Source organism: Amblyraja radiata, chromosome 22 (genome assembly GCF_010909765.2).
Source record: "Amblyraja radiata isolate CabotCenter1 chromosome 22, sAmbRad1.1.pri, whole genome shotgun sequence".
In the NCBI taxonomy this organism is placed as follows: Eukaryota; Metazoa; Chordata; class Chondrichthyes; order Rajiformes; family Rajidae; genus Amblyraja; species Amblyraja radiata.
This window is the reverse complement of record NC_045977.1, coordinates 7,846-79,934: the sequence shown is the minus strand read 5'-3', so window position 1 is coordinate 79,934 and position 72,089 is coordinate 7,846. Positions and strand designations below refer to the sequence as shown.

Sequence of the window (72,089 nt, the reverse complement as noted above, 5' to 3'; positions counted from 1 at the left end):
AATTGTTCTTGTTCAGAACCAAACTGCATCCCATATTGTTAAAAAAAAAACCTTTACAATTTTTTTCCAAATGTACATAGTCATATCTATTAGCAAACTGTGATCCTTATGTTTACTGCTCATTTCTATTTCATTTGCAGATTCATTGCATGTTACTGGATGATCATTTACTACTGGACATAATGTCACATCCTGACTCTTCACAGAAATACTTTCCATTGTACCTTCATGAACCAGCATGGGATTCACTTTAGGGAGATTTACCATCTCATGATCTTTTTCACCCAACGCTGGTCCACGTGGATTTACCTGACTTTCTCATCAACTTCCATGTGATTCACACAAAGGGTGGGACATAGGTTTAAGGTGCGGTGGAGGAAAGATTTAATAGGAACCTGAGGGGTAACTTTCTCACGCAAAGGGTGATGGGTGTAAGGAACGAGCTTGCAGAGGAGGTAGTTTATCTAGGTACTATCGCAATGTTTAAGAAACATACAGACAGGTACGTGGATAGCACAGATTTAGAGTGATATGGGCCAAGCGCAGGCAGGTGGGACTAGGGTAGAGGTGACATATTGGTTGGTGTGGGAAAGTTGGGCTGAAGGGCCATGCTGTATGACTCTATGATTCTATACTCGTAGATGCATTTACCTCCACCATTTCCTGGATACCCCGCATCATCTCAATTCTAATCTATTAGGTCTCAACGAACTAATCCTGTAAACAGTATTTCTCTTTGTGGCTCCTGTCACGAGACTTTACTGATTGTTCTGCTATTCAAACCATCCTTCTGTCTAGATTGGGCTAAACGTGACTCAACGGTCCCTTGACAGTTCTGTGCATCTGTATTTCTGCCTGAGTGTGTCTAACTGTGGAGGTTGGCACTGACATATAGTTTAAGTGAAATGATGTGTCAATGTTTCATGGAGATGTTCGAATAAACGTCCCTGATCTGTTTCTTCAGTGCTTCCTCTACCATGCAAACAGACATTTCTACATCCCCATTTGGAGTTGGCTGGTCAGAAAAACAGAAGAGTGGCTTCAGTCCATTACCCTTCAGCACTAGACACAACATGCTGGAGTAACTCAGCGGATCAGGCAGCATTCTGGAGATTAGGTGACATTTTGGGTCGGAGACCTTCTTCAGACTGAGAGGTGGTGGTGGGGTGATGGAGGGTGGGCGGGAGATAAACTGGAGATGAGAAAAGCTCAGAAGAAATCAGGCCTGACAACAGATGATCGCAGGAAGGGTGGAACCCCTAATGGCCTCTGTTGGCTGGAGAAGGTGTGATAATTAGAGGGATACAAGGATGCGAACAGTGGGACAGGTAGGACGACTTTGGACGACTTTTCCTCCAAAGATGCTGCCTGACTTGCTGAGTTCTCTAGCATGTTGTGTTTATCTTCAGTATTAACCAGCATCTGCAGTTCCTTTCTACACCCATCAGAAACTGTTCAAACTAAAATCCTCTAATCTGTGAACACTGTTATGATGCAACTTCTTTCAGAAGATTTTTTTCTCTATTACATTTTATGAAATATCACTTTGCTTCTCACAATTGCAAATGATTGAAAAATAAAATTGGATGCTGATAATTTGAATTAAAGTCAGAAAATGTTGGAAAGGTCAGCAGATAAGGTGAATGTCCAAGGTGTCCTCGTACACAAATCACTGAAGCCAACATTTAATCCGACTTTCTTACGGGCCTGTCGAATTTGGGCGACCTAATCCGCGAGTTCGCCCTCGACTCATACTCGCAGCATGGTCGACACAAGGTCATAGGAGGTCTTCGTAACTCTCCTTCATGCTCGAGAGTGGTCTCCGCGTACTGGAGGCCTCAGCTAGGTCGCGGCTTTTTTTTTCAAAATGTTAAAAAATGCCCGTGAGTAAAAAAAGATCGCCATGGAAAAAATCTATACTTTTTTTACTCGTAGGTTTAGCCATAGTAGGTCGGCATGTTAGTCGAAGGTAATCGATGGTAGTCGAAGGTGGTCGAAGATAGTCATAGATAGTCTTCATCATAGTCGAAGGGAGGTTGAAGGAGATCGAAGGAGGTCGTATTCACTCTCCACTATTCCGTCTCCAATTGTCCCAAAATTAGTCGTAGCTAGTCGAAGCTGGTCTTCAACATAGTCGAAGGAGGTGGAAGGAGGTCTTCTACATAGTCGAAGGAGGTGGAAGGAGGTCTTCTACATAGTCGAAGGAGGTCTTCAACATGTCATTTTTTCAAACTCTTCTAAACTCGTCAATTAGGTCGCCCAAGTGGGACAGCCCCTTTACTGTTTGTATCAGGACTGGCCATTTTTGCCTGCAATTCCTCTGTTCCCTTTCCATTTATTTCTATATTCTGGCCTGCCGGGTACATTTCAGTAGGGCAGACTAAGCAACATTGCACAAACATCAGCAGCAGAATGAGATTCAACCACCAGTCTTCCTGTACCCATCCCTTTCAGCTCTCTGCAGAGACCACTTTTCCGTGACTCCTCGGATCATTATCCCTCCCTTTTCCCCGGCAAAAGAAGGAGATGCAACACCTGTCCCTATACCCCCCCCCCCCCCCTTCATTTACATCAGGGGCCCCAGCAACCCTTCCAGGTGAGACAGAGGTTTACATGCACCTCCACCAGTCTCTTCTATTACAATTAATGCTCTCTTAAAAGTACCTTACAAGAACAATTCCTGTGCTTTGTCATATTACAAAGATTACCAATGCATGTAGACATTCTCAGAAGAAGTCTGTGATGAACCTTTGTGTAAACTACACACAGTGGGTTGAGATTGATCTTTCAGGACAGCGCAGTGGCACAGCGGGAGAGTTGCTGACTTACAAGGCTAGAGACCCGGGCTATGGCGATCCTGACTATTGTGCTGTCTGTACACAGTTTGTACGTACTCCCAGTGAATGCGTGGGTGCTTCGGATTCCTCCCACATTCCAAAGATGTACAGGTTTGCTGCTTAATTGGTTAAATTATCCCTAGTGTGTAGGATGTGAAACTGGGATAACCTAAAACTAATGTATATCTCTAAAACTAAAAACCTTAAAATAATTTTCTATGCTATTCCACTTTCAACAGCTCAAAAGCTGTGCCCATTATTCACAACAAATGTTGCTGTAATTTATTTTCTCCTTTGCTCATGTCTGCATTTTGGATTTCCAAAGAATAATGGTTAGTTGTTCAGAGCCTGTCAGCCCATTTGTGGGCTCACCCAACATCCTTTATGATGTTATTAGTTTTTATGGTTACTATCCCATCCCTTGCTGCCTGTACAAAGTATGAACACTCAACCTGTAACACATTCCATCGTTTAGTGTGCTGGTCAATCTGTCTGAAACACAAGGAGTGTGTAGTTTATGCAAAGGTTCATCACAGACTTCTTCTGGGAATGTACATGCATTATTGCAAGTGACATTGTAGTTCTTTACACAACATGATCCTTAAGTAAAATAAAGCAATAATTATTGTTTGTAACTTTTACTACTTGTTCTGCACCTCAACCCAAAAGGTTTCCACTGGTGGGAGAGTCTAGGACCAGTGGTCATAGCCTCAGAATTAAAGGGCGCTCTTTTAGAAGGGAGGTGAGAAGGAACTTCTTTAGTCAGAGGGTAGTTCATCTATGGAACTCATTGCCACACAGGGCTGTGGAGGCCAATCAGTGGATATTTTTAAGGCAATGATAGTCAGATTCTTGATTAGAATGGGTGTTAAGGGTTATGAGGAGACGGCAGGAAAATGGGATTAGGAGGCAGAGATCAGCCATGGTTGAATGGCGGAGTGGACTCAATGGGCGGATAGGCCCGGTTCTGCTCCTATAACTTGTGAACATGAAAAGCCAAGGGCTGATGTAGTTTCAACACCTGCTGGCAATTTGCTTATCTCCATCATTTTGTGTCTGGACTTGTGTCCTTAATGATATTGGCTGCCTTTCCTGTTGATCCCTTCGATGGTGGGCAGGCCATTGATATATGGAAGTAACTACCCATGGTAAAAATCAAGTTCTATACAATAAGCAAACTGTGCTAATGATGTGAACCCACTGTGTGAGATTGGTGTCACAGTTATTTAAATTAGCCAGGTACTTCAAATGTGTTACTCATGATGAGGATGGATGGGTGATTAAGATCGGAACATCCTCTGCAAGTGGGCAGGATTTTCCCATAGCACTCACTGAATTAAGATTTCTCATTATTTAATTTTTAACACTATTTTCAACAACTCTGAACTTGAAGGGTACAAGATGTCACTGGAAACATTCACTTCTTGTAAACTACCTCAGTATAAACCACTAACTTACACCCTTGCACTTACAGTGCATGGAGAAAGTATTCAGACCCCTTCACTTTTTCCACATTTTGTTACATTACAGCCTTATTCTAAAATTGGTTAGTCATTTTTTTTATCATCAATCTACGCACAATACCTCATAATTTAAAAGCGAAAACAGGTGTTTAGTAATTATTGCAAAATAATTAAAAATAAATAACTGAAATATCACATTGACGCAAGTATTCAGACCCTTTGCTGTGACTCTCAAAATTGAGCTTTGGTGCATCGTGTTTCCATAGATTATCCTTGAGATGTTTCTACAACTTGATAGGAGTCTACAAGTGGTAAATTAAATTGAGTGTACATGGTTTGGAAAGGCACACACCTGTCTATATAAGGTTCTACCGTTGACAGTGCATGTCAGAGCAAAAAACAAGCCATGAAGACGAAGGAATTGTCTGTAGACCTCCGAGACAGGATTGTGTTGAGACACAGATCTGGGGAAAACATTTTTTGGAGCATTGCAGGTCCCGAAGAGCACAGTGGCCTCCGTCATTCTTAAATAGAACTTTGAAACCACCAGGACTCTTCATAGAGCCTGGCCAAACGGAGCAATCGGGGGAGAAGGGCCTTAGGATAGAGACTTACTAACATATTCAGGGAGGTGACCAAGAACCCGATGGTCACTCTGACGGAGCTCCAGAGTTCCTCTGTGGAGATGGGAGAAACTTCCAGAAGGACAACTATATCTGCAGCACTCCACCAATCAGGCCTTTATTGTAGAGTGGCCAGACAGAAGCCACTCCTCGGTTAAAGACACATGACAGCCCGCTTGGAGTTTGCCAAAAGGCACCTAAACAAGATTCCCTGGCCTGATGAAACCAAGATTGAACTCTTTGGCCTGAATGCCAAGTGTCACGTCTGGAGGAAACCAGGCACCGCTCATCACCTGGCAAATACCATATCTAAGGTGAAGCATTGTGGTGGCAGCTTCATGCTGTAGGGATGTTTTTCAGCAGTAGGAACTGGGAGACCAGTCAGGATCGAGGTAAAGATGAACGGAGCAAAGTATAGAGAGATCCTTGATGAAAACCTGCTCCAGAACGTTCAGGACGTCAGACTGAGGCAGACGTTCACCTTCCAACAGGACAACGACTCTAAGCACACAGCCAAGACAACACAAGAGTGGCTTTGTGACAAGTCTGTGAATGTCCATAAGTGGCCCGGTCAGAGCCCGGACTTGAACCCGATCGAACATCTCTGGAGGGATCTGAAAATAGCTGTGCATCGACACTCCCCATCCAACCTGACAGAGCTTGAGAGGATCTGCAGAGAAGAATGGGATAAATTACCCAAATACAGGTGTGCCAAGCTTGTAGCATGATACCCAAGAAGACTTGAGATTGTAATCACTGCCAAAGGTGCCTCAATAAAGTACTGAGTAAAGGGTCTGAATACTTATGTAAATGTGATATTTCAGTTATTTATTTTTAATTATTTTGCAAAAATTTCTAAACACCTGTTTTCACTTTTTTATTGTGGGCTATTGTGTGTAGATTGCTGATAAAAAAAAAAGAATTTAATCCATTTTAGAATAAGGCTGTAACGTAACAAAATGTGGAAAAAGTGAAGGGGTCTGAATACTTTTTGAATGCACTGTAAGTATGATTGAGTCTAATGTATCGTGAGATTTTTACTGAACTGTACGCAAAAATAATTTCACTGTACCTACGTATGTGACAATAAAATACCAGAGCCATGCCCAATTTCTTGGCATGTTCTCGCTAACTCTTCCCAAATAAAAGAGTCTGAAGTTTTTCCTACTCCGAAGCTGAGAGTAACCCCAGTGTGAGAGTGCGAGTGAGAGAATATGAGATGGAGGAGATTGAGGCGAAGGAGTTTGTGAGTGGTCAACGTTGGCCATGTTGAGAACCAGGGACTTAAGGGAGCGCTTGACTTTCCCTCATGGCTTGCCTGCTCTTAAATATTACATGTTACTGTCCCTGAGGACACTCACACTTCTGCTGTTGTTCCTTCACCCCTTACTTCTTTTCACAGTAAAAGAGACTGTAACCTGAAATTGAAGAGACATAATCCCCTTCAGAAAATGGAAACTGAATAATATGTATGATTGTCACAAGTTCATAAGTCATTGGAGCAGAATTGTCCCATTGAGTCTACTCTGCCATTCAATCACGGCTGATCTATCATTCCCTCTCAACCCCATTCAACTGCCTGCTCCCCATAACCCCTGACCCCCCTTACTAATTAAATCTCCATTTAAAAAATAACCATAGACTTAACCTCCACAACCATCTGTGACAATGAATTCCCCAAATTCATTTAACTGCAATTTTGATGGTGAAAGAGGTAATAATGTCTACAAAAGACAGAAAGTGCTGAAGTATACTCAGCAGGTCAAGCAACATCTCTGGAGAACATAAATAGACGATCTTTCTATCCAGTCTGTAGAAGTGTCCCAACCCAAAATGTGGTCTATCTATGTTCTCTCTGGAGATACTGCCTGACCCACTGAGTTACTTCCAATATTTCATGTCTTTTTTTGTCAACCAGTATCTGCAATTGCTTGTGCCACATACATCCTTATGATCTACAGTTCACAACCATCCTTAACTCAGGCTTGTCCCAAACATCCCTCAGGCCTGCCAACATTTAGCATGCCAGAGATGTTTTACCTTTCTGCTGATCAATTTTGGCCTTGGAATTCAAAAATAATTAGTACTGCAGGAATGCCTCTTCTAATGCATTAACCATAACAACCTTCCTAAGTCACTTCTAGTAGTTCATGCCAGATCATACAAACAGTTGCCTACACATGCATTAAGCAAATGAAAGACATCTACTTTGAAATTGAGAACTCAATATTTCGATTCATTGATTGATTGAAAGATGCAGCATGGAAACAGGCCCTTTGGCCCATCGAGTCCATGCCGACCATCAATCACCCAATCACACTAGTTCGGTGTTATCCCATTTCCACAACCTCTCCCTACACACCAGAGGTAATTTACAGAGGCCAGTTGACCAACAAACTCGCACATCTTTAGAATGTGGGAGGAAACCAGGGTACCCGGAGGAAACTCTTAGAGTCACAGCGAGAACGTGTAAATTCCACACAGATAGCAGCCGAGATCAGGATGGAAACCGGGTCTCTGGCGCTGTGACGCAGCAACTCAACCAGCTGTGTCACTGTGGGGCCAAATTATATTGTGCCGCCATCTTATTTTGGAATATGAACAGAGTTTCCCTGACTCACACGGCAGAGTTAATACTTGCATTTTTTGCCAACTGGGGACTCGGTCCTAATGCTCTTTGCAACATTTACCTTTAGATGATACAATGAATTGTCTGTAGCAACCTGCAAGAGTCACTTTTTGATGGATTCCACTGTTTTATGGCTCTTATCTCCTTTAAACGAATGTTGAAAATAAATATGGAAAAAAAAATCTCCAGCTGCCTGATAAATGGGGCTATTGAGCATAGCCAAGGAAGTTACACATAGTCTACGCACAGAAATAGGAGCAGAGTTTCCTCATCTGTTTTGTAAATGACTCTGTTCTCTCTTCAACACTGTTCTCTCGCTTTCTCATCCCACAGAGTAACTCACTCCTGTCTATTGATATTACTTCTCTTAATTCTTACTCTTCTTTTTCACACTGACCACAGATCTTATGAAGAACATTAAAACACGGAGCATCCAAGCTGTGCATCACTCTGTGGTAACAAAGAACTGATTTATACAAAATCTGGACCAAATCTTTAAACCATATCTGTTTTTTAACAAGGATTGACAACAAAATGCTGGAGCAACTCAGGTGGTCAGGTAGCATCCACAAAGAACATGGATAGGCGCCTTTTCAGGCCTGAAGAAGAGTTCAGACCCGAACCATCATCTATCTATGTTCTCCAGGGATTCTGCCTGACCCATTGGGAATTTACTCCAGTATTTTGTGTCAATCTCTGCCCATCACTCTTATCATTATATAAACTTATGCATATCACTTATGATCAGCCATGATCATATTGAATGGCGGTGCAGGCTCGAAGGGCCGAATGGCCTACTCCTGCACCTATTTTCTATGTTTCTACCTTAATTGGAATTGTTGAGTTTTAATCATTTACTAAGTGATAAGTGGCAGACATCCGATATATGGGTGCGCAATGCTGATATTTTGCACGTTCTGTATCAGATGATGTTGCACCTGCCACTTCCTACTTTGAAGAGGTTCTCCTCCTCTCTCTGACAATTCTGCAACATCCTCTCTCACTGCTCCCCCTCTGTGCCATATATCTGGACTCCTTCTACACTGATTCTCAGCCTGAAGAAGGGTCTCGAACCGAAACGTCACCCATGTCTTCTCTCCAGAGATGCTGCCTGTCCTGCTGAGTTACTCCAGCATTTTGTGTCCATTGTCAGTGTAAACCAGCTTCTGCAGCTCCTTCCTACACTGTTCTTCATTACTGGGTGCAATGCGGGGGCCCAGCCTTGCAGGGAGATCCTGACGAATTGCTGGGGAATTACAGACTTGGTTGCTTGCCTTATGTTCCAGCAGCAGAAACTAATGACTACATGGTATGCTGTTCTGCAAATGGTAAATGCTTAGCAACAGCAAATTGGGTTGTGTGAAAAGACTGACGGATTACAAATGAAAAACAATTATATTTTTCACTCTGAAGCATTGAGGACCAGTCTCGGCAGATTCACTGGATTATTTCATTGCTGGATATCATGTGGGGCCCAGCTCTGCTGGGATAGCCCGGCAAAATGCTGCAAAAATGTTTCTCAGACCCTAATCCAGGTCAGTTGTTACACAGGATCTGACACTCCCTATGTTTCTGTGGTATTCTAGGCTTGTTGATTCAGTGGCAAAGGGTAAATACCAGTGGGAGAGTCCAGGACAGAAACCATAGCCTCAGAATAAAAGGACCTACCTTTAGAAAGGAGATGAGGAGGAATTATTTTGCGAGATCTTGGTGAATCTGTGGAATTCATTGCCACAGAAGGCTGCACAGGCCAAATCATTGGGTATTTTTAAGGTAGAGATAGATAGATTCTTGATTTGTAATGGTATCGGGGGTTATAGGGAGAAGGCAGGAGAATGGGGTTGAGAGGGAAAGTTAGATCAGCCATGATTGAATGGTGGAGTAGACTTGATGGGCCGAATGGCCTATTTCTACTCCTGTAACATGAACTCAATAATTAAGTTTGCTGATGACACTGTGGTGGTGGGCCTGATCTCAGACAACGACGAGAAGGCCTACTGGGAGGAGGTGGCTGATCTAACACTCTGGTGCCAGGATAACAGCCTCCTCTTGAACATCAAAAAAACGGAGGAGCTGATCATGGACTTTAGGAGGGCACATCATCCGAGGACGTACACTCCATTGAGGATAAATGGGGATCCTGTGGATAGGGTGAACTGTTTTAAATATCTGGGAGTCCACATCTCCGAGGATATGACATGGGCATCACACGCCTCAGCACTCGTGAGTAAGGCAAGGCAGCGCCTTTACCACCTCAGGCAATTGAGGAAATTCAGAGTGTCTCCGAGGATCCTCCAGTGCTTCTACGCAGCGGCGGTGGAAAGCATCTTGTCCGGGAACATTACCATCTGGTTTGGGAATTGCTCTGCCAAGGACAAGAAGGCTCTGCAGAGAGTAGTGCGTTCGGCCGAACGCACTATGGGAACTTCCCTTGCCCCCCTGCAGGAACTATACATCAGGAGGTGCAACTCCAGAGCCAACAATATCATGAGACCCCTTCCACCCCTGCAACGGACTGTTCCAGCTGCTACGTTCAGGCAAACGCCTCCGTTGCCATGCGGTGAGAATGGAGAGGTTGAGAAGGAGTTTCTTCCCAGAGGCCATTCGGACTGTAAACGCCTATCTCACCAGGGACTAACTCTACTGAACGTTTTTCCTTCCATTATTTATTATGTAAAGGTATATGTGTGTTATGATTGTGTTTATAGTTTGTTTGGTTGTTTGTCTTTTTGCACAAAAGTCCGCTAGCATTGCCACTTTCATTTCACTGCACATCTCGTAAGTGTATGTGACAAATAAATTTGACTTGACTTGAGGTATCTTTTTTAAACATTTCCTTTTGTTTAATATTTGTAATAATTCCTATGTATCCATATGTGTTTTAATTATCTCTTTGTTAAATGATTTTTTTAATTGTTTATTAGGATTATAATAGTTGCACAGCAGAGGCATTTAAACACAGTCAAAATTTCCAATGCTTTGATAGAAGGGAAGGTGCCTCTGTCATCAGTCATCGCTTGTCGGACACCTTCCCCAGGGCACGGCCTATGGACTATGTAGCTCAAAGCCTGATCACCACTCAGACCACACTTGCCAACTCCATGGAGAGCCAATAGAATCAGTACCCCACACCTGGTCCTAGTGAGTTGTGAGCATAAGGGGGAAGATCAAGTCCAGCAAGATTTAATAATATCCTTCCAATGATTAAATAGCCAGAACTATGTAGGATACCCCTGCTGAGTCTGGCCTTCAATACTTCAGTCCAAAAATATAATTGTTTTTTCCTGTTGCAATCTGCCAGTCTGTTTACACCACTCAATTTGCCTTTGCTCAGCATTTCCTACTTGCAAGACAGCATACCATGTTCAGAACCAGATTCCCAGCCCCCAAAAATGCATTTATTTCTCTATAATGCGATTTCAAAAAAGTTTAATCATTGTTTTTTGCTGCTGAGAAATCTCATAAAACAAGTAAAACTTGCCCAGTCTGCAACAAAAACATTTTAAAGAAATGAGTCAATCATTGACTCGTATATTCAAACACTCCTATCTTCTACTAATTTGGTTATTTACATTTTTTTACTGCCAAGTATCAATTGTAAAATACGCGCATTTGATTTCAAGGTCTGATCAGCAACATTTTCCTGAAAGGATCATCAAATTATTCTGTCATTCCTTTAAATTTGTGCACTGGAACCAAACTGTTTTCCAATTAAGAATAGGTGACGTTTCAGGTTGAGACCCTTCATCAGACTTCTTCTGCAGATGGGTCTCAAACCAAAACGTGGCCTTTTCCTTTTCTCCAGATATGTCGCCCAACCTGCTGAGCCACTCCAGCTTTTTGAGTCTACCATCGGTTTAAACTAGTTCATTCCTACACTGTTTTCCAATTAGTTGGATCAATTGGACGATCTTCTAATCTAATAGCATTGACCAAAACTGAGCATAGTGGAACAGTGTGGAAACAAGTCCTTCAGCCCAACTAGCCCATATCAACCAACATGGCCCATCGGCACTAATCCCACTTGCCTACGTTTGGCCCATATCACGTTTGGCCCTAAACCTGACCTATCCATGTACCTGTCTAAATGTTTCTTAAACATTGCAATAGTACCTGCCTCAACTGTCTTAAATATAGAATTTAAAAGTAAACAATTATTAAACAGTATGCTGGTCTATTGAAATAGCAGATTACAGCACTGTGATGATTACGGTGGCATAGTGGCACACGGTGGATTATGGTGGCATAGAGTTGCTGCCTTATAATGCCAAAGACCCGGGTTCGATCACGACCATGGGTGCTCGTCCATACGGAATTTGTACGTTCTCCCCATGACCTGCGTGGGTTTTCTCTGAGATCCTTGGTTTCCTCCCACAATCCAAAGGCATACAGGTTTGTAGGCTAATTGGCTTGGCAAATGTAAAATTGTCCTTAGTGTGTGGACTGGAGAGTTAATGTGCGGGGATCGCTGGTCAGTGCAGACACGGTGGGCCGAAGGGCCTGTTTCCGCACTGTAGCTAAATAAATGTAACCCACAGAGCAGGAGTAACTATCCACGGGTAAGTAAGTTCAAATGTCACCACAGGAGTTGCAGAATTTAAATTCAATAGGAAAAAAAATAGAATTTAAGGAAGAAGAATTAGGTTTTTATCGATGAGCACAAATTATTAGATTGTTGTGAAAACTCATCTAGTTCAATAATGTTCTTCAACAGAGTAATATTTGTCAAGTCATAGTCATGGAGAGACACCGTGTGGAATCAGGCCCTTAAGCCCAACTTGCCCACACCGGCCAAAATGTCCCAGCTACACTAGTCCCGCCTGCCCACGTTTGGTCCATATCCCTCCAAACATGTCCTATCAATGTACCTGTCTAACTGTTTCTTAAATGTTGGGATAGTCCCTGCCTCAACTACCTCCTCTGGCAGATTGTTCTTGCCAATGTGATAGACTTTTAACTGTCCTCTGACGTGGTCTGGCAAACTACTCACTTGTAACATAAGCACCTCATTAATGGACCGTAGAGGTTGAAGAACACGCCTCACCAGGACCACCGCATTCCCAAAGGTAATTAATGTTAAACAACAGGCTGTGAGATGTCAGCGGCCCTTGCATCCCACAAAATGAAGATATTGAAATAAAAAGCCCTTTATTTTCTTCACGGAATAAAGAAAGGTGGGAGTAGAATAGATAAAAAGAGAAAGAGGGCTTAAACTGAGGAGATTAAATATTTCTCAATTTACTTAGAAATATTGAGCATCAAATTGTTTATTACTAATTGGTTAGTGTAGATGTGGAGCAAAAGCAATTAATAAAGTTAAAAGGGTATTCATGCTCATGACCCTGTGGTGATTCAAGATCTGCCAGCACCACTGAATTTACTTCTGACATGCACAATAAATTCCATCTGGGATTCACCTCATCAGTAATTTCTGAATTTAGCCCCCAGTCAATTCCACTGCATGTTTTATTCAAGAGGCCTCCACATGCAGAACCCTTCAATAGTAGTGTTACTGTTCTGAATATTAAAACAAACCTTCAATTCTCAACTCCCTTTCCTCTCGCACATTTTACAAACAAATATCAATACTTCTGTTGATTTTGTCCATCAATATTTCTGGAGTCGTCTTTACCAACTGTTTCAGGGATGTTTTCAGTCACTACTCACCTGCTCATGTGAGCTCCTTTTAAGCACGTTTTTTACCTTGAAACTGTTCTCCTTGCTTTCAAAGCCCACTAAAAATAGGTTGAAATTCCTCAGTGTCTCTTGTTCAGCTGCCCTAACTTTAGCAGAAACCCCCTCGTTCACACATAAATGATAAATGAGGCAAAATTAGTAGAATTAGGCCATTCGGCCCTTCAAGTCCACACCGCCATTCAATCATGGCTGATCGATCTCTCCCTCCTAACCCCATTCTATTGCCTTCTCCCCATAACCTCTGACACCTGTACCTGTCAATAATTTATCTATCTCTGCCTTAAAAATATCCACTGACGACCTCCACAGCCTCCTGTGGCCAATAATTCCACAGATTCACCACCCTCCGACTAAATACATTTCTCCTCATCTCCTTCCTAAAACAACATCCTTTAATTCTGAGGCTATGACATCTGGTCCTAGACTCTCCCACTAATGGAAACATCATCTCCACATCCACTCTATTCAAGCCTTTCACTATTCTTTATGTTTCAATTAGGTCCCCCCTCATTCTTCTAAACCCCAGCGAGTACAGGCCCAGTACTGACAAATTATCATCATAGGTTCAACAGAGTAATCACTCATTCCTAAGATCATTCTTATAAACCTCCCCTGGACCCTCTCCAGCCAGCACATCCTTCCACAGATATTGTGCCCAAAATTGCTCACAATTTAATCTTTTTTATTGTTTTGTCAGGCTGCATTTGGAGTACTGTGAGCAAATTCATCATATGCACAAATATGGTGAGGTACAGGTAAAATGAAAATTGTGCTTGTAGAACTATCACAGGCAGGTAGTCTCAGACAAGCACAGAAACATAAATATACATGTTATGCATATAGAAACATAGAAACATAGAAATTAGGTGCAGGAGTAGGCCATTCGGCCCTTCGAGCCTGCACCGCCATTCAATATGATCATGGCTGATCATCCAACTCAGTATCCCGTACCTGCCTTCTCTCCATACCCTCTGATCCCCTTAGCCACAAGGGGCACTCTAACTCCCTCTTAAATATAGCCAATGAACTGGCCTCGACTACCCTCTGTGGCAGAGAGTTCCAGAGATTCACCACTCTCTGTGTGAAAAAAGTTCTTCTCATCTCGGTTTTAAAGGATTTCCCCCTTATCCTTAAGCTGTGACCCCTTGTCCTGGACTTCCCCAACATCGGGAGCAATCTTCCTGCATCTAGCCTGTCCAACCCCTTAAGAATTTTGTAAGTTTCTATAAGATCCCCTCTCAATCTCCTAAATTCTAGAGAGTATAAACCAAGTCTATCCAGTCTTTCTTCATAAGACAGTCCTGACATCCCAGGAATCAGTCTGGTGAACCTTCTCTGCACTCCCTCTATGGCAATAATGTCCTTCCTCAGATTTGGAGACCAAAACTGTACGCAATACTCCAGGTGTGGTCTCACCAAGACCCTGTACAACTGCAGTAGAACCTCCCTGCTCCTATACTCAAATCCTTTTGCTATGAAAGCTAACATACCATTCGCTTTCTTCACTGCCTGCTGCACCTGCATGCCTACTTTCAATGACTGGTGTACCATGACACCCAGGTCTCGCTGCATCTCCCCTTTTCCTAGTCGGCCACCATTTAGATAATAGTCTGCTTTCCTGTTTTTGCCTCCAAAATGGATAACCTCACATTTATCCACATTATACTGCATCTGCCAAACATTTGCCCACTCACCCAGCCTATCCAAGTCACCTTGCAGTCTCCTAGCATCCTCCTCATAGCTAACACTGCCCCCAGCTTAGTGTCATCCGCAAACTTGGAGATATTGCTTTCAATTCCCTCATCCAGATCATTAATATATATTGTAAATAGCTGGGGTCCCAGCACTGAGCCTTGCGGTACCCCACTAGTCACTGCCCGCCATTGTGAAAAGGACCCGTTTACTCCTACTCTTTGCTTCCTGTTTGCCAGCCAGTTCTCTATCCACATCAATACTGAACCCCCAATGCTGTTTGTAGAATGAAGGTCTGAAGAAGGGTCTCATTCCGAAGCATCACCTATTTCTTTTCACCAGAGATGTTGCCTGACCCTCTGAGTTACTCCAGCATTTTGTATCTATCTGCAATTCCTTCCTACACAATATGTTATTCATTTATTATGTATAAAATTCAGCAAGACAGGAAACAGATAAAGGACTGATGACGAAGGTAAGCTACTTTTCCTACAAAAAGCTGGAGTAACTCAGCGGGTCAGGCAGCACCTCTGGTGAAAAGGAATAGTGGCATTTTGGGTTGAGACGCTTCTCATTCTCATTCTGAAGAAAGGTCTCGACCCAAAACATCACCCATTCCTGTTCTCCAGAGATGCTGCCTGACCTGTTAAGGTACCCCAGCATTTTGTATCTAACCTGATGTATGTGTTCCTGTTATCCAGACAGTCCTCGGCAGAGTGGAGAGCCAGTGAGATAGTGTCTACGGATGGCCTTGTTGTTGAAGCAGATCCAGGTCATTTCTGAGGCAGGAGTTGATTTGTGCCACATTCAACTTGTCAAGATGCTTCATTAACAGTGGGTACCAGCGTTGCCAGGGAGCAGCCATTGAGGCAGGTGTTGATTTGTGCCATATTCAACTTGTCAAGATGCTACATTAACAGTGGGTACCAGCGTTGCCAGGGAGCAGCCATTGAGCCGCCACCAGCTCTACAACGTCAGTACTTTGGTTGATGTTGTCAAACACAGGAAAACCTCAGACTACAGAAACGGGATTTGAAGATGTCCTTGATCATGGCCGTCCGTTGGGTTTGACCAACTCCCCTTTTTTCCAGTAAAAAACATTCCGAGGAAAAATAAATTTGCGCGAAATTCGGGAAAATTCTGGTTCCGGCCGCGGGATGATTGGCGGCCACTCGCGCCTGCGCAGTGGGGGGAAGCTGGTGACCAATGACGTCGTCTCACCGCGCCTGCGCAGTGGGGGGAAGCTGGTGACCAATGACGTCGTCTCACCGCGCCTGCGCAGTGGGGGGGGGGGCGATCAGATCGCCGCCATTGTCAACGCATCGCCTCGATGATCCGGGCCTAGTCACTGTGTTGTGGGGCCTAGTCTGGGTGAGTGAGTGAGGCCGTGAAACCCATCCACGCCGCCAGATCGGCCCCATCGGTCAGCCTGGCGCCCAGTGAGCGGCTCCCGTCCCGCCCCGTCCGCTGCCGGCGGCCGCTCGTCTGTCTGTCTGTCCGGGGAGATCGTTCTCTCGTCGCCGGGCGGGAAGCGGGGACGACGGACCCTGAACCCAGTCCCGTCCCGGCAGCGGCCGCGACCCCACAACACAACACAGCGGCCGCGACCCCGGAACACAACACAGCACAAAACAACACAACACAACACAACACAGCGGCCGCGACCCCGGAACACAACACAGCACAACACAGCACAACACAACACAACACAACACAACACAACACAGCGGCCGCGACCCCGGAACACAACACAGCACAACACAACACAACAGGCGGGCGGGCGGGCAGGCGCTGCCCCAGCCGGGTCTACGCCCCCCCCCCCCGGTCCCTCGCTCTCCACCCGCCATCGCCTCTATCGGGGTGAACGACGGGCCCCGCACAGCAGCAGCAGCAGCGGCAGTGACGATGGCGGCTCCACTTCCTTCTCCCCACCGCCCTCCCTCCCTCACACCGGCCGCCGAGAGTCACTCCGCCGACGGCCATAACATAACCGCTTTCAAAACAAACCCTCCTACATCAACGCCGAGGCTGGAGGGAGGGAGGAGAGATGGGGGAGGGAGGGATACAGGATAGTATAGCGCTGGAGCAGGCCCACAATGTTCGTGCCAGCTAAAATAATCTTGTTTGCTTTCACATGACCTATATTTTCCATTCCCTGCATATCCATTTATCTATCTAACAGGCTCTTAAATGCCACTATTGTATCTGCCTCCATCACCACACCCCTGGCAGTACATTCCAGGCACCTACCACTTCACTGTGTAAAATAACTTCCCCCACACATCTCCCGCGGCCATCGGCCCCTGAAGAGGACTCGGCGTCGTTAGTGGAGTGTTGGTCAATGATGGCGCCGACCGACGGACATGCAGAGGTGAGGGCGCCTTTGCTGAGGGAAGGAACCTGGCATGGGAGGGGGGCCGCCATGAGGGAGGGGGAAAAACAATAAACAATGGAGGACCCGGCGTGGGGGACCTCCGTGAGGGATGGGGGAAGAATAAAGGGGGGCCAGGTGCGAGGGGGAATTTGTAACTTTGTAAGCACCCGTCATGAGTGATTATTTATAGGCGACCTTGGGTATGCAAGCAAAGAATTTCACTGTCACCTGTAACAGGTGACAATAAAGTATTCAATTCAATTCATTTCAATTTGTCCCTCTCACCTTAAAGCTATAGCCTCTATTCTTTGACATTTCCTCCCTGGGAAAACATGATCCAAAATAAACCAAACTGATAAGGCTATTATGTGCTCCTTAATGTGGTTGAGGATGGAACTTCACTTAAGTCACTAAATCTGAATGGGAACCTTGTTTTAATAAATTAACTTGATTAAATTAGGTTAGTTTTAATATATTAGCCTGATAACTGCCACTGCATCTTATCACCTCGAGAGTGGTCCTGTGTTATCATCTACCTCATCGGAAACCCTCGGACTATCTGTAATCAGACTTTACTGGAATTTACCTTGCACTAAACATTATTTCCTTTATCCTGTATCTGTACACTGTGGACGGCTTATTTGTAGTCATGTACAGTATAGTCTCTCCGCTGATTGCCTAGCTCGCAATAAAACGTTTTTCACTGTTCCTCGGTACACGTGACAATAAATTAAACTAAACTAAACATTGTGGAGAGCTGAAAGTAATTGCCATGGGTTATACAATCTGACATATGGTGTGCTCAGTGTTCTGAAGAATGGTTTTAAAGTTAGAAAGAAGTCAGTAGAAATTAAAAACTGTTCTTTATTTCAAGTGTTGACGATGGCCGAAAAAAACAAACTGAGGAACTGAATGAGTCAGGCAGCATCTGTAGAAGATGATTTTTCAGGTTACGACCCTTCTTCAGACTGATGGAGTAAAGGGGAGATAGCTGATAGAGAGAGGTAAGGATAAGGGGTTGGACAAGACCAGGTAATTGGCAGATAAACCAGGTGAGGAGTGGGAATGTGAAGACAATAATTAAGGCTGGAGGTGATAAGTGCAGAAGACCAAAGGATGTACATGTTGGAAGCTGGTAAGAAAGGAGTGGGAAGTGAAATGTAGAATCGGAGGGAGAGATGGGGGTTAGAGGGGAACGTTGGGTTGAGGAGGGGGGCTTAGAAGGAGGGGGGGGGGAGAAGTACAATGGTCGCAACGAAGATGGAGGGGTGGGTGATGCGCAGATTGGGAATGTGGAGGAGGGGAACAGAAATGTGTGACTGGGATGGGGTGTAGAAAGGAAGGTGTGTATGGGGTAGGAGAGGCAGGTTTGGGGAGCTGAGATGTGGATAGAGGTGAAGGAGGGGGAGGGATTACCTGGAATTGAAGTTTTCAATGTTCATACTGCGTGGTTTAGATGACCTTTGGAACATGAGGTGCTGTTCCTCCAGTTTGTGTACTGCCTCAAGGCCAAGGGAGTATGGGAATTGGAAGAGGGATTAAAATGGCTAGCAACCTGGACCTCCTGTCTCTGGCTGTAGAATTTACACTGACAAGTAGTACGAGTTATCCCAACCGATGATACATCAAATTCTATATTAATTTAGTTGCTTCGTTGTCATTTGTTTCATTTTTCTTATGTCATCTTTTATATAATTTATTGGATATTCTTAGGTCCGACTGAATTCAAAGTTGTCTAAACTTATTCTGATTAAAACATAACAATCAGGTTAGACCAACCTTGTGAGGCAAGCCACTGTACTGAGGTACAGTGCAAAGCACCAAAATCTTTTCACTGTACCTCAGTATCCGTGACAATAAAGTAAACTAAACTAAACCTTTCAGCCAAGCATGCCTAGATTAGTTTGAATAGTCACCTGAAATTCCAGTGTGGTAATCCAGTGTGGTAATCTACAACTTCTAAATCTTGGCCGATTAGGAAAGGGGGAGATGCAACGAGACTTGGGTGTCATGGTACACCAGTCATTAAAAGTAGGCATGCAGGTGCGACAGGCAGTGAAGAAGGCGAATGGTATGTTAGCGTTCATAGCAAAAGGATTTGAGTATAGGAGCAGGGAGGTTCTACTGCAGTTGTACAGGGTCTTGATGAGACCACACCTGGAGTATTGCGTACAGTTTTGGTCTCCTAATCTGAGGAAAGACATTCTTGCCATAGAGGGAGTACAGAGAAGGTTCACCAGACTGATTCCTGGGTTGTCAGGACTTTCATATGAAGAAAGACTGGATAGACTCGGTTTGTACTCGCTAGAATTTAGAAGATTGAGGGGGGATCTTATAGAAACTTACAAAATTCTTAAGGGGTTGGACAGGCTAGATGCAGGAAGATTGTTCCCGATGTTGGGGAAGTCCAGAACAAGGGGTCACAGTTTAAGGATAAGGGGGAAATCTTTTAGGACTGAGATGATGAAAACCTTTTTTCACACAGAGAGTGGTGAATCTCTGGAATTCTCTCCCGCAGAAGGTAGTTGAGGCCAGTTCATTGGCTATATTTAAGAGGGAGTTAGATGTGGCCCTTGTGGCTGAAGGGATCAGGGGGTATGGAGAGAAGGCAGGTACAGGATACTGAGTTGGATGATCAGCCATGATCATATTGAATGGCGGTGCAGACTCGAAGGGCCGAATGGCCTACTCTTGCACCTATTTTCTATGTTTCTATGTTTCTTGATAATTCAAACCTTTTTATTTTTCTAAAACATGTATGAGGGAAGACTTTTTGAATAGACTTTATTTTGGCATTGAGACTGGAATAATATTGTATTTAATCCATGAGAGCTCTGACCCAGAATACAAAGTATATCAAAAGTAATAGAGTATTGAAAATATTATCAGACATAAGAACAGATCAATGTCAGAAATTTGCCTTGGAGTCCAAAACCTTCAGATTGTTTTCTTTTATTCAATAAATTGATTAAGATTACACCTGTATGGCGAAATACAAAATACACATCTAATATAATAAAATATTTTGAATCATATAGCATGGACACAGGCCTAACAACCCATTAAGATTGTGTTGCCAAAAAAGACCCATTTATAACCTCTGACACTAATCACAATTTATTTACCATATATACCATCAACTTGGACTTTTAGGCTTTAGAGGTACAGTGTGGAAGCAGGCTCTGCGTCTACGCCTACCAGTGATCGCCCAATACACTAGCACTATCCTACACACTTGGGACAATTTACAATTTAAAAAGCCAATTAACCTACAAGCCTATACGTCTTTGGAGTGTGGGAGGAAACCGGAGCACCTAGCAAAAACCCATGCGGTAACGGGGAGAATATATAAACTCTGTACAGATAGCTCCCGTAGTCAGGATCGAACCCGGATCTCTGGTGCTGTAAGGCAGTAACTACCACTGCGTCACTGTGCCGCACTTCTCCAGAGATTCACTAACCTCTGACCACCCACTCCTATCTGTGAGCCAGAACTTCATTAATGAAATTTTGATATCAGAACTTTTGTTAACACACCTAACGGGCTCAAAAAGCCGAACAGCATTTTAGTTGTCATATCAAAGTTGCACCATCTTCAACAACACATAAAGGTGGCGTGAAAACATTTCTTATCCAAGAGAAGTGATTAAAGCTCAACACCAGACGGCACAGTGGCATAGCTGAGTTGCTGCCTTACAGCACCAGAGATCCAGGTTCGATCCTGACTACGGGTGCAGTCTGTATAGAGTTTGTACCTGCTCCCCATGACTTGCATGGGTTTCTCTGGCTGTTCAGTTTCCTCCCGCACTCCAAAGGTATACAGGTTTGTAGGCTAATTATCTTCTACAAATGTAAATTGTCCCTAGCGTTAGTGTGCAGGGATTGCTGGTCGGTGCAGACTCGGTGGGTCTAAGAGTCTGTTTCTGCGCTCTATCTCTAAACTAAAACAAGTTTTTCTTTAAAGAATCCCACAAAATTGTCCTCAAAATTCCCAGCTTCCTACTATGTCTGCAGATGGCAATGTGGTAACATTATACATAATCGCACATTTCTGTATATTCCTTTGATATTTCCTCCATCTGTCAGAAGCTAGATGTTCTATTGTTTGGTGATAAGGTTGCATGTAAAATGTGGCTTATGCAAAATAGCTGTAGGTGGCATTTTTATGAATATAACGTGAATTCACAAGAAGCGGAGAGGCTTCTGCACTATCCATTTCTAGAAACTGTCCAAAAAGATGAACATCCTCAGTATCAAAGTGGGTGTGAATCGAGGCATCGTGATTAGGTCTCCTATTCAGATAATTTCACATAAAACTGTTGGCAGATTCAACATCCTACTCTGAATGCAGCTATCCCCCCAATCCAAGATGTAATTATGGACCTGTTGAGAATTTGGATTGTTTTCCTGATGAATTTGGGTACGTTTTCATATTCCAACTGGATCTATTAAAAACATGGGCCCATGGTTTCTGCTTTGGATGTCAATGGTAATTCAATTGCAAATAATGCTAATTTTCTGTCGTTTAAAGGCCAGTTGGATTGAAGTTCAGAACCAGCATTAAGAAGAGGGATAAGGATGATAAAGTAAGGAAACCTTGAACTTCCAATTTCCATTTCTCCATATGCAGGGTACTACCATTACACCTTTAAGTCAACCACCATAGAGTAGCTTGAGGTGGATCAACAGCACTTGGTCTATAAATTCGTTGTGTTGGTAAAACCATATAAAATGGGTTGAAGTGTTTGACATCCTATTTAAGCACCAGACATAATGACTTCTGGAGTCTACACAGCTGTTGCCAAGACCTGCAAGGTCTCATTTGTTTAGCGTAATTGATGTTGTATGGAATTGGCTGCTTCAACCGTGGAAAAAGACATCCATACAACGGCCTGCAACTCCTTTTCTGAGCTTTACACCTCCATTCATTCTGGCTCCAGTCGTGGACAGGACCTGTGGAAAGCTAAGCAATGTCTCACAGATTCACTGTCACCACTGAGCGGTTATTTTCTTCCATCAGTGCACTTCAGGAGACAACATCTGTATCCAGCTGAGCACAACTTGGAGATAACTGTGGTCTCCGATACAGACATTTCACAGTTTTCCCTGTCCGATTTCCTCACTTGGGACATCAAACAACACAGCAAAAATGCAATGATCTGTGCAATTGGACTCAGTAAAGCATGAGTATCCAAACTGGTATGCGGTATGCATTAATTCTTTTCAATGACAATGTAGCATTTGAGTACTAGTTATCCAGGACTTACAGTACATAAACTGCTACCAGCAAGGTCAAAATTTTGTTAGCAAGTTAAACACCACAAGTGGTGCTGAAAAGATGTTGTCAGAATTGTGAGCGACAGAGTTCTTGCCTTACAGCCGCCAGAGACCCAGGTTTGATCCTGACTATGGTTGCTGTCTGTACGGAATTTGTACATTCTCCTGTAATTGCGTGGGTTTTCTCCGGGTGCTTCGGTTTCCTCCCACACTCCAAAGACATACAGGTTTGTAGGTTAATTGACTTCTGTAAATTGTAAATTTTCCCTAGTGTACGAGGATATCGCTGGTCGGTGCGGACTCGGTGGGTCAAAGGGCCAGTTTCCACACTGTATCGATAAATTACAAAGTCTAAAGTCAATATGATCATGTTTTAAACTAATCACTGAATAATTAGTAGTACTGATTACCCATCTCTGATGATAAGGGACACCAAGATTTCATTCATCTCCACCACATCTTCCTCTATAATTGGGAAATAAGGAGAACGTCTTTCACGAGGATTTGCATGGCCCTTCTGCATCAGTGGGAGATTGAACAGATTGATAATTGTAATGCATTTGCTCGACTATAAGGGAGAGAGACAAACTGCAGGACGAGTGCATTTAGAGGATGGAATATCAAGAGAACGAGAGGAGCACTTGCATTGTAAGTGGATTACTGTGATTTGGAAAGCCATCTAAGAAAATGTTTCGAAACAAGAAACTGCAGATATTGGTTTATACCAAAGATAGACACCAAGTGCTGGCTTAACTCAGTGTGTCAGGCAGCATCTTTGGAGAAAAGGGATGGGTGATATTTCAGGTTGGGATACTTCAGACTTCTGTCTGATAAAGGGGCCTGACCCGAAACATCACCTATGCTTTTTCTCCAGTGATGCTGCCTGACATGTGTAGTTACTCTAGCACTTGGTGTCTATCTTAGGAAAAGATTTAGTTTTGTTTATTATTGTCACAAGGTACACTGAAAAGCCTTTTAGCTACATGCTATCCAGCTGGCGAAAAGACTACACATAATTACAATCAAGCCGTCCACAGTGTACAGATACAGGATAAAGTGTAAGATAAAGTCTAAAAGTCAGATTAAAGATAGTTTGAAGGTTTCCAATGAGATAGATGGTAGGTCGAGACCGATCTCTAGCTGGTTAGAGGACGGGTCAGTTGCCTGATAACTGCTGGGAAGAAACTGTCCCTAAATCTAGAAGGATATTGGTGATATATTGCCATATTAGGATGCACCTGTAAGTTTCTAACACTAGGTTTTACCTTTTCTTCAAAGTTTGGAAAAAGGAGTGAATCTTGCTGAAAAAATATACAATATTGAAGAGGTTTGATGGAATCAAAAACCAGATCAGAATAAGGCTGAGATGAGGTTCCCTGCCCAGATGCTGCCTGACCCATTGAGTTCCTCCAGTACTATGCATAAAGGGTTTTGTTTTTTATTTCTTCTCTCGGTTGATAGTGAACCTTTAGAATACTCTATCCCAGAGAGTTGTAAATGCTGGATCATTAGGTATATTTGAGACTGAGATGGAAATATTTCTATGTTGAAGGGAAATCGTGGGTGATGAGGATCAGGCAGGAAAGTGGAGGTGAAGCCAATCATTGAATAACACAAAGGTTTTTCGTCCACTAAGCTTCTTCCTGTTTTTATTTCTATACAAATTTCCTCGGCTTAAGTATCATGACTATATCATAAATCAAATATGTTCAATATGACAAACTGAATGATTACTAAGTAACCTTTTAAAATAGTGGAAAATGACTAAAGGAAAGCGATGCTTGTGAAATGAACTGGAATAAATTTAAAGTCCACTCTGGAGAATTTTGTATGAAGGAAGAAATAATACATAATATGAGAGTAATTAAGAAATCAAGGAAATGCACTCATTGAGGATATCCCCAAAACAGCTCACCATAGAAAAGTGCTGCATGACAATATGTTCTTTCCAGAGATCTAACCCAGGTCTCACCAGAATCTACCAATCAAAATATTGCAAAAACACAATTATAAAATATATATTTGTGATTCATTTCAGCGAAACCATCAACAGGCTGTGGAAAGCCTCTTCTGAGGAGCTGTTCTGTTTGGAACGTGCATTCGATTACAAGAAAATAACAGGTCAGGGGAAGGATTTGCAGAATCAATTTCAGTCAGGTAGCACTTGTATGTATTGTGTTGGTTACAACTGTGGTTATAGAGTCATACAGCATGGAAACAGACCCTTCCGCCCAACTTGCCCACACTGACCAACATGTCCCAACTACACTAGTCCCACCTGCTTGCATTTGGTCCACTTCCCTCTAAACCTGTCCTATCCATGAACCTGTCTAAATGTTTCTTAAAGATGGCGATAGTACCTGCCTCAACCATCTCCTCCGACAGCTCATTTCATACATCCTTTGTGTGACGAAGTTACTCTTCAGGTTCCTATTAAATCTTTCCCGCCTCACCTTAAACCTCTGGTTCTCAATTCCTCTACTCTGGACAAGAGACTGTGCATCTTTCTCAGAGTAGGAGAATATTCTCATGATTTTCTACACCTCTAAGATCGACCCTCATCCTCCTGAGCTCCAAGGAATAGAGTCCTAGTCTTAACCTTTCCCTATAGCTCAGGCCCTCTTGGTTCACTACAATTCCTGATTATGTGCCTAAGAGCCCTTGATGCATTCATTGAATCTTAAAGATTTTGAGAGAACATTTAGTAAAGAAACCTCTTTCTAAACTTTTCACATAAATTTCAGTTGGATATACAACTGTGCCTAGGAGGTTCAATTGATACAAGTATTGGTTTTGATTTATTATTGTCACCTGCACTGAGATACATTGAAAAGCTTTGTCTGTGTGCTGTCCAGTCTAATCATACACCAGTATAATCTAGTCATACACAAGTACAACAGATAGTGCAAAAGGGCAGAATATAGTGCTTTAGAGCGTTATAGTCTGCAAAAAGGTAGGTTGGAAGATTAAGCCTACACTCATGGGAGGCCCACTCAGTGGTCTGATAACATTAGTCAAATAAAATCCCACAATTGATGCCTACTGACCTTCAAATCACACAGCTGTGTTAAATACTGACTATGGCACTCCCAACCATGTGAGAATGTCTCGAGCATTACCCTGCTGTGTAGTCACATCAAACTAAAAATTGTTCTGAAACAAGCTAGCTTTGTTTGCATTTTTCCAATGCAAATCCTGAACAATTTAGCACTAATCAGAAATAAGCAATTGCTTCACTGGAACACTAACATTAATGTACAGTACAGGGCCGTGGACCTGCAGCAGCCTGGGGCTTACCTGGGCTTAACATGGATCATGGGCACTCCAGTACTGTCAGCATGTGGACTTTGGACTTTTTGTTTTGTAAATGGCACCAAAATATGGTGGACTGTGCATTTGTGGGTTGTGCAAAAAAAAAATGTCACTGTGTTGTACACACATTACAATAAAGAACAATTGAACCATTGATGCATTCTTAACCATCAACAGTGATCACATTGATCTACATTTCTAACGGAGAAAGCAATAAATAAATTGTCCAGTGCAAGGTATCTTGAACAGTTGTAAACTTTGATTAAGGTTAGAATATTGAGTGGATAGATGTTCTATATTAGGATATAGATATTCTATATACATAGGAAACATGTAAAATACAGAATATATATATATATATATATATTCTGTATATTATTATTTTGTCCCACAATTATTATAAAGATATATATAAGTGTGTGTATATGTATATAATATATATATATATATATACACACACACACACACACTCACACCATGAATACCACAAATACCATGCGCGCACACACACACATATATATATATATATATATATATATACACACACACACACACACACACACACACACACACACACACACACACACACACACACACACACACACACACACAGTGTATATATATATATGTGTGTATATATATATATATATCTATCTATATTACTAAAACTCTGTTCTTAACCGGTTTTGGCGATCTGTGCTGCAATTTCCGAGAGAACGCCGCCACCTACGGCCGTCATTTTTGGCCACCTTGCTCAGAGCCCCCCTCCGCCGCATGTTTGCTGAGGATTTTTCCCATCGATTAAATATGACAGAGATATTAATGCTTTTACAAAATTCCCCATTCTCTCTGCTGCCCCTGCTGGAGGGAGGGGGAGGGACTATAAAACCAGGAAGTGGTGTGCCTCAATCAGTCTCTGCAAGTGGTGTGCCTCAATCAGAGCTCTGAATGACACTGAACAAATGTCTCCACAGCTGTGAGTACCCATAATATGGTTTGAAAATGAATATATGGTTAGTTGGAAGTAAAAAAGCACTGCCTGCAAATGGTTGTTTGGGTTGGGTTGAAGTAAAAAGGCACTCTCTCTCTCCCCCCCCCCCCCCCCCCCCCCCCCCCCCCCCCACCTCTCTCTCCCCCCACCTCTCTCTTTCTCTCTCTCTCCCCCCTGTCTCTCTCACTCTCCCCTCCTCTCTCCCCCCTGTCTCTCTCACTCTCCCCTCCTCTCCCCCCCTCCTCTTCCCCCTCTCCTCTCTCCCCCTCTCCTCCCCCTCCCCCTCCTCTCTCCCCCTCCCCTTCCCCCTCCCCTCTCTCCCCGCCTCCTCTCTCCCCGCCTCCTCTCTCCCCCCTCCTCTCTCTCCCCCCTCTCTCTCCCCCCTCCTCTCTCCTCCCCCGCCGCTCTCCCCCCCTCCTCTCTCTCTCCCTCCCTCTCTCCCCCCTCCTCTCTCCCCCCTCCTCTCTCTCCCCACTCCTCGCTCTCCCCGCCTCCTCCCTCCCCCCTCCTCTCTCTCCCCCTCCTCTCCTCTCCCCCTCCTCATCTCCCCCCACCTCTCCTCCCTCTCCTCCCCCCTCCTCTCTCTCCCCCCCTCCTCTCCCCCCTCCCCCCCCCCTCTCCCCTCCCTCCCCCCCCTCTCCTCTCCCCTCCCCTCCTCTCCCTCCCCCCCCTCTCCCCTCCCCTCCCCTCCCTCCCTCCTCTCCTCCCTCCTCCTCCCTCCCTCTCCCCTCTCCCTCCCCCCCCTCCTCTCTCCCCCCTCCCTCTCCCTCCCTCTCCTCTCCCCCCCCCTCCTCTCCTCCCCCTCTCCCTCCCCCTCCCTCCCCTCCTCTCCCCCCCCTCCTCTCCTCCCCCTCCTCCCCTCCCTCCTCCTCTCCTCCCCCTCCTCCCTCTTCCCCTCCCTCCCCCCTCCCCTCCCCCCACCTCCCCTCCCCCCCTCCACCCTCCCCCCCCCTCCTTGCCCCCACCTCTCCCCCTCCCCACACCTCCCCCCCCTCTCAGCACACCCTCTCTCTCCCCCCCCCCCTCTCCCTCCCCCTCTCCCCCCTCCCTCCCCCCCCTCCAGCCTTACACCCTAAACCCCCCTCCCCTCCACACCCCCTACCCTCTTCCCTCCACCCTCCCTCCCCCTCCCTGCTCCCCACCTCTCCCCCTCACCCCCTCTCAGCACCCCCCCTCTCTCCCCTTCACTCTCACCCTCTCCCTCTCCTCCCCTCCTCCCCACCTTTCCCCCTCACCCACCCTCCCTCTTCTCCTCCTCCCCACCCCCTCCCCCTCTTGCCCCTCTCTCTGTGTCTCTCTCTCTTCCTGTCTCTGCCCCTTCTCTCTCTGCCCTCACTCTCTACCCCCCCCCCCCCCTCTAGATGTGACTGCAAGTTGGAGGCTATGTGTCAGTAGATAGGGTGGTTATGGGGTAAAAGGAGCAAATTAATAATATTAATATAATATCAAGGTGGGTAATTAGCGTGAGTGCGGGGGGGGGGGTGGATAGTTAGTGTGTGTGACGTTGCATGCCACCTCCCCCCCACAACCGCACGTTGGGGGAACAGACCCAACGGGTCTGCACTTGGTCTAGTATATCACTAAATCTTTGATCTTGACCGCTTTTGGCCTACTGTGCTGCGATTTCCGACAGAACGCCGCCACCCACGGCCGTCATTTTTGGCCACCTCGCCCAGAGCCTCCCTCCGCCTTACGGGGGCGGAGGATTTTTCCCATCGATGACAAATCAGAGAGATATTAATCTTTTTTTTAAATTCACCATTCTCTCTGCTGCCCCTGCTGGAGGGAGGGAGGGGGAGGGACTATAAAACCAGGAAGTGGTGTGCCTCACTCACTCCCTGCAAGATGGATGAAGCCAAGGGTCACGTCTCTCTGAGCTCTGAATAACACTGAACAAATGTCTACACAACTGTGAGTACCCTTAATGTGATTTGAAAATGAAAATATGGTTTGTTTGAAGTAAAAAGGCACTGCCTGCAAATGGTTGTTTGGATGCTTTGGCTTGAAGTCTAGGTGACGTGACGTCAGGTCTAGGTCACGGGCGGTCACCACGGTCACGGGCACGGGCCATGGACGGAAGCCTCTGTATGGCTATTATAATGCTGCGTTCCATTGTACTCGGAACTCGGGACTTTCCCACTTCCGACTAGGAAAAGTGCGACTCTGACAGAGACACAGCGCACAGGTTGAATTTATGAATGAAAGTATGACAGTTCTGTGACAGAACTGTCATACTTTCATTCATAAAATAAACAGAACTTCTGTCACTATCGAAGTTGATACGTGTCATTGCGCATTTCTAAGTGGGCATACGGAAATGCTGGAGCTTTCTTAGTGGGTATACGGCGTATACCTGCGTATCACGTAGACTACACCTCTGGTATAAATACAGCTGTTCTGTGGAGGCCTCAGAGGTTTGTTAGAGAATATTAGTGAACAAACAGCACCATGAATAATAATAAAATCAAAGAACTTCAAAAGGAACAAGGTGAGGATTAAGGAGGGGAAAGAAGCCTATAGGCTCAAACTAGAACGACAGCTGCAGCAAGATGGTGTGAAGCAGGTATGGGCTGGAATGTGAAAGATCACTGGCATGAAGCAGAAGGGCGGTACACTGCCTGATGGTGAACAGAGTCTGGCTGATGATCTGAACAGATTTTTCAACAGATTTGACTGCCCCACACCACCCCAGCCTCCCCCACCTGGTCTGCTGACCATTGCTGCTTCCTCTCCACCCCCCCCCCCTCCCTCTCTCCAACACTCGTGAGATGTCACCTGCACGGAGTCCCCTCTTCCCACCTCCTACTCCACCAGTAGCCCCACCTATGACTCTCCATACTGCTCAGGTCAAGATGATGCTGGACCAACTGAAGCCAGGGAAAGCAGTGGGGCCTGATGACACCAGCCCAAGGCTACTGAAGACTTGCTCTTCAGAGCTGTGTGGTATCCTAACACACCTGTTCAACCTGAGCTTGTGTCTACAGAAGGTCCCAAGGCTGTGGAAAACATCTTGCCTGGTACCTGTCCCAAAGAAGACCCATCCCACTCTCCACAATGACTACAGACCAGTAGCGCTCACCTCACATATTATGAAGACATTTGAGAGACTTGTCCTCTCCTACATCAGGACTAGTGTGTCAACTCAAATGGATCCTTTACAGTTTGCATATCAGCCCAACATCAGTGTCGATGATGCCCTTATTTACATGCTGCAGAGGGCGTACACACATCTGGACATCCCTGATGCATCTGTAAGGATTACATTCTTTGACTTCTCAAGCGCCTTTAACACAATTCAGCCCCGACTGCTGGGGGAGAAGATGGAGAAGATGAAGGTGGATCCATTACTGGTACTGTGGTTGTTTGGATTACCTTTTCCTCAGACCACAGTACGTACGCCTACAGAACAATGTCTCAAGCACCATCCTGATTCGCGGGATTGTCGCGCCTCAATGCGACCACGAGGTGGCGTAATTAGCGTGCCAAGGACACGCAAGTGGGGCAGAGGCTTGAACTACACACAATCCCCAGGCAGAAAGAGCAGTGAGACTTGCAGCTTTGTGGCTGTGGTTGGGAGGTGTTGGCCAGAGCTGCCACCCAGGGACAAGGCAGCGTTTAATTCCACACCCGAGAGGCGTCGCACACACACACACACAGAGAAGGTTCACCAGACTGATTCCTGGGGTTCCGGGTCTATCCAGGACTTCATGAAGAAAGACTGGATAGACTCGGCTTGAACACGCTAGAATTTAGAAGATTGAAGGGGGATCTTATAGAAACTTACAAAATTCTTAAGGGGTTGGACACAGGAAGATTATTCCCGATGTTGGAGAAGTCCAGATCTAGGGGTCACAGTTTAAGGATAAGAGGGAAGTCTTTTGGGACCGAGATGAGAAAATCATTTTTTACACAGAGAGTGGTGAATCTGTGGAATTCTCTGCCACAGAAGGTAGTTGAGGCCAGTTCATTGGCTATATTTAAGAGGGAGTTAGATGTGGCCCTTGTGGCTAAAGGGATCAGGGGGTATGGAGAGAAGGCAGGTATGGATACTGAGTTGGATGATCAGCCATGATCATATCGAATGGCGGTGCAGGCTCGAAGGGCCGAATGGCCTACTCCTGCACCTATTTGCTATGTTTCTATGAAACTGCCTCCACCACTTCCCCTGGAAGCTCATTCCACACAGCTACCACTCTCTGAGTAAAAAAGTTCCCCCTCATGTTCCCCTAAACTTCTGTCCCTTAATTCTGAAGTCATGTCCTCTTGTTTGAATCTTCCCTACTCTCAATGGGAAAAGCTTGTCCATGTCCAAATCCGAAACATGATCCATTCCTTCTCTCCAGTGATGCTGCCTGTCCTGCTGAGTTACTCCAGCATTTTGTCTTTTTTTCTTATAATATTATAACCACTCAAACACTCTACCTGCTGCAGTTCCTGGCGACTCTCTCGTTGCAACCTTTCTTCTGCAGTCCTGCCAATGTTGTAAACCTTTCTTGTGTCTCTCCAGTGCACTCCCATCAATCTTGTAGGGAGGAAACCAGAATCCACACAATAGTACAGGTACGGCTGAGCTAACGTTTTCCACAGTTCCAAGATGCCTGTCCCACTACCTTCAAAGACACATGAACAAGCTCTCCAAAGATAGACACAAAATGCTGGAGTAATCTCTGGAGCATTAGATGCTGTCTAGTCCGCTGAGTAACTCCAGCATTTTGTGTCTTATCTTCAGTGTAAACCAGCATCTGCATTTCCTTCCTACACAACAAACTCTCCAAGATCTTTCTGTTCCCCACCACGGTTCAGTATCCTTTCAACTATAATGTATTCCCTTGCCTTGTCTCTCTCGCCAAAGGATCAACAATTGTAAAATAATGTATTTTTTAGGATGACAAAGATACTGCTTTGCATTGATTTCAATGTTTACAAGGAGGAGCACTGACTATCCTGCTCTAGTGTGTTTAGGAGACGGCGTTGCTCCCACTTGTCCACAAGCTGCTCTTTGGTTCATCACAAGACAGCACAGGGGAACCTCTGACATCACAGCTGGTACCTCGCAAGGAACTTGAGGCCCTCCTTGCTGGCATGGAGAAGAAGATCCTCTCAGATGCTTCACTATATCCTGGTCCGGCAATGGAGGCACACTCGGCAGCTTTCAGAGCAGGGATTATTAAGGTACAAGCATGCAAGCAGCCAGTGGCTCTAACTCTGCAACAGACTATTGTAGTTCTGGACAGTAATTTATTCATAATATATACAGTTAATGAAATTGGGGCATGTCTTGCTCTACGTTCCATCAATTCAGCACTTTCGCTTGCAATGTGTCAATGAGCACCACATCCTTAAACAGTGCTCCCATGAAGTGTTTGAGAGTCCCTCAGTGTCTAGTGGTGGCTGGACCTTAGACCAAGGCCACTTCCCACAGCCTCTGCGGTGACTGCACTGAGTTTCAGTGTGTCCCTCGCACCACATACTCTCGAACCACGGAATGTGCCAGTCGGTAGCAATTCATTTACCAACATCTTATGCAGGAAGATCAATTTTTGTTTAGACGAAAGAGAGTCTTCCGCTGAGATAATGATCTTCCAGCAGCAGTTGACATGTATCTTGTTGTGCGTCCCTGTGAACAGCTCATAGATCACTGATGCACAACTGCTCAGGATGAACCATGACAAGAGCCCTTGCATTCTTCTCCTGACATTCCTGTCAAACACCCAGTGCATAAGGAGGTGAATATTGTCCACACCACAACCACCTCAATGGCAGCGTGCAGTGGGGTGCTTTTCTGACCGAGCAGGCAGGATCTGACTGGGAGAGCTCCTCACATTACTGTTGGTGAGTTCCTCGATCTGCTTGTGGAGCCATCTGATGGGATCCATCGAGTCCTTCTCCCACAGTGCCTGGAGCTTGTTCTACCTTGATCACTTGTGGTCACAGGTAGTTTTCTTCAGGAACCTTTCTGTGAAGGACAGGTAGTAAAGCAATGTCAAACTGAATGGAACATTGCTACACTAGTCCCACCTGTCTGCGTTTGCCCCATATCCCTCCAAACCTGTCCTATCCATGTCAATGTACTTTAATAATTATTGCCCTGATCACATAATCCTGCCGCCTTCTATGCAGTACACTTGGGCTCTCCATTGCTCACTTTTATTAGAACTTGCTAATTCCAGATTATGGGGATGGATAAGAGGGATCATTTTGTGGGAACTGTTGAAGGGAGCATTGCCGTCTGGTTTCTGTATGTGTGTGTGTGGGCTCTACACTCTATTGCACTCTACTGTCCCCTTATCCCACATTATTGTTATTTTCTCCTTTGGTAGGAAGTGAAAAGCATTGTGGAGCGAGCCCTGAAACTGTACAGCGCTGACAGGGTTGGATTGGTGGATTATGCACTGGAATCTGCTGGTAAGTATCAGACAAAAGCCCGGGCCAAGTAAAACTCTGAATGTAACAGACTGAAAGGGTGTTGTGTGGGCTGGCACTTTAGACATGTTTGACTTGCTCCTGTGGAATGGGGTGTTCTTTCACACTGGGCGATACGTCCTGAATAGGCAAGTACAAATCTATGTTCACAGTGCAGGTTTCCCCAGAGCTGCTGAGGTTCACACTGCTGAATGTTAATTTAACTTGTAACTGCTTGATGTTGTGCCAGTCACAACTCATTTAAAGGCCGAGCCATCGGTGGGATGGCCTTGCCCTGGGGCACCATCGGCCATCTTCATTCTGTCCACTGCTCCAACCTGCAAACACATTGGTTAAACTCTTGTGCACTCTCTCTGAAGCTTCATGCCTTTCTGAGGGCAAGGCAGCCAGGACCTGTGTTTTACAAAGTTCCCCCATCACATCTTTGGTCTTGTAACCTGAGCTGTTATTTATATACAGGAGTTTTTAAACTTCCTTCTTTCAGTAAACTAGGCACATATATCACCCACATGTGTAAGAAGGATGTGAAGGTCTGATGAAGGGTCTCGACTGGAAACGTCACCCATTCCAGAGACACTGTTGTTTCTTCACTCCTTATAGAATTGTGCCCTCTAGTTGCCTTATTCCTCCTCCCAAAATGAAATATTTCACATTTGAATTATAGCTGTAACCAGCCTGTTCAAACCCTATTCTGTATTTGCCTCCAATTACATTCATATCCCTAGTTCACAGTTTCATCTGTAAATCTGGAACTTCAAGTCATTTAATGTTATTAGGTGGAAGAAAAGGTGGATCTTATTCTGCCCTCTGGCCAATTTTACAACTTACAATTAACCTACAAACCTGTACATCTTTGGAGTGTGGGAGGAAACCAGAGCACCCGGAGAATGCGGTCACAGGGAAACATAGAAAATAGGTGCAGGAGTAGGCCATTCAATATGATCATGACTGATCATCCAACTCGGTATCCTGTACCTGCTTTCTCTCCATACCCCCTGATAACTTTAGCCACAAGGGCCACATCTAACTCCCTCTTCAATTTAGCCAATGAACTGGCCTCAACTCAAGTTCAAGTGAGTTTATTGTCATGTGTCCCTGTATAGGACAATGAAATTCTTGCTTTGCTTAAGCACACAGAAACATAGTAAGGCATTTACTACAGTACAGATAAATGTGTCCATATACCATGATATAAATATATACACACATGAATAAATAAACTGCAAATAAAGTGCAAATAACAGAAAGTGGTTGTTAATAATCAGAGTTTTGTCCGAGCCAGGTTTAATAGCCTGATGGCTGAGGGGAAGTAGCTATTCCTGAACCTGGTTGTTGCAGTCTTCAGGCTCCTGTACCTTCTACCTGAAGGTAGCAGGGAGATGAGTGTGTGGCCAGGGTGGTGTGGGTCTTTGATGATACTGCCAGCCTTTTTGAGGCAGCGACTGCGATAAATCCCCTCGATGGAAGGAAGGTCAGAGCCGATGATGGACTGGGCAGTGTTTACTACTTTTTGTAGTCTTTTCCTCTCCAGGGCGCTCAAATTGCCGAACCAAGCCACGATGCAACCGGTCAGCATGCTCTCGACTGTGCACCTGTAGAAGTTAGAGAGAGTCTTCCTTGACAATCCGACTCTCCGTAAACTTCTCAGGAAGTAGAGGCGCTGATGTGCTTTTTTGATGATTGCATTAGTGTTCTCGGACCAGGAAAGATCTTCAGAGATGTGCACGCCCAGGAATTTGAAGCTCTTGACCCTTTCAACCATCGACCCGTTGATATAAATGGGGCTGTGGGTCCCCCTCCTACTCCTTCCAAAGTCCACAATCAGTTCCTTGGTTTTGCTGGTGTTGAGGGCCAGGTTATTGCGCTGGAACCATATGGACAGTTGCTCGATCTCTCTTCTATATTCTGACTCATCCCCATCAGTGATACGCCTCACAATGGTGGTGTCATCAGCGAACCTGATGATGGAGTTCGCACTGTGGTTCGCTACGCAGTCATGGGTATAGAGTGAGTACAGCAGGGGGCTGAGCACGCAGCCTTGAGGTGCTCCCGTGCTGATTGTTATCGAGGCTGACACATTTCCACCAATACGAACAGACTGTGGTCTGTGGACGAGGAAGTCGAGGATCCAGTTGCAGAGGGATGCGCAGAGACCCAGTTCTGCGAGTTTGGTAACCAGTTTGGAGGGGATGATTGTGTTAAATGCCGAGCTGTAATCAATGAATAACAGCCTGACATATGAGTTTTTGTTGTCCAAGTGGTCCAGTGCGGAGTGGAGGGCTAGCGAGATCGCATCCACCGTTGATCTGTTGTGGCGGTACGCGAACTGCAGTGGGTCCAGGTTTTTGTCGAGGTAGGAGTTGATTTGCTCCATAATCAACCTCTCAAAGCACTTCATCACCACCGGCGTTAGTGCCACTGGTCGATAGTCATTGAGGCACGTCACCTTACTCTTCTTGGGCACCGGTATAATTGATGCCCTTTTAAAGCAGGTCGGGACCTCAGACCTCAGAAGTGAGAGGTTGAAAATGTCCGTAAAAACTCCCGCCAGTTGGTCCGCACAGGTTTTTAGAACACGACCGGGTATACCATCAGGACCAGGTGCTTTTTGTGGGTTCACCCCTCTGAAGGATTTCCTGACATCGGCCTCTGTGACTGAGACTGAAATGCCATCACAGCGAATGGGGAATCGGGAAGGCACATCAGTATTCTCCCTTCTGTGGCAGAGAATTCCAGAGATTCACCACTCTCTGTGTAAAAATGTTTCTCTCATCTCGGTCCTAAAAGATTTCCCCCATATCCATAAACTGTGACCCCCCTGTGACCTGAGAATGTACAAACTTCTTACAGACAGCACCCATAGTCAGGATCAAACCCAAGTCTCTGGTGCTGTCAGGCAGGAGGTCTACCGATCCGTCACTGCTGCCCTGGTTTAATTGCTCCCCTCTTCTGTTGGTTAGCCAGTTTTATTCCTTGAAGCAAAGTTTAAGTTGCAGAGAAAGTGAGAACAAAATAGATAGACTGGAGACCAGGAGACATTTGAGATGAACGTCGATACCAGCTGGATCGGTGAAGATGCAACTAGTGGCCGACGAATGAAATCTTAAACACTGTAGAAATGCAAGAAAAGAAGACAAGCTCATGGTTTGAAAGGTGGATAGAAGCTTGGTTCTTCTCAAGCTAACATTGGACTTAATTGGAATTGTGTAGAAAGCTGAGGGGGGGGGGGTATGTTTAAAGGAGATGTGTGAGGCAATTTTTTCTTGCACAGCTGTAGGTGTGTTGGCAGGGGAGGTGGTGGAAGCAGATACAATAGTAATATTTAAAAGATACATGTACAGACAGGGAGCAGACCATGTCCAGTCAGATGGATGAGTTAGGCTGACATCATGGTCGGTGCAGACACAGTGGGACCTGCAATGTAAAAAGATGTTCTACAATATATGAGAAATATATGTTCTACAATATAAATTGTCCTTTCTGGTAAGTCTCTAAACTAGGTCCAAAATCCAAATCTTTGCTGTCCCTTTAGGAAGAATCAGTGTTGTGTTGAAAGGAAGGGGGAGTAAGCAATGTGGCCCTTCAAGCCCACTCAACCCCTCAGTATGACCATAGCTGATCATCCAGATTGAGTCCCCAGTTGGGGGACTCCCCATACCTTTCTCTCCATACCTCTTGGTCCCTCTAGCTACAAGAACAATATTTAACTCATGAGTATATTCAACGATCTGATTTCAATTGCATTCCATGATAGAGAATTCCTCAGGTTCACCACTCTGGATGAAGAGATTTCTCCCCCTTTGAGTTCTACATGACCTCACCTTATCCTCGCACCGTGATCCTGGTCCTGAAACTCCCCAGCATCAGGAACATCTTACCTCCAATCTTTCCAGTCCTGTTACAACTTCTAAATGTAGGTTTCTATAAAATTATCATTCCTTCCAAACTCCAGTAACTATTGACCAGATTGCTCTTCATACGTCAGCCCTGCCATCCCTACAGTTAATCTGCTGCACTTCTGATGTGTTCTCTGCATAGCAAAAATATCCTTCCTTAAGGAAAAGTGGTCTCCTTCCATCTGCTTTAACCAAACTACGATGCTTTATGGTCCCCATTCCCATCACCTGGATGTAGATTGCCAGTGTGTTTGTCAAATCTTCAATTGAGTTCAGATTTTTAAAATCCGCTTCTGGAGTCATATAGCACAGAAACAGACCCTTTGTGCCCAACACGTCCACGTCAACCATCAACTAATCCCATTTGCCAGCATTTGCCTGTAGCTTACAGAGGTTCCTAAGTCCAAAGGGTTGAGGTTTGTAATTGGCGTGAGAGTATCTGTGTTGGGGGCAGTGTGTTAAAATGTCTCAGTAACTCCTGTTCTCTGCATTAACTTAATAATTGTCACACCATGAACCAAAAGCAGCAATGGGTTCTGCTGGAAAATTGTAGCGCGTTTTCTCATTGTGCAGGGTTGAGGTAAATTGGCAGAAAACATTGAGGGGTCGATACTGCAGATTCCTGCCATAGTAACCCCCATCCCCACAACCCATCCCTGTTCCCAAAATAACCCTTGACACCCGTTCTAATCAAGAAGTGGTCTATCTCTGCCTTAAAAATATCCACTGACGTGGCCTCCACAACCCTCTGTGGCAATGAAGTTCCTCCTCACCTCCTTTCTAAAGGCACACCCTTTAATTCTGATGCTGTGACCTCTGATCCTAGCCTCTCCCACCAGTGGAAACATCCTTTCCACATCCACTCTGTGCCTTTCATTATTCTGTAAATATCCTCGTATCCTCACGTGGATTGTGTCCAAAAATCCAAATCTTTGCTGTCCCTTTGGGAAGAATCAGTGTTCTGTTGAAAGGAAGCGGGATAATTGTGGGTAGAGAATTGTGGGCGGCACAGTGGTAGAGTTGTTGCCTTACAGCGCTTGTAGCGCCAGAGACCCCGGTTCGATCCCAACTGTGCGTGCTGTCTGTACGGAGTTTGTACGTTCTCCCCGTGACCTGCGTGGGTTTTCTCCTAGATGTTCGGTTTCCTCACACTCTCCAAAGACGTACAGGTTTGTAGGTTAATTGGCTTGGTAAATGTAAAACAAAATTGTCCTGAGTGTGTAGGATAGTGTTAATATTTCCTGTTTCCGCACTGTATCTCTAAACTAAACCGAGAATCTTTCCTAATGTTTTTGTTCTTGTTCTCTCTTGCAGCCGGTGGTTCATCCTGGGAACTGTTGGCCATTTAAAGACTCCCAATGCTTTGTTGTCATCGAGCTTGCTGTCTGGATCAGGCCTACAGCCTTTACCCTAGAGCACATTCCAAAATCCATTTCTCCGAGTGGATCAATTAGTAGTGCCCCTCAAGACTTCTCTGTTTATGTGAGTGAAACGTATAGAATATGAGTGTATATTTGGGGACCATGGTGTTTGTCTGGAGCATGTTGCTGAACATGGCAAGGCATTCTTAGACATTGGATTCCATGTTCAGGGTCCCGAGTGGTCTCACAATCCATGTCAATAACATTAACAAGTTCTGTTAAAAATGAGCAAATTCCATTTTACAGTCCAGAACAATGATCCCTCAAATAGAAGGCCCACTAATATAATCTTCAATCTTCCACGCTACACAAGTTGCTCATACTGGTGTTTGAACTGATTCTGGGTTTTCGCTGTCTTCACTGAGTTTTGTCACTTTATTGCACAATCCTCAACACTGCGAACCATAAAAGCTTCATACAGTGATTAAGCAACTTTACAACCAATAGATGAGATTAAAGTTAACACACCCTACACATACTAGAGGCAATTTTTATGCCAAGTGCTTTCCTGAGTGGGGGTGAACAATTCTTCACTGGTATTCTCTCAGGATTGAGGATGACTTGCTTCCCCTAGTTCTGTGGGTATAGAGGTGCCTGATGAGGCCCCTGTGGTGGGACACACTGATTCTACCACAGATGAGAGTTGATGCTACGCATGCAGGACATCGTTTCATTCTGTTTGATTGTGTACAGATTCACTTCATGTGCTAAATGAGGTGATTACATTTTTCCAATTGACTTTTAGGGAACTACTAGTTCTGTTTGAAATGAAATGACTTTATATATTCAACCAAGCTTTCTTCCAGGCAAGGGTGAAAGTCCTGCTTTCACCAGCTGGTGTAATTATTGGGGTGACTGGAGAGTAATTTTCTGTGTGCAAAGTTTGCTAATTTCTACCTGTTCACAGGGCTTGGATGATGAAAATAAAGCCGAAGATGTCCTATTGGACAGTACACGTATAATGAGGAAGGGGATTCAATCCAGACGTTTGAGGTGCAGGTATGGAAGTGCATACAGGATCATTGATTCTTTGTTGGAACAATCCTATAACCTTGGCCTTTTCCTGAAACCTTTTATTTTCCTTTGCCACAAATATTTATCTATCTTTTACAAAAATATATATGCGATGTAGTAACTGTTAACCAAAATCTGGCATGTGCCAATATTTGACACTGGTGTTTGAATCAGTGATTCTGAGTTCTGGTGCTGACTTCACCCATGTTTTAGTTTAGCTTGGAGAAACAGTGCTGTAGCAGGCCCTTAGTCTGCACCAACCAGCGACCCCCACACACTATCAATAGACAATAGGTGCAGGAGTAGGCCATTCGGCCCTTCAAGCCAGCACCGCCATTCAATGTGATCATGGCTGATCATCCACAATCAGTAACCCGTTCCTGCCTTCTCCCCATATCCCCTGACTCCGCTATCTTCAAGAGCTATCTAGCTCACTCTTGAAAGTTTCCAGAGAACCGCCCTCTGAGGCAGAGAATTCCACAGACTCATAAGACACACACGAGGGACAATTTACATTTATACCCTAACCTACAAACCTGTATTTGGTGTGGAAGGAAACCGAAGATCTCGGAGAAAACCTACTAGGGGGAATGTTTAAACTCTGGAACCCGGAGTTGTAAGGCAGCAACTCTACCGCTGCGCCTCCATGTCATCCTTTTCTCACTTAAAACATATTTGTTTTAGACAAAGGCTTTATAGAATGCCATCCTGATTCATTCCAGTAATGGAGATCAAGGTGGCAAATATCAATCACATGATACAGGAGCCACTAGTGAGTGAATGGGGATGAACTGGGGATGAAAGCTTGAAATTCTGGCACAATGCTGTTTTCATGCAGTGCCTTGAAATCCCTTTTACTCTGGAAACTGCAGTATTTCCTGTGATTGTCCCCGTTGTGCATCTGATGTGGTCTCCGCCTTGGTCTTTGCAGGATGTTGTCATTCTTTCTTCTTTTGGGGCATTTCCACAGACGTTCAACCAAGTTAATCATGTCCAGGATACTGCGTCATAAACAACATACGTTTTTGTGTTTCTTCCAACCATTTTACTGCATGATATTTCATCTGCATGTCCCTGCTCATTCATTTAACCTGTCATTATCCAAAGAAGCCTCTCCTAATCCCGTTCAGCTCACACAGCCACCCTGCTTTGGTTAGCAAACTTCCATACAATTTGATCCCTTCGTCCAAATTATTAATGGGACTTAGTTCGACACTTTCTGAAAGTCTAAATACACACCATCTTACTCCTGCTAGTTAAACCTTAAAATAAACTTTTATTTTTTTTTAGTTAAACATTAGTCATTGAAAATCAACTTGACTCTACCCAGCGAATTTATTCTAAGCATCATGTTACTACTTCTGTATTAATAGATTGCATTATTTCCCATAACTCTAAAAGACAGACTGACCTGTAACTTTCCATTTTTTTAATCTCCCTCCTTTCTGGAATTTGCTACCTTCTGTTTTGTGGGAAAAGTTTTACAATTTATGGAATTTTGACAGATGACAACCATCTTACAAAATATTAAGATGTAGTTTGTCCAGCCAAGGGGATTTATCATCATAATGGCCCTTTAACACGGTACGTTCATACAAAATCAAACTTGTGGTAAGCACAGAGAATGAACATAGCTGCTACGTCGGACCTCGGGGACGTCTCTTAGCAGCTCGTAACGCTAATGGCAGGTACTCGGGAAGACGCGTGAAGATTTTTCAACATGTTGAAAAATGTCCACGAGAGCCCCGAGCACTGACGAGCGGCCATTACTGTAAATCTCCGAGTTCGAATCGGGGCGAACTCGGGAGAGCACAAGGAATGAACTCGTACCGTGGGGCAGGGCCATTAGGAACATAGAAAATAGGTGCAGGAGTAGGCCATTCGGCCATTCGAGTCTGCACCGCCATTCAATATGATCATGGCTGATCATTCAACTCAGTATCCTGTCTCCATACCCCCTGATCATTTAGCCTCAAGGGCCACATCTAAGTCCCTCTTAAATATAGCCAATGAACTGGCCTCAACTACCTTCTGTGGCAGAAAATTCCAGAGATTCACCACTCTCTGTGTGAAAAATGTTTTTTCTTATCTCGGTCCGAAAAGATTTCTCCCTTATCCTTAAACTGTGACCCCTTGTTCTTCCTGCATCTAGCCTGTCCAACCCCTTAAGAATTTTGTAAGTTTCTATAAGATCCTCCCTCAATCTTCTAAATTCTAGCGAGTACAAACCGAGTCTATCCAGTCTTTCTTCATATGAATGTCCTGACATCCCAGGAATCAGTCTGGTGAACCTTCTCTGCACTCCCTCTATGGCAAGAATGTCTTTCCTCAGATTAGGAGACCAAAACAGTACACAATACTCCAGGTGTGGTCTCACCAAGACTCTGTACAACTGCAGTAGAACATCCCTGCTCCTATACTCAAATCCTTTTGCTATGAATGCTAACATACCATTCGCTTTCTTCACTGCCTGCTGCACCTGCATGCCTGCTTTCAATGACTGGTGTACCATGACACCCAGGTCTCGTTGCATCTCCCCTTTTCCTAATTGGCCACCATTCAGATAATAGGCTACTTTCCTGTTTTTGCTACCAAAGTGGATAACCTCACATTTATCCACATTATACTGCATCTGCCATGCATTTGCCCACTCACCCAGCCTATCCAAGTCACCTTGCAGCCTCCTAGCATCCTCCTCACAGCTAACACTGCCCCCCAGTTTTGTGTCATCCGCAAACTTGAAGATGTTGCATTCAATTCCCTCGTCCAAATCATTAATAGATATTGTAAATAGCTGGGGTCCCAGCACTGAGCCTTGCGGTACCCCACTAGTCACTGCCTGCCATTGTGAAAAGGACCAGTTTACTCCTACTCTTTGCTTCCTGTCTGCCAGCCAGTTCTCTATCCACATCAATACTGAACCCCCAATACTGTGTGCCTTAAATTTTATACTAATCTCTTATGTGGGACCTTGTCGAAAGCCTTTTGAAAGTCCAGATATAACACATCCACTAGTTCTCCCTTATCCACTCTACTAGTTACAACCTCGAAAAATTCTATGAGATTCGTCAGACATGATTTACCTTTCATAAATCCATGCTGACTTTGTCCAATGATTTCACCACTTTCCAAATGTGCTGCTATGCCATCTTTAATAACTGACTCTAGTTACTTTTTTTCCCCCAATGCTTTTTTGTTTACTAATGCTAATTTTAAAATATGGGGGGGACCCGGGGGACACAATTTTTTGGCGGCTGCACACACACACACACACACACACACGAATGGCTTCAGAGGCTTCGGCCGTGGGCCCTGTGGAGACCCGCTGTCAAAATAAACTTAATCGACAGGTGGCGGGGCGAGCACTTGGTGCTGGTGCTCGGTCTGTTCAGCAGCAAGGGTGAGATCAACATTAGACGAGGCGCTAGTGGGGGGAAAAAGACTCTGTATAGACAGCGCCCGCAGTCAGGATCTAAAGCCGTGTCCCTGGCGCTGAGACAGCAGCAACGTGTGGGCCGAGTGGCCTCTCTCTCTGTGTACCTGCCAGCAGCCGCAGCTGAAAGACCCCGTGAACGGGCAGATTCTGCCCTTAGAAAGCGGCTGATAAAGTCCGAATGACAAAACATTGGGGGGGGGGGGGTTTGACCCCCACCTCTCAAAGTATGGGGGGGGGGGGAGAGAACAACCCAAGATTTCCGCCCCTGCACCAAGGGATCAGGGACTGTCAGTAAGTTCTCTCACATGTGTCTTTTACTGAAAATTAAATATGTTTGGGTGAGTTTGTGCATTGTGTAAGAAGGAAATGCTGATGCTGCAGATGCTTTATGCCGAAGATGAACACAAAATGCAGGAGTAACTCAGTGGGACAGGCAGCATCTTTGGAGAGAAGGAATGGGAGGCGTTTCAGTTTGAGACCCTTCTTCAGACTTGTATTATCGCAAATATTGTATTGACTGGAACAAATGACAAGTTATAAATAGAAAATTGCAAATCTGCAGGTGATGGAGGACTGAAACACAATGCTAGAAATACTCGGGTCAGGCAGCAGGTGCGCAGAGATACTTTTTTTAATTGACCATTCATACAATCTGGTCGATGATAAACATATTTTCAGATGCAAAGATAGGAAAACCGAGGAGAGCTGGATCGGTGGCTGATCTACTTGAAGCATCTACATCAAACTTGCTGAACCAATCCAGATTACAGATTGTAGAATCAAGAACCAGCAGATGCTGGTTTACCGAGGAAAGACACAAAATGCTGGAGTAACTCAGCAGGTCAGGCAGGTGCAGGAATGTTGCCGACCCACTGAGTTACTCCAGCATTTTATCTTTCCAGAATAGACGTTTATTTTTCATGGCCACTTTATTCACAATTTGTAAGTTGCCACAAAGCAAGTCTGTGTAAGTAAGCTTGTTCTCTCCCCATCCACGGTGCTACATGAAGTAAAGCTGTTGCTCCCAGTATTTCCTGCTGTCATTTGAGATCCATGTTCCTCTCATACCTCAAAAACATCTACCTTGTCCATGATAAAAGGCTTGTTATCAATGCTGTATGTAATTGAATAGAATGTCCTGAAATCCATGATCAGCAGGATGTTTTAAGTCTGGTTTGTAGCTAATCCATCTTCTCTCCTGCCGACAGTACTTTAATACTGAAGCACAGGTTCCCTGATCTGTCCTCATGTTTTTTTGCTTTGTAGAATAAAGATGCTGCCGTTTACAAATTCATTGAACTGCGGGTGAATAGCAAGTGGGGCCATCCAGAATATACTTGCCTCTACCGGTTCCATGTCCACGGAGAAGCAGCGATGTGATTCTGGAGCTCAGCTGCCCCGCACTCTACAACACAAACAAACTCTACCTAATCTGGATTCAAAGTTGATTTTCCGCAACAATGTCAATTTCTGTCATAAATGTTTATAGTGTTTTAAATTATTTATAATTATTTTATCTTAAATATATTTAGAATGAAACATCCTTAATTTGAACATATTTTCATTTACGGCGGTGGTTGTGGGGGGAGGGAGGTGTATTGGTGGGGGTGTGAGGACGGTGGATAGGGGGCAGGTGGGGGGTTGAGGGGGTTTTGTGGGCTGGGGGATTGTGGGTGGATGGGGCTTGTGTGGGTGGGGAGGATGTGGGGGTCTGCGGTTGGGGAGGGGGTGTGGGGGGGAGAGGAGGGTGGTATGGGAGGTTGTGGGTGTGGGGGAGGGGGCTGTCGGGGAGGGGGTTGTAGTGGGCTTACTGGTTCCCGGCCCCGTCTCCGACCGCACTCCTGGCTCCAGGACCCGGCTCCGGACTCATGTTCTCCAGAGATGCTGCCTGACCCACTGAGTTACTCCAGCACTCTGTGAAACATCACCTATCCATGTTCTCCACAGATGCTGCCTGACCCACTGAGTTATTCCAGCACTCTGTGAAACGTCACCTATCCATGTTCTCCACAGATGCTGCCTGACCCGCTGAGTTACTCCAGCACTCTGTGAAACATCATCTATCCATGTTCTCCACAGATGCTGCCTGACCCGCTGAGTTACTCCAGCACTCTGTGAAACATCACCTATCCATGTTCTCCACAGATGCTGCCTGACCCAGAGTTACTCCAGCACTTTCTGTCTATTTTCCCTTCACCCATCTGCCCATGCCCACTCTCCCCCCTCCTTTCCTATGTTCCTTTCCACCCATAAACCTCTCTCTGCCTTTACATTTCACTCCTCTTTCAAATCTGCTCTACTTATCTGTCCTGTTTTTTGTTTGTAGGGGATATGGTCTTTTTAATGTGGGGGGTAGGTGTAAACTTTATTTCTAGGTCCCTACCTGGTCGGTGTGGCAGCCTTTTCTCCTGGCTGCCCGTTGACCCGTCCTCGTGGCCTACCTGCGGGCTTGGAGCGCCGTTTCCTGGCGGGAACCGCCCAGCACCTCGGCCTCGGCGGCGGCACAGCATTGGAGCGCTGGAGCGGAGCGGGCGATCCCTTGCCTGGGTCGCCGCGCTGGAGCTCTGGCGAGCTGGACCGCCGAGAGCAACAACTCCGGGCTGCGGGTCTGCGGAGCGTAGAGGCGGCAGTGTGGAGAGGCGGCGCCAACTTTATCAACGGGAGCCTGGGTGCTCCAAACCGGCGCGGCCTTGTCGGCTTCGGCAGCCGCGGGCTCCAACCAGGAAGCGGCCGTTCCAAGTGGCCCAGCCGCCAAAAGGACTCTCCCGACGTCGGGGCAAGACCACCCGGTGAGAACGGCCAGGAACATCGGGCCTCCGTAGAGGCAATTGCGGTGGCCTCAATAGGCCTGACTTTGGGGTGAACATGGGGTGGGGACTGGACATTGTGCCTTCCTCCACAGTGCTATCCACTGTGGGGGGATGATTTTGTTGTCTAATTGTAGTCTTGTAGGTCTGTGTCCAAGATGGCTGCCGTGAAGAGAGAGTGGACGCTGGCACGATTTGGTTGCCGCTGCTCCCTCTTCACACTGTGTTTTTGATTTTCTGTTTTTGGATTGAATCCTGTTTTTAATTTGTGTCTCTGTGATGTCTTTATTACTTGTTATATTCCGATTATATGTTATTCCGATATACTATGTAAGGTGTCCTTGAGATGTTTGAAAGGCGCCCATTAAATAAAATTTATTATTATTATTATTATTACATGCATTTTTCTTCTTCACGTTTTAGTCATAAAAAGATGCAGTGTGGAAACAGACCCTCCAGCCCAACTTGCCCACAATGACCAACATGTCCCACTCACACACGTTTGGCCCATATCCACCTAAATCTGTCCTATCCATGTATGTGTCCAAATGTCTCTTAAAGTCCCAGTCCCTGCCTTAACTACCTCCTCTGGCAGCTCGTTCCATACACCCACCACCCTTTGTGTGAAAAAACTACCTCAGATTCCTGTTAAATTCTGAAATATTGGTCATAAATTTGGTGCAAAAATGCTCCAAAATAATGGTCAGAATGCATCATTGAGCATCTAAAACCCCAGAGCTTAAGCGGGCCCTGGATCCAGGCATCGAGGGACTTCACGCAGAGCATTACACAAATCTTATTTATATTAACCTTCAATGTTCCATTTATTCTTTTCATCAAATGAAAACAATCCGTTGTCAAAGCTAATTTCTGTAGGTCTACCAAACCTCTTAATAACCTTATTCATCATAAACGACACTACAGTGCTCATACCTAAATCGATTCAGACTTACCCTAGGCATATCTTCCAGATGCTGTTTCGGCTGCTTTGTCTGCATTTTAATTTAACTTCTTTGACATGTACTTTTTCCGTTTCATCATACAATTTCAGCATATTCCAATCTAGTCTGAACTATATCCTGCCTTTCCCAAGGTCATCATCCGCTGTCTTATATTCTGAAGTATTTCTCTCTCTCTCTCTCTTCACTTGTGGAACAAACCAACACATTTTCCACATCATCAAATACTTTCTAAGGGTATACCTTCCAACCTTGCCTTTATCATCTAATTAAAAAAAAAAACTACCTCATCCTAGCCTTTCTAGACATCCTTCTTTAAATCCCTTTCTCTCTCTTGGGGACCCCAGTCCTGTTAGGTCTTATCTCCAGATTAATTTCACTCCTAATAAGACTTTTCGAGGAAAAGTTCCCCAAGACATGTATTATTGGCGTGTAATTCTCTGGCCTCGCTTGGTTCCGTCATAAGACTCACTTGTGTCAGTTCATCACTTATTTCAGTCTTTTCAACCAAAGATCTTTGTTTTCAACCAGGTCCTTTGTTCATTGACATCGACCGCATAGACCAACTGTTTGCTGAATCGGGGGTTGGAAATAAATGACAATCCCACCACCTCCTTCAATTTTGCTTCACTTTAAGAAGAATGACGTCCACCACAATAGTTCATAATATAATGTTCACTGCCTTTTATTTCTTGTACATTTTCAACTCTCCACCTTTTCATTCCCCTTTGTTCCTTGGGGTTCACCTTAAGTGGGTAACATTGTCTGAGGGGCCTGCCACACCCTCAGTCATGACGGCATTCAAGCAGAAGATGGCACTGTGGCCGGTAAGTTTGTGAGCGGCGGCCATGTTTGTAGTCTTTTGCCGGCCCGGATGTAACAATGACTAATAAAGTACTTTGGTCCGGGCATCACTTGCTCAAACCTTCTGACGGTAAGCAAGGAGTCTGAGACCGCTGAACTCAACGGGGTGCACCTTCTCTTCGTCCGTGTACTCCCGTCAGCTGTCCAGAGTAATTAAATCCCGGAACTGAGCTCCCAAATTGTGAGATTCAAAATCACAAATGTTTTAGAGACAAAGTCAGGCAAATAAGTTTTTATTAAGATAATATTCTGCAGAATAGGTGCCTCTCCGCTGCTGTCCCCTAGAGGCACAACGAAGATGGAGATGCTTTCTATCTTTATGCATTTCATTTCACTATTGTCACACTCTCATCTCTCCCCATTGAGCTTCTTCCAATCATAACATAAAGCCCACATTCCCACGAGAACGTCCTGGAACGTCCACCCAACGTCAAAGAGACCTAAGGCTTCTGCTGAAGTTTCTATCTGTTTGCTACGTTTTTATCTAGAATTTCTCTCTGTTCTGTATATTGTTACTTTATTCTACCAGCAGTCTGGCTTCTGCTGACACCTTATTTCTTTCTAAGTTATATTTTTCAGAGTTCTAGTATAAATCAACCATCCCTATTAACCCTTTTCTCACAATTTCCACCTCTGTGCTCTCCTTTCCTCTCAATTCCTCCCTCCCTCCGAATGGGGCGTTCTCCCGGGCAAGAACCCGGGGTCAGCAGGGCTCCAGGGGTGAGATTAAGGAAGGATGGAAGATTGGCCAACTATGGAGGTTGACAACAAAATGGCCAACATCAGGGTAAGTGTCTTCTCCAGCATGTCTGCCTCCGTGCCCCTCCCTTCCTCCCTCCCTCCCTCCCAATGGGGCGCTCTCCCAGGGAAGAACCCAGGGTCAGCAGGGCTCCAGGGGTGAGATTAAGGAGGGATTGAAGATTGGCCAACTATGGAGGTTGACAACAAAATGGCCGCCGGGAAAAGAGGAGCGAGATGGAGAGAGAGAGGGAGATGGAGAGAGTGAGAGAGAGCAAGAGGGTGGGAAGGAACGAAGGGAGAAGGGAGAGGGGATGGTGAATAGGCAATCCCCAGACACGCACGCATACACCCCCCTCCCTCTCTCTACCCCTTCTATCTCTCTCTCTCCCACGTTCACCATCTATTCTCCTCTCATTTCCCCAAAGAGTCATGTTCCCCCCCTTCCCCCTCTCTCTCTTCCCCCTTCTAACCCACCTCCACCCCCCACCCCTCACCACCGCCATTTTAGCTACTGGCAGCCAGAAGTCAATGAGTGTGAAGCCGGGGGCGGCCATTTTCGATGCTGGCATTTCCCTGTGGTGCTGCAGGTGGCCATCTTCTCTACAGGCAGTCTGCCATTGCAGTCCATTGGGAGTGAAGCCCAGGGAGGCGGCCATCTTTGGTCAAGGCACTTCCATTGAAGTCAAAGGGACATGAAGTTCAGGGCGTCCATCTTAGTTACTGGCAGCCTTCATTTTTTTTCTCTGTCTCGTTCCCTCTTTCTTTCTCTGCCCTTCTCTTCTCTTCCTCTTCTCCTTCTTTTCTCTCTCTCTCTTTTCCCTCTTTGCTGATGAGTGTGAGTGTGTACACGTGCATGAAAGAGAGATGAAATGTTGAAGAGAGGGGGAGAGAGAAGGGGGGATAGAGGGGGGGGGAGTGTGTGAGAGAGAGTGTGTGCATGAGAGAGAGGGAGTGTGTATGAGAGAGAGGGAGTGTGTGTATGAGAGAGAGGGAGTGTGTGTGTGTGAGAAAGAGTGTGTGTGTGTGAGAGAGAGGGAGTGTGTGTGTGAGCAGGGCTCTCGCTTAACTTTTTTTCCCTGTTGCCAGCCGGGCAGCCTTGGCAGCTTTTTAGGTTGTCAAATGAGTTTAGATGATCATTTAAGATTGCTTGCATGACGCATGCGATAAGATGGCTTGCATGGCGCGTGGTCAGGTTCGAACACGGGTCTCTGGCGCTGTAGCAACTCTACCGCTGCACCACAAAGTGCTGGAATAAGTCAGCTCACTACATAGATCTCAGCTTCACTTTATCCTTCCACAGGGTCCACACGCTCAATCAAAGCTCCTCCACTTACCTGACCTCCACACAGGATCACAAACCTGCCTTTCTTCAGACCAGGCCCCCCAGCGACTGCGGAGTTACTCCAGCACTTTGTCTTTTTATGTAAACGAGCATCTGCAGTTTCGAGCGTCCACCCCTCATTAGAACGCGTTAGACCGATCGTGCGCAGCACAAAATGTTTTATGAGGAAAAGGTTCTAACTTTTTGTAAACAAAATGTTTTACCAGAATGTTGCCTGGATTCGAGAGCTTCAGCTACAGGGCGAGCTTAGGGACAGTTAGGGTCGACTCTCAGAATCTTTTTACGCCAGGCTGGAAATGCCCAAGAGTAGAGGGTATCGCTATAAGGAGAGAGGGGGAAAGTTTAATAGGGATGCTCGGGGCAGTGGTGGGGGCCTCATGTGCCTGACCTGGGGAGGTGGTGGAGGCAGATATGACAGGGGTGTTTAAGAAGCTTTTAGGTGGGCATGTGGAAGTAGGCGGGAGAGAGGGATATGGATCATGTACAGGGAGATGAGAGTTTAACCTGGCGTCATGTTCGGCACAAACATTGTGGGCCGAAGGGCCCGTTCCTGTGCTGTACTGCCCTACGTTCTAACCATCCAATCGCCAACTAGAGAGCAGACCCCACCTACCATCTACTGCACTGGCAGATGTTTTCTGCCGCTCACCTCCGGCGACAAACTCTTTCAGGTGACAGTTTCACAACCTCCTCTGTAACTGCACACCTTCTGTGATCCCCCCTGCCCTCCAACTGTACGACCATACCCTTACCCAGACTCGATACCACAGCCACATTTGCTTCCTCGGGTCCTGCCTGCGCCATCATCTCATACCTCATGGCTTCCAGCTCCAGTTCCCTACCTCCCAGTTCGGACCCCAACCGGACCATCGGTACCGACTGGCCATCCACCGGCATACCCAGCAATTCTCCAACCGGGCACTGAGATCCACCCTGGTCGCGATGCGCCGGCACCAACAGGACCTCACATCGACACTCCCTGTACTTCAGGCCTCACTAACCCAGACCTGCAACGGACCCCAGCTGTATTTCATCCGCCGGAAGATCCACCTCTTAAATAAAAAATTCCTGGCCTACCTTAATTCCACCAAGGACCTTAAATTATCCCGACTCCAGGCCGCTCCCGACGCCTACACTCCGCGACTCGACCGACCGCAGACTCCGGGCCCCAACTCTGGCCCGCATCGCCTGCCCGAGTCCCGCGACGCCATCTTGGCCACTACGAGCGACTTCCATATTCACCGGGACGCCGCCTTCACCGACCTCTACATCGATGCCGCCGCCGACCCTCACCTGCCTACCGATGACGCCCAGCCTCGCAGCTTCAACGGTAACTTGGACTCGCTCCCCCTCGCCGATTCCTCCGACATCGCCACCCGACCCCAACTACCCGACAACGCCACCGGACCGGGGCTATCTCAACATGGCCGCCGCTACGCACCCGATTCATCTCGCCGCCGACCCGCCGACCATCCGCCCACCGACACCACCCTCGCATCGCCCGCGGACCCCGACTCAACTACCACTGGACTCCGACCATCGGGTCCGGTGACCCGCGCCGCTGGACTCCGACCATCGGGTCCGGTGACCCGCGCCGCTGGACTCCGACCATCGGGTCCGTTGACCCGCACCACTCCACCCCCCTCCAACAACCCACAGCCGTCGCCTTACCTGGAGCCTGGACTCTGCACTGGGCCTGCAGCCTTCACGCTGCTTACTCCCACACTTCTGGACTTAATTCCACAGGGTCCTAGCGCCCGTCTGCCCAGCCGTGCTAACCTCAGTGGCTGCTCCACTGACCCTCCCCCAACCCCCCCCAACCATGTCATTCCCGCTCCTCCCCACCCACCTTACAGCCGTCTCTCCCCCCCACCCCCTGACCACCCACCACCCCTCCAACACCCACAACCCCCCCCCCCCCACACATCGCCCCGTCCCCAGTCTACCCACCTGCCTTCCTCTGGCCCCAACTCCCACCCCTGCCGGGTGTTCACCATCCCCCCCGACCTCCCCCTCTCCCCCCCCCCACGGTCTGTCCTCAGCAGAGGTCTCCCCTTTGTCCCCCTCCGTCCCCATCTCAATGAGTTCCGCGCCCACCATGACTTGGAGAGCTTCTACCGTCGTCTCCGCCTCACAGCGCACTTCCATGGGAAGGAGTCCTCGCCCCCTAATGATGACCCCTTTTCCCGTCTCCAACGCACCCCCTCCTCGTGGAACCCCCCTCAGAAAGTCCCGGCTCTGGAACTCTTCATTCAGAACTGCCGCCGCGACGTCAACCGCCTCAACTTCTCCACTCCCCTGTCTCACTCCAATCTTTCCCCCTCTGAACGCACTGCCATCGAATCACTCCGCAAAAACCCAGACTGGGTCATCAAACCAGCCGACAAGCGAGGTGCCGTGGTAGTCTGGCGCGTCGATCTCTACAAAGCTGAGGCCACGCGCCAACTCTCGGACACCTCCTCCTACTTACCCTTGGACCATGACCCCACTGACGAGCACCAGGCCACCATTTCTAGCACCATCACCGACTTCATCAATTCCCACGCCCTACCTGACCAAGCCTCCAAACTCATCGTTCCCCAGCCCCGCACGGCCCGTTTTTACCTTCTCCCCAAAATCCACAAACCCGGCTCTCCCGGCAGACCCATTGTCTCTGCGTGTTCGTGCCCCACCGAACTCATCTCCACATACCTTGACTCCATCCTATCCCCCTTGGTCAAATCCCTCACCACCTATGTTCTAGACACCTCAGACACTCTCCGCCGCCTCCACGCATTCCACTCTCTGGGCCCTCACCCCCTCATCTTCACCATGGATGTCCGGTCACTCTACACCTCCATCCCATACCAGGATGGCCTCAGAGCCCTCCGGTTCTTCCTCGACCAGAGGAGCAACCTATACCCAGCCACTGACACTCTCCTCCGCTTAGCGGAGTTGGTCCTCACCCTCAATAACTTTACATTTGACTCCTCCCATTTCCTCCAAACACAAGGCGTAGCTATGGGCACACGCATGGGCCCCAGCTACGCCTGCCTCTTTGTCGGGTACGTTGAACAATCCTTGTTCGATGCGTACCAGGGCCCCATCCCCGACCTCTACCTCCGCTACATTGACGACTGCTTTGGTGCCACCTCCTGCACCCACACACAACTGACTGACTTCATCCACTTCACCACCAACTTCCATCCGGCACTCCAATACACCTGGACGATTTCAGACACTTCCCTACCATTCCTTGACCTCACCATCTCCATCGCAGGGGACAGACTCCTGACCGACATACATTATAAACCCACTGACTCACATGGCTATCTGGACTACACGTCTTCCCACCCTGCCCCCTGTAAAGACTCCATCCCCTACTCCCAATTCCTCCGCCTACGCCGCATCTGTTCCCAGGATGAGACATTTCATACCAGGGCATCGGAAATGTCCTCGTTCTTCAGGGAACAGGGATTCCCCTCCGCCACCATAGATCAGGCTCACACCAGGGTCTCATCCATACCCCGTAATACTGCTCTCTCTCCCCATCCCCGCACACGCAACAAGGGCAGAGTCCCTCTGGTCCTCACCTTTCACCCCACCAGCCGGCAAATACAACACATAATCCTCCGCCATTTCCGCCACCTCCAACGTGACCCCACAACTCGCCACATCTTCCCATCTCCCCCCATGTCTGCCTTCCGCAAAGACCGCTCCCTCCGCAACTCCCTCGTCAATTCTTCACTTCCCTCCCGCACCACCCCCTCCCCGGGCACTTTCCGTTACAACCGCAATAAATGCAACACCTGTCCCTTCACCTCCCCCCTCGACTCCATTCAAGGTCCCAAGCAGTCGTTCCAGGTGCGACAAAGGTTCACCCGTATCTCCTCCAACCTCATCTACTGCATCCGCTGCTCTAGATGTCAGCTGATTTACATCGGTGAGACCAAGCGTAGGTTGGGCGACCGTTTCGCCGAACACCTCCGCTCAGTCCGCAATAACCTACCAGACCTCCCGGTGGCTCACCACTTCAACTCCCCCTCCCATTCCCAATCCGACATCTCTGTCCTGGGTCTCCTCCATTGCCAGAGTGAGCAACAGCGGAAATTGGAGGAACAGCACCTCATATTCCGTCTGGGGTCCTTGCGTCCCTTTGGCATCAACATTGAATTCTCCCAATTTGGCTAGCCCGTGCTGTCTCCTCCCCTTCCTTCACCCTCTAGCTGTCTCCTCCCACCCTCCCATCCGCCCGCCCTCGGGCTCCTCCTCCTCCTCCTCCCTTTGTCCTTCTTTCTTTCCCCACCCCCTATCAGTCTGAAGAAGGGTTTCGGCCCGAAACGTCGCATATTTCCTTCGCTCCATAGATGCTGCTGCACCCGCTGAGTTTCCCCAGCAATTTTGTGTACCTTCGATATTCCAGCATCTGCAGTTCCCTTTTGAACAAACTCTTTGAATCACTTCTCTCTGGGAGGCGACTCCGGACTATCAAAGCTGCCACAGTCAGACATAAAAACAGCTTTTCCCCACGAGCAGTAACTTCAACAGCCAAAAGACCGTAGCCTGTTTTTACTCCGGTACTTTATTTTCACATGTTTGAATTATAATATTTTATTTTTAATTGTCTACAGAATATCTTGTTGTTACCTGCGAGCAAAGCACCAATGTTAATGCCTTGGATGTGGACCTACTTGGCTAATAACATTTTTATTCATTCATTATTATTCATTGAAGACAATAGACAATAGGTGCAGGAGTAGGCCATTCTGCCCCTCGAGCCTCTTGATCCTTTATTCACCGTGATCATGCCAATCATCCACAATAAATACCCTGTACCTGCCTTCTCCCTATATCCCTTGACGCCGCTATCTTTAAGAGCTCTGTCCAGCTCTCTCTTGAAAGCATTCAGAGAAACGGCTTCCACCACCATCTGCGGCAGAGAATTTCACAGACTCTCAACTCTCTGTGTGAAAAAGTGTTTCCTCATCTCCGTTCTAAATAAATTACCCCTTATTCTTAAACTATCCCTCAGACTATCTTTAATCAGACTTTACCTTGCACTAATCGATATTCCCTTAATCCTATATCTGTACACTGTGGATGGGTTGATTGTAATACTGTATTGTCCTTCCACTAACCGGTTAGCACACAACAAAAAAGCTTTACACTGTACCTCTCCCTGTAGCTGAAGCCCTCTAATCCAGGCAGTATTCTGGGAGAACATTTTGTTTTCATAAAGTTAGAACAGTCTCGTTGTAAAACATTTTGTGCTTGAAACATCAGGCTGGGACACTTGCACCTCACTGAGTTACTCCAGAACTTCGCATTTTTTTAAAAGTACGCAGGCATCTACAGTTCCTCATGGCTATGTTTTCATTTTTTTAGTACACGTCGACCAGCGATAACCTATACATTAGGTCTACCCTACTCACTCTGGGGGCAATTTTCAGAATTAATCTACATACCTGCACATCTTTGGAATGTGGGAGGAGATCGGAGCACCCAGAGAAAACACACAGTCACAGAGAGAACGTACAAACTCTAGTCCCACCTGCCTGCATTTGGCCCATGTCCCTCTCAACCTTTCCAGACCTGTCAAAATGTCTTTTAAATCAAAGATAAGAAACAAAATGCTGGAGTAACTCAGTGAGACGGGCAGCATCTCTGGAGAGAAGGAATGGGTGACGTTTCATGTTGAGACCCTTCCTCAGGGTGATGACGAGAGTGTGCACAGAGATAAAATGTAGTCAGAGACAGTGAGAATGTTAAACTGAGTTCTTTTGTCAATCTAAAGTCAAGAAAACTTGACTCAAATGCTTGTAGCTGTTGGAATTGATTCTTTATTCAGTACTGAGCCAATTCTTTGAACCTTCCAACACAGAGCTAGAAGCTCCGGGGCAGCTCCAAAGTATTTGTGTTTTTGATACAAACTCATTGCTTTATATAGGTATTTAGACATTTCAAATACAGAGGGTAGGACAACTGGTAACCAATCATCTAAATCCTTTTGGTGATTTACAACATCAGTCACATGATCTCCCCTTTCCTGATGTCTTTTTACAATCTTTGTTTGTCTATGGTATAACTCTATAACTTTGTTTTAGAATTATTTTATTTCAACACAGCAAAACCCCTTTAGGCTTTTATCAAAGACCACTCTTCAAAATATAAGATACATACAATGATCACTCAAGTCATACACACTTTCTATACCAAGAGAAAATATATTTCTATAAATCTAAACAATTTCTCTAAGTCTAGAGTGTACCTTTCTACTAAGACAATACATTGCATAATTGGTGTTACTATAATTTTACACATTTTGAAATACCATTACCTATGTCTTTAAAACATTAATTATATAAGTTTGCTGAATTACAGTTTCTAAGTTCAAAACGCACATTTCCATCTCCCATCCAAAGATACATGGGTCGTAAATCTGTCAATTTAGTTAATATGAGTTTGGTGCCTTTCCTGTTATCGGGAAGCAGGATTTCCAATCTCATGTACCAGACAGATCACAAAGTACAAGGTACAACCCAGACCATTACATCAGAATTCCATCTGCTTCAACCTGCTATAAACAACTCCCTCAATCTAATTATGTCTCAAAGCAACTATTCCTTCACTTACATCTTATTCCTTATCACACTCATTATTATTTTACACAACCAAGGCTAACTGCAGTCTATCATCACTCAGCCTTGAATTCTGTCTCAAACCTAGCATAACAAGCCATAACTCTTCACGTTTATGTCACATTCAGAGCTCAAAAATGTGCCATAGAGACAGAGCTGATGGCCTAAGAAGAGGCCCCTTATTCAGCTTCCCAATCTTCAACACAAAGCCATATCCAATATAATTTCCTCCAGTGCTATAATTGCCCCAAACAATAACCTAAGCTAAGCAGGTTCAGGTTCAGGCCTCCATGTTTTGATACATCTTTGCCTGTGTGTATGTGGCGTTTGCACTTTAATTCAGTTCAGGAAAACATTAAGCTTTTCTTTTGCAATTCACCAAGCTTATATAAAAGTCTCTATCCGAGCGGTTCTATTTGTATAATATTTCCTCATTCCTCACTCTGGTCATTCTATGGCCACTAATAGGATAATAACACAAGGCAGAGATTCATCAGCATTGGCTTATTAGTCATCCAAGTTTATACCTAACCTCGAGATGCTTCATAGCCCCCAAAACCTGGACCACGTAGGTCAGCAGGCTGGCTTGTTGACACCAATGCTGTTCCCTACTTCTCTGCTGTGCTTCAAACCCTAGCCCTTATGGTGCCCAATTATTCTCGACTTAATAACAATCCTCCTTCTCCACATTATTTAGTCTATTACACTCCTCCTCCAACATTTCCTTCTCTACCTGCTGGTTCACACGTACTCTACTTCCATCAGACTCCAACATCGTAATGTCTTATTCTAGGTGCTGCAATAAGACCTGCCCACCAGTTTCCACATTACCCAAGGCTGTCATTAGTCTGGTGATGATACATTTAACAATAGCAATTCCCACTAACAAACGAATGATCACTATTGCTGCATTTATGGCCATGCTGATGATCCAATTATATAATCCCCCAAAACCCCAGTTTCCCCATCCAACACCATCCTTCATTCCATCAAGCATGGTAGTAATGTCCTCTTGATGTTTGGTGATATTACTAGTTCTATCCTGAACTCCCATCATACATTTTACTTTTACAATAGCACAAGTCCCTCCCTCACGGGCCAACAGATAGTCTAAGGCATATCTATTCTGTAAAGAGAACAGACGCATTTCTGATAGTTGGGTTTTTATTGCTTCCAAGGCACCAGTAGTGGCATTTCCCAAATGGTTAGTCCACAAATCATATAGTTTCGATGTTTTGCTGCCAACCCTCCCCCTATACCTCTGAAAGTAAGCAGGCTTAGTACTCCCCATCCCGCAGCATCCCACCTAGATGTTCCCATCGTAGTTGGGTTTCTCCAATTGGCACAGAATTCGGCAGATATTGCCCTGCGCAGAGTCCTTTGGTTTTGTCGGTACCAACTCTCTGGGCAGGGAACGGTGGTTGGGACAAGGTTCCCGACGGCTACGTTCTTTGGAAAAGGAGGTTTTAGCACATTGGTCCCTTTGCCATTGAAAAAGAAGTAATACCCTTCCTCGGTGTATATGGACCCATGACAGTCCCTGCGTGTATTAATCACCTCGCCACCCTTTGCCCAGTCCATCCAATTGCTTGAAATCCAATTGCTGTATCTTGGGATGGGCAAGTGATAGAATTCTACAGTTAGATGGGTTCCATTGGCCCACCCACAAAGCAGTTGCAACCCTGCAGAGACTGGGACACATCTTTCGGGAATGGTGCATTTGATGCCCTTAGATGTGTTGTTGCAACTAGGTCGTCGTGGGGTTCGTACTATGCACGTAATGTTGGAAGGAACGTCAACAACTATGCACCCGTATCCCTGGTTAGTGAAGCATCTTCCGTATTGTCCATTGTCGGTGTTAGGGGTAAATTTACACGGCATTAGTGGTTCTACTCTGGTACCCGAAGAGTTTTGACAGCTTGGGTATGAATGCTTACTTTCGCCAGGTAATGGCAAACAGTTAGCTGGTGGGGCTAAGGACTCGTCATAATAGATGGTGACAGCTTTGACCTGAACTGGCTTCTCATCTTGACACTTTACTAATCGTTAAATCCTTCCCCACTCAGGAGATACTGTAAATAGGTTAATAACAGATTTCATAGCGGGGTAACACACAACTTGCCCTTTACCAAATAATTCATTATGGGCCCGTATAAACACGTTAGTGTCTTTTTCTTCCAATTCTCCTTTTTCCCGTATTTGTTGTTCAGGTTCTGTCCTTTGTAGCCCCGGGTGGACCTTTAATGCTTCTTGATAACATAGTCCATCATACAAGTGTTTATTTAGAGTTCGGTCCTCCCCGGGGTTCCTCCTGCAAGAGAAGTCAACCCTGTATATCTGGTACCCACATGGAAACTCCCAGAGTGACTGATCAATTAGGTAGAGGCTTCGGTTAGTCTGTTGCATTTTGCCATGGCAGTAGTTAATTTTAATCATGTTCCATCTTCCGAGGACTTCTGGGCCTCTACATTGTACAACATCTCCTTTGCAGAGGTGAAAGATCCTATATGCGTGTCCTGGGACACATCGTCGAATCTCTCCTTTATTTCCCTCTGTCTGCAGTAGCATTAGGTTGCATGGCAGGATAAATCGCCTCATTTGAATTTATCTGGAAAATGCAAAGGCTTACAAAAAGTTAATTTCTTACTTAATTGACCTAATCAACTATTCACTCAAGTTAACCATCCTTCAGTCAGTCAGTCCAGTAATCAGTCACATATTCTTAACCATATAGCAAAATAAGGATTCAAAACTAAACTTAGAATGCTACAACTAAACGTATAATGATACAACTAAACTTATAATGCTACAACTAAACTTATAATGATACAACTCCCAAGCAAAGCAGCAATGTAAAAACTAAAAACTCTGAGTTGAAAATAAAATTACTCTTCTCACCCCCTTTTGATTGGTTTGCAGTGGTGCAGATGAACCCATGCAGCACGACCCTTAACCTTGGCAGCGGTTGGAGTGGTGAGGAGGACCTGGAAGGGACTATCCCAACGTGGGTCCAAGTGCTTACGCTTCCAGTTCCTGACCAGCACATAGCAACATGTCTCAATATTAGATGGAACTTTGAGCGCTGGCGCCTCACCATTTGCAGGCCTGACCTGTGAATGAGAAGTTCGCAAAGCACGGGTTAAAGTTAATACATAGGATGTCATTTCCTCAGTCATGTGGTGGAAATGGACCGCTGCGGGGGCATGGAAATGGACCGCCTGGTCATTCCATGGCATCTGTAAAGGTCGACCATATATTATTTCCGCAGGCGTCAGTCGTGCCGTACCAGAAGGAGTGGTCTGTATCTGAAAAAGAGCTACAGGAAGCAGTTTTAACCATGTTAAGCCAGTCTGTGCCACTAATTTAGCTAATTTGGTTTTCAAAGTCTGATTTGCCCATTCCACCAATCCGGCGGCCTGAGGTCTATATGCACAATGGAGCTGTTGATGTATCTGTAATTGTTGGCACATTTCTTTGTTTACTGCAGCAATAAAATGAGGACCATTATCGGAACTTAAACGCGCAGGAACACCGAATCGCGGTATGATTTTGCGTAACAATATTTTTACAATGGTAGACGCCTTATTGTCAGTGGGCAGGTATGCTTCATTCCATATACTGAAAACATCGACAATTACAAGAACATACTTATAACACTGACACCTTTTCAACTCAATGTAGTCCATTTGCAAGGTCTCAAATGGACCTGCTGGTAAAGGGGTCTTACCTGGTTAACAGGGCAAGCCTTTACCTGGATTATGCTGCTGGCAAATCAGACATCGCTGGCTGAAACGCTGGGACAAGTCCAGAAGTTTTGGATGCCACCAGGTGTCTAAAAGCATATCATTTACGGCCTTGCCACCACAATGAGTTGCAAAGTGTACACATTCAATAATCCATAACGCAAGTTCATCAGACATGCAAGTCTGGCCTACAGGCGTAACCCATAAGCCAGTGACAGGAACAAACACACATCCCTGGTCCTGCCACAGCTGTTTTACCTGTGCAGGAGCGTCCTCCTGTATTTGAAGTACTTCCTGGATGGTTGGCATTCCTTTTTCTGGGGGAGACTGATTTTTACTAGAATTTTCAGTCTGCCTCATCATTCGGGGCACAACAACCTGGTTAGTCCAAGAAGCTTTTTTTAACGGCCACATCGGCTAGGCGATTGCCGATATCTATAGGGCTCTGGCCTGATGTGTGGGCACAAACTTTAATAACTGCAAGCTGACTGGGCAATTGGATTGCCTGTAAAAGGTAGGAAACTAACTTCTGGTGTGAAATAACTGTTTCTGATGAGGTCAGGAAGCCTCGATTTTTCCACAATTGCCCATAATCGTGAACGACTCCGAAAGCATACTGTAAATCAGTTTAAATATTAGCTGAAATACCTTCAGCTAAGGTACATGCCCTAGTTAATGCGAAAAGTTCAGCTTGTTGTGCGGAAAATGGATTTTCAAACGCTGCTGACTTGACGGTGTCACCGTCTTGATTGACGATTGCATACCCAGACAACCGTCTTCCTTGCTCATCTATGGAAGAACTTCCATCAGTGAAAAATGAGACACCAGGGTTGGACATGGCCGTGTCTCTGAGATCAGGCCTTGGCGATGTGTCCTCATACAGCGGAAGTGGCGGCGCTGGGAACGGCTGCGGCTCGCCTGCAGTCCGTTCGTTTTTACTTTTTTGTGTTGTTTTTTTCCGTTTTGTCTAGTTGTGTTTTTGTTTTTTAGGTTGTGTTTATGTGGGGGGGTGGTGGGGGGTTGAAACGGGGTTTGCTGTCTCTCCTTTGGGGGGGAATACGACTTTTTCGTCGTATCCCCCCTCTCTGCCTCCGTCTGCGCTGAGGCCTAATGGCGGAGCTGGCGACCTCGGGACTCCGGAGGCAGCCTGTCAGGACTCGCCCTGGGTTCGCTCCCGTGAGGGCGGCCCAGCTCGGGGCTGGAACTGCGCTCCCGTGAGGACGGCCTGGCGAGGGGCCTAGCCTCTCCCGTGAGGGGCTGTGGCACTCCCGTCGGAGTGGCCCAGCCCGAGGGAGGAACGGCACTCCCATCGGAGTGGCCCAGCCCGAGGTGGAATGGCGCTCCGGTCGGAGTGGCCCAGCCCGAGGGAGGAACGGCACTCACGTGAGGGCGATCCGGCTCGGGGCTGGAACGGTGCTCCAGTGGCTGGGACGGCGTTCTGGCAGCGGTGACCTGAGTCCGGGGTACAGCTGCGGGCCAGTGGCTGCGTTCGCTGGACTGGAGGGCGGCAGCTTCGACCACCCCGGGCCGCGCTGTTTGAGCCGGCCAGTTGCGGGGTTCGGTGAGCCGCGGGACTGTTTTTACCATCGCCCGGTGGGGTATCGCCTCAGCGCAGAGGGAGAAGAGGAGGGAAGAGACTGCAGCCCTAAGATTTTTGCCTCCACCACAGTGAGGAGGTGCTTAGAGGACTCACTGTGGTGGTGTTAATTTGTGTTTATTGTTGTTATTATTGTATGATTGTATGTATGACTGCAGGCACGAAATTTCGTTCAGACCATAAGGTCTGAATGACAATAAAGGCATTCAATTCAATTCAATTCAATGTATCAATTGGAGGCAGTCGTGGCCGGAGAACTCCTTTTCTGGAACGTGTTCCAGAAAGGTTGCAGGATTGATGGTGCTGCAGCACTGAAAGGAAAGATTGGTATTGTTCAAAAGGTAAATCTCATATTTATTCTGTCGTGCCATGGTTAGATGTTGGGTTTGAAGCTGCCCCAGCAGTGCTGTCACAGAATGGTTACTGAAAACAACAACATCTTGATGCAGTATCATATTGGCAGCTGATTGGAGGCTGTGGTAGATGGCCGATACAATCTGTGTGCAGTGAGGGTAGCCCAATGCTACAGGATCCAACTTGGACGAATAATATGCCACGGGGCGGTGCTTGTTGCCATGTTTCTGAGTCAAGACAGCCGTTGAGCAGCCATCCATTACTGTGCAATAAAGCTGGAAAGGTCGGTCATATAGTGGTCGGCCAAGGGCCGGAGCACTGGCTACGTCAGTCTTTAATTGTAGAAAGGCCTTATCGTCAAGCTGAAAGGTGCCATTCATAGAGGTGTACGGAGTCAGGTCATCGTGGTGATGTTAGGGATCCACTGTCTGCACTAATTGATCATTCCCAGCCATTTTCAGACCTGGTTGGCGGTTGTTGGCAGGGGCGCATGGCAAATGGGCTGAATCCTTGTTGGCTCTAATCATCGGCTTTCAGCTGAGAGGACAACACCAAGGAATTTAACTTCTTTCTGTCCGACCTTTACTTTTTGTGGGTTAACCACATAGCCCAACTGCTGCAGATAATTAAGGAGGCTGCTGGTATTGAGGCAAGGATATGCTTAGGATTCGGGACTAGTACATGTAGTGGTTGGATAATGGTATTGATAGCTCTCAAGCCTTGCACTAGTCTGTACTGATCATATAACCATATAACAATTACAGCACGGAAACAGGCCATCTCGGCCCTACAAGTCCGTGCCGAACAACGTTTTTCCCTTAGTCCCACCTGCCTGCACTCGTACCATAACCCTCCATTCCCTTCTCATCCATATGCCTATCCAATTTATTTTTAAATGATACCAACGAACCTGCCGCCACCACTTCCACTGGAAGCTCATTCCACACCGCTACCACTCTCTGAGTAAAGAAGTTCCCCCTCGTGTTACCCCTAAACTTCTGTCCCTTAATTCTGAAGTCATGTCCTCTTGTTTGAATCTTCCCTATTCTCAAAGGGAAAAGCTTGATCACATCAACTCTGTCTATCCCTCTCATCATTTTAAAGACCTCTATCAAGTCCCCCCTTAACCTTCTGCGCTCCAGAGAATAAAGACCTAACTTATTCAACCTATCTCTGTAACTTAGTTGTTGAAACCCAGGCAACATTCTAGTAAATCTCCTCTGTACTCTCTCTATTTTGTTGACATCCTTCCTATAATTGGGCGACCAAAATTGTACACCATACTCCAGATTTGGTCTCACCAATGCCTTGTACAATTTTAACATTACATCCCAGCTTCTATACTCAATGCTCTGATTTATAAAGGCTAGCATACCAAAAGCTTTCTTTACCACCCTATCTATATGAGATTCCACCTTCAAGGAAATATGCACGGTTATTCCCAGATCCCTCTGTTCAACTGTATTCTTCAATTCCCTACCATTTATCATGTACGTCCTATTTTGATTTGTCCTGCCAAGGTGTAACACCTCACATTTATCAGCATTAAACTCCATCTGCCATCTTTCAGCCCATTTTTCCAAATGGCCTAAATCACTCTGTAGACTTTGGAAATCCTCTTCATTATCCACAACACCCCCTATCTTGGTATCATCTGCATACTTACTAATCCAATTTACCACCCCTTCATCCAGATCATTGATGTACATGACAAACAACAAAGGACCCAACACAGATCCCTGAGGCACCCCACTAGTCACCTGCCTCCAACCCGACAAACAGCCATCCACCATTACCCTCTGGCTTCTCCTATTCAGCCACTGCTGAATCCATCTTGCTATTCTTGCATTTATACCCAACAGTTTAACCTTCTTAACCAACCTTCCATGAGGAACCTTGTCAAAGGCCTTACTAAAGTCCATATAGACAACATCCACTGCTTTACCCTCGTCAATTTCCCTAGTAACCTCTTCAGGTTTCCCAGGCTTAGGTACAGCTAGGATTGGGGTATTGCAGGCTGACTGGCAAGGGAGCAGAATACCCTGTTCTATCAGTCTCTTAATTAGTTGGCCAATGCTCAGCACAGCTTGGTACTTCAGGGGATATTGGTGGACAGATGGTAAGGTGACCCCTTCTTTGATTACTACCCGAACAGGGGGCACCCTTGTCAGCCCCGCATGTGTGGAGTCCTCAGTCCACACTTCTGGGTGAGTGTATTCTAGAACATCTTTTCCACTGTGGTGATGAAGTTTGGTGGACTCTTTCTTTGGCCAGGGGTAAAACTGAATCTGTATGTCCCCTTGTATCAGCTGAATCTCAGTGGACAATGGGTCTGAATGTTCCACAGCTTGTTTGACCATTAGTCCAAGGTTTTTAGCATGGTATGGGAGGTTTACCTTTCTGGTGATATGTGGAGCGACCTCTGGCCCTTGTTTCCACAGGTGTTTCGGAATGCTGACAAACTCAGCTTCTCCTGCCGGTCCCTTTACCATGGCGCGGAGCTCGATTGTCCATGAAGAATTCAGTTTATCCTGATAGCATTGCTTCAACTCAGTGTTAGACCCACTTGCATCATAGGCTAAGGTAACATGGTATATTCCCCCAGGCAAATCCATAGTCCACCACTGACATAACATTGTCGAATACCCCCCGTGACAATCGTAATACCCTCTTCACTGCACTGGAGCTTAAATTGGAAGGCGCATAATAAATCTCTAGCCATTAGGTTGCAGCCCGGGCCGTTGGTAATAATAAATTCATGCGGGACCTGTAAGTTTTGGTACCCGACAGTAACTGGTGTGGAGATAGGATAGTCTTTAGGTTGTCCCTCGAATCCTGATAGACGTTGAGTTTTTCCTGATTCCATCAGACCTACTGAGGGCAGGACAGTGGAACCGGCAGCCCCCGTGTCCACCAAGAAAGGGTGCCATTTGTTCCCGACCTTTAGCATCATCATGGGCTCCCGATTGGAAATAGGAGATCCCACAACCAGGATGCTCAGTCAATTTTGATTGAAGGGGTTTTCAGATGAAAAGTTGGTATATCCCCTTCCTCTACCTCCTGGTCCTTTAGCATTCCCTTGCCCTGGACCCCGGTAAGGCTGTTTGCATTCTCTTGCCCAGTGTCCTGGTTCACCGCAATTAAAACAACCGCCGTCAGGTCGCTTTCCTTGATAAGGGGCCGGCGGTCCTCGCTGTCCTCTCCCCCTGCCCCTTGGTTGCCCCTGCATCACATACGGAGGTCCGTAACTTGGTGCTGAGGGTCTATTTGGATAAGTATGGTAGCCATAGCCCCATCTGTCAACCCAGCCCGGGTAACTCATCTGTGGTGCTACTTGATAACTGACATTGTCAGCCGCTGGTGGCCGATGGTCTTGACTTGTTTCCCTCATAACATATTCATTCTTGATATTTTTACCGGTGCCACTACCCCTACAAGGACTATCGCACCAGAATGCGATAACTGCCCTGCTCATTCTGCTTGGTGTGGTCTCGGACCAATCCATATTATTAGTCTTAATGCTCTGAGCAACGGCCAGGGGCAAACAATTCATCAGCATGGCACAAAATTGTGGTGATGCATTTCCACCTGCGTAATTTAGGTCTCCGGACTGATTGCCATATACTTATTTAAATCGGTCTAGAAATTCTTCAGCTGACTCGCCCTTTTTAGGTTTCATGTCCAAGATTTTGGTTAAATCCACTGATTTTTGTAAAGTCAGGGTGGCAGCTGTTAACATACGGGCCTGTCTTTGATCATCCTGATTGTGTGCAGCTTCTAATGCAGCATGGTCATTAAATATCAAATGTTCCTTGAACCTGGCGTACTCTAGGGTAGTCAAGACCTGTTCTACCAGGGACCATAAATCAGTTGAGTTAGCCTGGTACACAGACATGGTTGTCCTGAGGAAATTGACGGACTCTTATTTTTGTCGGGCGCCCCCATTAAGATGGCCATCATCTCGTTAGGTTTCCATGGTGTATACACTGGAATTAAAGCCTGTTGTGCCTGTTGTCCAGCTGGTGCCATTGCCATTGGGTTAGGAACCATACGGACTGGATTCTGCCGTGGTACTCTTTCCCTAGACTGATTTTGGTCACTATCAGTATCCCGTGATCTTTCATGTTTTCCGGTAGACCCATCCTCTAACCCCCATTCATATTGATCATTGTCTTCCTCTGAAGTCTCTTCCGATGAATAGTCCCTTTTGGCTACTAGTAATACCCTCTGTCGGTAATGTTTTCTTATTTGCTATTTATCTTTAATACTGGGGGTTGGTGAGGGAGGTAGGACTGGGAAACTCTCAGGGTGTACCCCTGTCTGGGTCCTGGTTCGTCCGGAGACGTGGTCGGTAAACAGTTTTTTTTCTTTTTTTTTCTTCACTCTGGTGGAGGTTGCGCAACTGGCGCCTGATCCTGGTCCTGGTAATTGGGGGTAGAGACCTAATATGCCTGCTTGGGCAGCGGGTTGTGGCGCTGGTGGAGCTTGACCGGGGAGCTGGTAGGGAGGTGGGGGTGCACTAGGGACCATATTCCAATCATTTTCCCATTCCTCGTCTTCCCCCCTGCCAACTGAAGGCCAACCATTGAACTGCACAGTCCATTTTTACCTTTCTCGGGTTCTCCTTCCACTTTGTTTCCAGTTTTATCTTTTTCCTTCTCCTTCTCTCTCTCTCTTGTTTATATTTTTCATGTGCACATTCCCATTTGATGCACATGCACTAGGGATCCCTCCGTCGGTTAGTCTGATATCTAATTTAACCGCATTATCTTGCCAACTGGCCAGAATAGTTTTGTCTCGTTCTTCTTTGCACCAATTTCTCCACACCCCGATTAAGGTTTTGCTTTTCTTGTCAGCATTTCTTTTCCAAATCAACTCCTGTGCTTGTTTTATCAGGTCCAGATTTCTCGGACCACCCAAGGGCCATTGCTCACTTCCTAATTTCTTATTCAAAGCCCCTGACAATTTCCGAAGATATTGAGAATCATCAGGATACTTTCCACACAAATTCTGTAGAGGGATATTAGAACCTGTGGTGATGTCTAATTGATTACCCATTTTATTTACTTTAATCAACTGGTGGGTGGTTTTTAATCTAATTCTTAATTTAGACTCATTCCCAACGACAAACTTCTTCTCTAATCAAAACGTTCCCAACGCTATATTACTCTATCACTTTACTTGGTTATTCCAAATCCCCAAGTCCCACCTCTACGTTTTCCAACAACTTGATTTAGATTGACCTGATTCTGTCGGGATCACACACAACGCAATAACGGAAGGTCTACTACCCACAGAAAAATGGAAGAGAGGAAAACAAAGTGGTGGAAATACTCACTTTGTTTGGCCAATTCCTCTGGTCCTATCCGTAGGTAGTTCACCTCTTAACTTTGTTATCTGATTGGCTGAGAATCAAAGAATCCCACTTCTGACACCAAATGTTAAACTGAGTTTTTTTTGTCAATCTAAAGTCAAGAAAACTTGACTCAAACGCTTGTAGCTGTTGGAATTGATTCTTTATTCAGTACTGAGACAATTCTTTGAACCTTCCAACACAGAGCTAGAAGCTCCGGGGCAGCTCCAAAGTATTTGTGTTTTTGATACAAACTCATTGCTTTATATAGGTATTTAGACATTTCAAATACAGAGGGTAGGACAACTGGTAACCAATCATCTGAGTCCTTTTGGTGATTTACAACATCAGTCACATGATCTCCCCTTTCCTGACGTCTTTTTACAATCTTTGTTTGTCTATGGTATAACTCTATAACTTTGTTTTAGAATTATTTTATTTCAACACAGCAAAACCCCTGTAGGCTTTTATCAAAGACCACTCTTCAAAATATAAGATACATACAATGATCACTCAAGTCATACACACTTTCTATACCAAGAGAAAATATATTTCTATAAATCTAAACAATTTCTCTAAGTCTAAAGTGTACCTTTCTACTAAGACAATACATTGCATAATTGGTGTTACTATAATTTTACACATTTTGAAATACCATTACCTATGTCTTTAAAACATTAATTATATAAGTTTGCTGAATTACAGTTTCTAAGTTCAAAACGCACATTTCCATCTCCCATCCAAAGATACATGGGTCGTAAATCTGTCAATTTAGTTAATATGAGTTTGGTGCCTTTCCTGTTATCGGGAAGCAGGATTTCCAATCTCATGTACCAGACAGAACACAAGGTACAAGGTACAACCCAGACCATTACGTCAGAATTCCATCTGCTTCAACCTTCTATAAACAACTCCCTCAATCTAATTATGTCTCAAAGCAACTATTCCTTCACTTACATCTTATTCCTTATCACACTCATTATAATTTTATACAGCCAAGGCTAACTGCAGTCTATCATCTCTCAGCCTTGAATTCGGTCTCAAACCTAGCATAACAAGCCATAACGCTTCACGTTTATGTCACATTCAGAGCTCAAAAATGTGCCATAGAGACAGAGCAGATGGCCTAAGAAGTGGCCCCTTATTCAGCTTCCCATTCTTCAACACAAAGCCATATCAAATACAATTTCCTCCAGTGCTATAATTGCCCCCAAACAATAACCTAAGCTAAGCAGGTTCAGGTTCAGGCCTCCATGTTTTGATTCATCTTTGCCTGTGTGTATGTGTCTGTTTGAACTTTATTTCAGTTCAGGAAAACTTTAAGCTTTTCTTTTGCAAATCACCTAGCTTATATAAAAGTCTATCCAAGCGGTTCTATTTGTATAATATTTCCTCAAGACTAATGAGAGAACTGGGAAGGGGGAGGGAAGGAGAGAGAGGGAAAGCAAGGGCTACTTGAAGTTAGAGAAGTCAATGTTCATACCACTGGGGTATAAGCTGCCCAGGCAAAATTTGAGGTGCTGTTCATAAGTTCATAGAAACAAAGAAAATAGGTGCAGGAGTAGGCCATTCGGCCCTTCGAGCCTGCACCACCATTCAATATGATCATGGCTAATCATCCAACTCAGTATCCTGTACCTGCCTTCTCTCCATACCCCTTGATACCTTTAGCCACAAGGGCCACATCTAACTCCTTCTTAAATATAGCCAATGAACTGGTCTCAACTACCTTCTGTGGCAGAGAATTCCAGAGATTCACCACTCTCTGTATGAAAAATGTTTTTCTCACAGATAATGTTTTTCATAAGTGATAGGAGCCGAATTAGGCCATTCGGCCCATCAAGTCTACTCCGCCATTCAGTCATGGTTGATCTATCCCTCCCTCCTAACCCCGTTCTCCTGCATTCTCCACGTAACCCCTGACACCCGCACTAATCAAAAATCTATCTATCTCTGTCAGTCTGAAGAAGGGTCTCGACACGAAACGTCACCTATTCCTTCTCTCCATAAATGCTGCCTCACACACTCAGTTCCTCCAGCATTTTTGTCTACCTTCGATTTTTCCAGCATCTGCGGTTTCTTTCTTAAACAAAATTCTATCTATCTCTGCCTTTGAAATATCCATTGATGGCCTCCACAGCCTTCTGTGGCAAAGAATTCCACACAATCACCACCCTCTGACTAGCATCAATTGTGAAACAGACAACTGGGTACCTCCAACCACCCTAATATCAGGCCTCAGGAATGGGGTACTGCAAGTGCTAGTGCTCAGTGCTGGGACCCCAGCTATTTACAATATATATTAATGATCTGGATGAGGGAATTGAAGGCAATATCTCCAAGTTTGCGGATGACACTAAGCTGGGGGGCAGTGTTAGCTGTGAGGAGGATGCTAGGAGGCTGCAAGGTGACTTGGATAGGCTGGGTGAGTGGGCAAATGTTTGGCAGATGCAGTGTAATGTGGATAAATGTGAGGTTATCCATTTTGGTGGCAAAAACAGGAAAGCAGACTATTATCTAAATGGTGGCCGACTAGGAAAAGGGGTGATGCAGCGAGACCTGGGTGTCATGGTACACCAGTCATTGAAAGTAGGCATGCAGGTGCAGCAGGCAGTGAAGAAAGCGAATGGTATGTTAGCTTTCATAGCAAAAGGATTTGAGTATAGGAGCAGGGAGGTTCTACTGCAGTTGTACAGGGTCTTGGTGAGACCACACCTGGAGTATTGCGTACAGTTTTGGTCTCCAAATCTGAGGAAGGATATTATTGCCATAGAGGGAGCACAGAGAAGGTTCACCAGACTGATTCCTGGGATGTCAGGACTGTCTTATGAAGAAAGACTGGATAGACTTGGTTTATACTCTCTAGAATTTAGGAGATTGAGAGGGGATCTTATAGAAACTTATAAAATTCTTAAGGGGTTGGACAGGCTAGATGCAGGAAGATTGCTCCCGATGTTGGGGAAGTCCAGGACAAGGGGTCACAGCTTAAGGATAAGGGGGAAATCCTTTAAAACCGAGATGAGAAGAACTTTTTTCACACAGAGAGTGGTGAATCTCTGGAACTCTCTGCCACAGAGGGTAGTCGAGGCCAGTTCATTGGCTATATTTAAGAGGGAGTTAGATGTGGCCCTTGTGGCTAAGGGGATCAGAGGGTATGGAGAGAAGGCAGGTACGGGATACTGAGTTGGATGATCAGCCATGATCATATTGAATGGCGGTGCAGGCTCGAAGGGCCGAATGGCCTACTCCTGCACCTAATTTCTATGTTTCTATGTTTCTATACATGTTTACGTGTATCCAACATTGCTAATTATGACCAATGCAGTGAGCTGCAGCCAAAGCTCACGCTAAACCCACTAAATTATTTAATCTTCTTCAAACAGATCTCCTGGCAACAACATCAAGGAAGCAAATTTCAATTTGATCGTCCAAATACTACCTCTGATTTGCGCTGGGCCTCACTCTGACAATGGAGGAGGCCAAGGACAGAAAGGTCAGTGTGGGAATGGGAGGATAATTAAATGTTGAGCAACCGGGAGATCAGGTAGGTTCTCCTGTAAAGTCTTGGAGGATAATCCAGAAAGGCTCTGGAACCAAAAGGCTCTACTCACCATGGAGGGGAATGTCAAAGATCAATAAAAAACCAAAGATAGACACAAAAGGCTGGAGGAACTCAGCGGGACAGATAGCGTCTCTGGAGAAATGGGGCAGGTGATGTTTCGGGACTGAAATTAAATCTTTCCCTTCTCACCTTCAACCTATGTCCTCTGGTTCTTGATTCCCAAACCCAGCATAACTGCGTTCACTTTATCTATTCCCCTCATGGTTTTGCACACCTCTCTAAGGTCAGCCCTCACCCTCCTGCACACCAAACCTGCTCAACCTCTCCCTATGGCTCAGGCCCTCAAGTCCTGGCAACATCCATCATAAATAGATACAAAAAGCTGGAGTAACTCAGCGGGACAGGCAGCATCTCTGGAGAGAAGGAATGGGTGACGTTTCGTGTGACCCTTCTTCAGACTACCAAAGTAAATCTCGAAAGATTGCAGCCTAAAATGCCTTGCGCATTCTAAATAGCCACATAATGGAACAGAGCATCTATTAATTAATTATTACACTGGGCGTGCTGCGGAGTAGGAATAATTGATTACTTCATCACTTGCCTGAGCTCTGCATTATTTCCCCTCTGTGTGATGTACGGAAATAGCATAAAAAAGTAAGGCAGTGGTTTCACATGGATAGTTCGATAGTAACGGTGAATTTTTAACTCAAAGTACCTGCTCAAAGAGAGATACAGTGTGGAAACAGGCTTCTCAACTCAACGTGTCCACACCGACCAACATGTCCCTGCTACACCAGTCCCACCTGCCTGTATTTGGTACACATCCCTCTAAACCTGCCCTATCCATCCAAATGTGTTTTAAATATTGTTATAGTCCACTACCCCCTCTGACAGCTCGCTCCATACACCTTCTATCCTCTGTGTAAAAAAGTGGCCCCTCAGGTTCCTATTAAATCTTTCCCCCCACACCTTAAGCCTATGTCCTCTGGTTCTCGATTTCCTCAATTCTGGGTAAAAGACTGTGCATTTACCCAATCTATTCCTTTCATGATCTTATACACTTCT

At 45.7% G+C, this 72,089-nt stretch overlaps 1 protein-coding gene across 1 annotated transcript; it reads left to right on the top strand.

The window, feature by feature from the left end:
• Nucleotides 1-33,219: 33,219 nt before the first annotated feature.
• On the top strand, nucleotides 33,220-44,470 carry LOC116985495 (SUN domain-containing protein 1-like). The gene is made up of 4 exons (XM_033040259.1): nucleotides 33,220-33,300; nucleotides 38,529-38,696; nucleotides 39,543-39,634; nucleotides 44,352-44,470. Exons 1-4 carry the CDS (start codon nucleotides 33,283-33,285, stop codon nucleotides 44,392-44,394), a joined length of 321 nt encoding a protein of 106 aa, XP_032896150.1. The 5' UTR covers nucleotides 33,220-33,282; the 3' UTR covers nucleotides 44,395-44,470.
• Nucleotides 44,471-72,089: the final 27,619 nt, after the last annotated feature.

Excerpts from the sequence above, each read along its gene's own strand:
- LOC116985495 (XM_033040259.1), top strand. Across the intron at positions 38,697-39,542 it reads CTCAAGACTTCTCTGTTTAT|GGCTTGGATGATGAAAATAA; the intron begins GTGAGTGAAACG and ends ACCTGTTCACAG. Across the intron at positions 39,635-44,351 it reads TCCAGACGTTTGAGGTGCAG|AATAAAGATGCTGCCGTTTA; the intron begins GTATGGAAGTGC and ends TTTGCTTTGTAG.